This window comes from Castor canadensis, chromosome X (genome assembly GCF_047511655.1).
Source record: "Castor canadensis chromosome X, mCasCan1.hap1v2, whole genome shotgun sequence".
NCBI classification, from domain to species: domain Eukaryota; kingdom Metazoa; phylum Chordata; class Mammalia; order Rodentia; family Castoridae; genus Castor; species Castor canadensis.
Genome location: NC_133405.1, coordinates 146,130,568 through 146,195,222, shown reverse-complemented (window position 1 = coordinate 146,195,222; position 64,655 = coordinate 146,130,568). Strand labels below are relative to the sequence as shown.

At 56.4% G+C, this 64,655-nt stretch overlaps 1 protein-coding gene, 1 long non-coding RNA gene and 1 pseudogene across 6 annotated transcripts; 2 read left to right on the top strand and 1 right to left on the bottom strand.

Annotated features, from left to right (window-relative positions):
- Positions 1-6,633: 6,633 nt before the first annotated feature.
- On the bottom strand, positions 6,634-37,238 carry Ppp2r3b (protein phosphatase 2 regulatory subunit B''beta). Of its 5 annotated transcripts, none has more exons than XM_074064194.1 (13): positions 36,693-37,238; positions 18,980-19,159; positions 14,757-14,860; positions 14,518-14,620; positions 14,221-14,295; positions 13,750-13,836; positions 13,108-13,264; positions 10,283-10,331; positions 10,101-10,190; positions 9,809-9,984; positions 9,090-9,208; positions 8,478-8,584; positions 6,634-6,911 (listed from the first exon to the last, which is right to left on the bottom strand). In XM_074064194.1, exons 1-13 carry the CDS (start codon positions 37,038-37,040, stop codon positions 6,770-6,772), a joined length of 1,737 nt encoding a protein of 578 aa, XP_073920295.1. In that variant the 5' UTR covers positions 37,041-37,238; the 3' UTR covers positions 6,634-6,769. The 5 variants fall into 5 exon arrangements, with proteins under 5 accessions (XP_073920295.1, XP_073920294.1, XP_020039266.2 ...); XM_074064193.1 differs by having other exon boundaries at positions 18,980-19,165; positions 36,693-37,237; XM_020183677.2 differs by lacking the exon at positions 36,693-37,238 and adding an exon at positions 28,126-28,600.
- LOC141419812 (uncharacterized) lies at positions 28,413-36,671 on the top strand (annotated as a pseudogene).
- Positions 37,239-37,851: 613 nt separating the features above from the next.
- Positions 37,852-40,808, top strand: LOC141419908 (uncharacterized). The gene is made up of 2 exons (XR_012444637.1): positions 37,852-38,145; positions 40,122-40,808. It is a non-coding gene; the product is annotated as an uncharacterized lncRNA (long non-coding RNA).
- Positions 40,809-64,655: the final 23,847 nt, after the last annotated feature.

Below are 64,655 nucleotides of genomic sequence, written 5' to 3'. Positions count from 1 at the left end.
AGTGTCCCTTTTAAGAAAAGAACTGGAGTGTCGCTTTCTAGGTTCCTGCAGAGAGACCACTAAGGCTGGTTTTTTTTGGGGGGTTCTGAGGTTCCTGTCTGGCAAAACAGTAGGGTTTAGGGGGTAGGAGATGGACAGGGCCCTGCCATCCCAGGGATACTGGCAACTGCTGGTATGGGGTGAGAACCCCAAAACCTGTAGGTGGACCCCAGATTTAGCTCAGCAGACAGCCCCACAGCTGGCAGCTCAGGTGGGGTCAGCACCGTACCCAAGGGAAGTGGCTGTGCACCTGTTTGTCACCCTAACACTCCTGTGGCCCAGGATGGACCGGGGAACATGGGGAGGGGGTGCACCTTGGGGACAGGGCAGTGTCCATCCTGGATACAAAATGTCCCGGCTTCATTGCTGTGGCCTTGCTAGGCGAGGGCTGGAGCCACAGCCACACTGTGGGGACGACAGGTTCCCTGTGTGACATTAGGTTCTTTTTGTCAACATGACCCCAGCTTCTGGCTCTGCTGTTCCTTTGCCCCTGGACACCTGGGGAAGCCTTGGTCCCCTCTGCTGTGAGCACCGACTGAACCCCCATCCCCTAAGTGTAGGGATGGAGACGTTCCCCCCATTGTGCCCACCTGCCACCCCAGGCCGGTGTCACCTGCCTCAGATCATCTGTGCCCTGGTCTTGAGTGGAGGAGCTGCAGTCAATGGGTGGGGACTTGGGGATCCCAAGACATTTGGGGGTCAGGGACACAGGGACCCCATGACAGTGGGGTCAGAGGCCCCAGGTACCTGAGAGGTTGGGGACCCTGGATGGAAGGTGTCAAGGGACACAGGAGTCGGGTCCAGGGCCCTAAGAAGCAGGGATGGCTGCTGGGGTGGTTCACCTGTCCCTCCAGGTGTGCAGGGCAGGTGTGGGGTGCTGGGCAGCCACAGCCAGCCCACGGGGTGGGGGCCAGGTCACCCTTGCGAGGGGACAGGGCTGCGGGAGGTGACTCTCGAGCTGACCTGTGCGGGACACAGGACGGTCAGGAGCTGGAGGAGGCATCCTACCATGTGGGGCTTGGGGACAGCGAGGACCATGCTGCCGTCCCCTCCCTCTGCAGTGGTGCAGACAGGAGCGTCAGGACGCCATGCTGCCTTGGGGCTGGCCGTCCAGGTCCTGCTGTCACTTAGTCATTCTGTGTGGCCGAGTGACCGCAGCGACAAGCCGCCTTCCTCGGCTGGATGGTGTCTCTGAGCCCATCGGAGCGAGGATGAGGACAAGGACGAGGACAGAGCACACACCCAGACACGGAGCTGGCATCTGTCCCTGTCACCTGGGCGGCTCTAACACTAGGGGGCGCTCCATGTCCAGATTTGCACCACCACCACCGTCCATGGTAAAAATGGCATGGCCGGCCACGGTTGGGGCTTCCAGGCGAGGGCAAGGTCACATTAAAGCAGCCGTCCCTGTCGTCCCCTGCTTGCTCTGAACTCGTCACTGTCACTCATCCAAACTTAGCTCCGCCAGTACAGGTCACACATCCCTGCGGGGTCTGACTTGCATCCAAGGACCCTGCCGTGCCCAGGGCAGGTCCCGTGGGGGGGACACAGGACACAGCTCAGTGCGTCCTGATGCCTGCCGTGCCCCTGGGCACAGGGACCAGGCCAGCGGCCGGCCACGGCACTCGGGGTGTCTCAGCTGGACAGCAGGAACTCGTGCACCGTCCTTCCGGGCCTTGGATGTGACAGCAGGTGACGTGTGACACGTGTGCTGCCTACAGCAAAAGGCCAGCGGGGACTGGGGACGGCAGGGTGTCCGCCTGGGGGCTGGGGTTAGGGTCAGGGCCAGTGTCCACCTGTGGAAGTTAGGGTCAGTGTTCTATTCCACAGTTGTGGGGGTGTGGGTTAGGGTCGGTGTCACTTTGTGGGACTTGGGTTAGGGTTCAGCTGAAGGGTTAGGGTTAGGGCTAGTGTCCAGTGGTGTGGGAAGTGGGTCAGGTTTAGTGTCCAGCTGTGGGGATGTGCACTTGGTCAGTTTTCCCGAGGAAGGTGACGCTTGTCCATGTGACACCGCAGGCGGCCCTCGAGTCTTTCCCGGGTCACCTTCCCATCAGTCCTTCATGGAGGACAGAGTTATGGTGGCCACCACGGTACAATCATCACAAGAAATAAAGTGGGGGCCAAGTCCCTCCATCACTGATGGACGTGGGTCTCGTCCACCATCACGACACCCAACATGGCGACCAGACCCAGGTCACTGCTGGACACGGGCCTTGTCTGAGGCTGGCCTTGGACACCCCACCCTGCGATGACCGGGTTTGCCTTCTTGGGGACATGGCACCAGAGAGGCCGCAGCCCCCCCAGCTCAGTGCCGTGCCCTTGGTGTCCACTGTCCCCTGTAAAATCGCACTGGGACAGTGTGGACAACTGAGTGCCCACGGCCACAGCTACCCATCCGCACCCCGGAAAGGCCACCATGGGCAGCATCAGGCCCAAGGGGGGACGTCTGAGGGGCTGTTCCCAGGATCCTCTATAGTGCAGCCCCGGTGGGGACGGTCCTCAGCTATACCTACTGTCCCTCGTTTTCAGGGTCCTCTCCCGTCAGCCAGGGGCACCTTGTCCTCCACTCCCTGAGTCTGGTCCTCTCTCTGGGGTGGACATCAAGGTGGGGAGACAAGCTGGTCCCTGTTCCCGGGGAGCACAGATAGGTTGAGTCCAAGGCCAGGTTGGCGCAGAGATGGGGACGACCACACCTGGGGGGAGGACGCAGGTGGCCTGGGGCTGGAGCTGGACATCACTCATGCTGTGGGCCTCAGACCAGCGCCAGCCCAAGGCCACCTGGACCACAGCAGGGACTGCAGCCACCTCAGGAGCACAGAGTTGGTGCCACCGGGTTGCGGGGGATCCTGTGAGTGACCCTGATGTCCTGAGAACGCTGGAGGCTGGGAGGGGACCGTGGGGCGTCCACACCCTTCAGGGTTTGCCTGCATCAGGGTCTGGGCTCCGGCCCAGGGTCTGGGCTCCGGCCCACGCCCTGGGCTGCTTCTGACCCATCTGACTCAGGGGCAGGGATACCAATGAGGTTTGTGACCCAGGAGAGGCCACCCGGTCCCTCCAGCACCTTAGGTCCCCCACCCTCCCCCTGCTCCTGAGTCCAGAGGCCTCTCTAGCCCCCTCCCTCCCCCTCCTATCCTCCTGCCCCCATTCCCTCCTCCCCTCCCCTCCCCATCCCCTCCCTCTTGTACTTCCCATTCCTTCCCCCTCCTCTTCCTTCTCTCCCCTCCCCCTCCCCTCCCAATCTCTTACTACTTCCTCTTCCCCTCCCCTCTCTCCCCTCCTTCCCTCTCCTCCCTCCCCCTCCCATCTCTCCCCTCCCTCCCTTCTCTCCTCCCCCATCCTCTCCTGCTTCCTCCCTCCCCCACCCTCCCCCTTCTTCTTTCCCCTCCCCCTCCCAATCTCATACTGCATCCTCTTCCCATCCCATTTTTTTCCTCCCCCTCCCTTCTCTTCCCTCCTCCCCCTTTTCCCAGCCCCCTCCTCCTCACCTCCCCCTCCCACCCTCTCTCCTCCCTGTCCTTCTTCCTCCGCCCCAAAGCTGAGGACCTTGGCTTCTGTCCACCTGAGCCCTGTGCTGGGCCCACCTCTGTCCTCCATGCCCCTGGGGACATGGGCTCCTCCACTGCACAAGTATGTCCACTGCCCCATCACCCACAGACAAGCCTCCGTCCATCCATCCATCTCTGAGGAGGTACTGGCTTGGGGACAGGGACACAAACCCACAAGTCTCTCTGCCCAGGGCCACCACAGACATCTTAGAGGACAGGGGAGGCCTCCCAGGTGGGGATGGCGCAGGTGTCACAGGCGGGGACAGGGCTTCTCTATGTCCTGGACGCATCCCACAGGTGGCCGAATGCTCCTGTGGAAGGTGGCTGGGGACCTGCGCCTGGGAGGGGAGGTGGCCCTGGGGACCTGCGCCTGGGAGGGGAGGTGGCCCTGGGGACCTGCCCCTGGAAGGCAGCAGTGGCTGGTGTTTACAGTTAGGGTGCCTTGTCCTCAAGGTTTTGTCCCCATCCTTGCTTCTGTGACAAGTTCGCAATGCCGAGGGCTGGCAGAGCCTTGCTGAGCAGCAGGCCATGGCGTGGTGACGGGGAGCACAGGTGCCCCGGTCACTGGAGCTGTGAGGACATCAGTGGCACCTGTGAGCAGGTCACGGGTTTTGCCTGTCACTTAGCATGGCAGCACCCTTTGTTCTGACCGCTGTCACACTGTCAGTCTTGTCCACAGGGTGAGATTTCCAGGTGGACATGGTGTGGCCCCACCAGGTGGCCCTCCCACACAGGTGACGCCACTGTCCAGGTCCCAGAGAGCATGAGTGACCAGGGCAAGCGGGCAATGTCAGGGGTGACCTGCTCTTTTCCTGCTTTTTATTAAATACTTCAGGCTAGAAACGCTCAGAGCAAAGCAAACGGTCTGTCCGTCTGTCGTCTATCCAGGAACACGGACTCACAGGGTCGTGGGGTCACAGGACAAGTCCAAGTGTGGGCAAGCCCTGTGTGTGGGATTGGGTTCCACACTCCCCAACAGGGCGTCCCCACCTGCCCCAGACCCCTTGGGGACCCTGGTGTCACGGCCTCGCTATGGGGTCCTGTGAGGGGTCCTGCCCAGTACAGGTGACGAGTGTGTGGAATCCAGCATGGAGGCCGTGGGGGACACCGCAGGCTGACAGTGTCACCTGGCCTCTTGCCAGGCCCTGCAGGGATGTGAACACAGCCTCCATGCTGGGGGACGCGGCCGTGAGGGAGCCGTGGTGCCACGGTGAGCGGCCACCCGGTCAGTCTGCTCCTGCCCAAGTGGCTCTGACGTCTTCCTGTCCTCCCCCTCTTCCCTCCGGGGTCCCCTCCACTCCCATGCACCCCACCTGCTCAGGGACTAGGGTCTGTCCCTGTCACCCTCTGGGGACACCCTGACCTCTGGTGGCCCTGGGCTCCTCCTGTCCTCACTCTGCAGCCATAGTCAGGTGGCGCTCAGCACAGCCCAGAACCTCGTGGACGTCCAGTACTCCCCTGCCACCCTGAACCTCCAGGACCCCCAGGTCCTGCCCTGTCCACCTAAGGCTGGACCCCAGGATCATCGGGCAACCTGCACACAGGATCGAGCTCATCCCCCTGCATCTGTTCACCTGGACCCCACACAGCCCTCCATGTCTGACCTTTGCCAGGTCCCTCTGAGGTCTCCTCATTTCACCCTCCCTCCTCTGAGGACACTGCAGTCCCCAGTGGAGGCCACCTCAGGACGGCCTGGACGTCAGGCAGGAGCTGAGGTGGCAGGACCTCTACGAGGGTCAGCATCCAGTCCTGCTAGGGGACACCAGACAGCACACTGAGACAAGGTAGGGTTCCCTTGAGGGGCTCCTGAGGGGACACCATGGGTCTAAGTCCAGTATGTTTTGGACGGTTGTTCGTGGAGGATGTCCTGGGGCCAGTGGACTCATCAGGTCCCAAACGCCCCCACAGCCACCAGGAGACCCCTGGCTGCCGAGTAGCTGGCAGTGTGCCCCATGGGTGACACTGCAGCAGACTGGTGGCCCCGTGGTGTGGGAGCTTCTGGTGCTGACACGCGCGGACTCTGGGGTGCGAGAACCACCTGGGCCTAGGCAGAGGTGCCCACAGCTTGGAGTTTGGTCCCCTGCAGGGACGTCTGTGAGGGAGACTGCCTGTCCTCCCCTCCTGACTCATCGGGGGACACCAGCGTGTGCATGGCCCCCAAGTGAGTCTGCGTGGTCCCTGGGATGTGGGGACAGAACCCACCGGGATGTGGGAGGGAGGTGTCACATGGGCAGTGTAGGGTGGACACAGGGCATCGGGCACTGAGATGGCCCCAGGACTTAGCATTCAGCGAGGACACTGAAGTCAGGGATGTGTCCTGAGGTGGGCGTGTCCCGGGATGATGGACATGCGCGAGGACAGGGGCGGGTCCTGAGGTGGGCGTGTCCTGGGATGATGGACATGCGCGAGGACCGGGGCGAGTCCTGAGGTGGGCGTGTCCCGGGATGATGGACATGCGCGAGGACAGGGGCGGGTCCTGAGGTGGGCGTGTCCCGGGATGATGGGCATGACGAGCCAGCATGAGCAAGGAGGCTAGGGGCGTGGTCTCTGCAGATGGACAGGCTGGGGACTCTGCAGCTGACCCAGCCCCCAGGTGCTGCAGAGGACAGGATGACCACCAGCACGGACGGGACTGCAGCTGCCTCTCTCTCCCCCAGAATGACCTCGCTCCTCCCCGTGGCCTTTCCTTGTCCTAGTCACCTGACAAGGGTGGGTGTGGATGCCACCTGAGTGGAATTAGGGACAGGCAGGTGTCCCATGTCCTGTAGCGGCTGCCTGTCAGGCACTGTGTCCGTGCCACCCCCAGGATGAGGCCGCTGTGTCCCGCTGTGTCCCCAGGGCTTTGCACCTTCCCAAGGTGACAACGTGCACACACGGTGGCTGTGGAGTCAGGCTTGGCCCATCCAGACAAGAGTAGCCACGCTGGGAACGGGATCTGTGGGTGTCCCCGTGTCCCCGAGGCTGAGCCCCCGGGTCTGCCCGCAGGGTGTCACAGGAGTGGCTCTGGGGACAGGGACGCCGTGCGCGAACGCCCCGACAAACTTCCGTGTTGAATAAATAAAAATTTATCATCGCATACAAACACACTTCACCTCGCACAAAAGACAGCTGGACGATCAACAGTTCACACGCAGACCGCGGCAGGCCCGCTGCGGACGGACGGTCCCCTCCTCTCTGGCCGGGCGTCACAGCGGCTGCGGGTCGTCGTCCCCGCACGCGTACTCGTACAGGTCCACATCACCCAGCGCGGACGGCGCCTCGAAGAATGGCCGTGAGGACCGCAGCGCGCTCAGCTTCTGGTCCACAGGGCTGAGCTCGGCCTCGAACCTGCAAAGAAGAGCAGGTGAGGGGCAAGACACGACCTGGGGACATGTAGGAGGGGCTGGTGCGGGGCACAGCAGGGCCTGGAGAGCTGGTCCTACAGGAAGGGGCTGGTGAGGGGCTGATGGGGCCTTGTCCTGTAGGAGGGGCAATGGACAGGACACGACAACCTGGGGTCCTGAAGGAGGGGTCGGCGAGGGGCAGGACGCATCCTGGAAACCTGGTCCTGTAGGAAAGACACGACCTGGTACTGCAGGAAGGGCGGGGCCGAGGAATCTGGTGGGTGAGGGGCGGGGTCTGGTTCCCTAGGCGGTTATGGTGAGGGGCGTGGCTTGGCCATGAAGGCGTGGCCTGGGAGCTGCAGGGGCGTGGTCTGGTTCCCTAGGAGGTTATGGCGAAGGGCGTGGCCTGGTCATGGGGGCGTGGTCTGGTCCCCCAGGAGGTTATGGCGAGGGGCGTGGCCTGGGATCTGCAGGGGCGTGGCCTGGTCATGGGGGCATGGCCTGGTTACCTAGGAGGTTATGGCGAGGGGTGTGGTCTGGTCCTGCAGGAGGGACGCACCACCCTGCAGGTGGCTGGTTCTGGGTGGGACATGGGGCCTGGGGACAAGGTCCTGCGGGGACAGTGACACACACCCGGCCATGACGCACATTCTCTGAGAACGCGGGGTATGGTGCAGACCTAAGTGCAGTGTACCTGGCGCTCTGTCCCCACACAGCTGACCGAGGGAAGCCTAGGGTGGGGACAACCATTCCCAGGGGGTAAACTGAGTCAGGTGACCTTGTCCCACAGCATGAATAGTGGGGACGAGAACGCTGGCCGTGGTGACCCACAGCAGGTCCACTATGGCAGGACGGAGGGGACTGAGCCACAGGGACCCTGTGACAGGGACGTGTGCAGACTGGACGCCAGACACACAGACGCTCCTGTGCCACAGCACACATGGGGGAGGGCACGGGGAGTGTGGGGACCCAGAGGCCTGGTGACACAGGACGGGGAGGCCAGCGGGACAAGGGGGGACAGGGGCAGCGTGCAAAGCCAGCCTCACTCTGGGTGCTCGGCAGGAGCCATAAACCTGACCCCCAAAAGATGAGCCCTCGCCACCCCCCACGGCGACCCCAGCCCACAGGGTCAGGACCTGGCGTCTTGTGGGACATTGCAGGTGACGGCAGAGCCCGGCTCACGCTGGGGTCAGAGGGCACGGGGCTCGGGGACACACTGACCCCACAGTGGACCTGGCCTCAGACACTGGCGTCCAGCACAGGTGTCTGCACACCTGGGGCTGGAAGACCAACATCCCCGTGCGTGGGGCACCCCGACCTTCCTCATGGCCTCATCTGTGCCATGTGTGGCCGAGGACGGCCCGTGTCACACAGAGCCCTGACTCCATCTCCCTGTCCTGTGCCCAAGTATCACACGACACAGAGGCCACACGGGCAGCGCTGGACCTGGGGACCCCACAAGGTCAGCCGTGCTGGGTCTCCAAGCTCAGGCACTGGCAGCCATGACACACGGGAAGCAGCAACACCACCAGGGTCCCGAGTGGTCCCCACCACGTGTCCCACGACTCACCCGTCATCCCACGGGTCCCCCGCGGCCTCCTCAGCCACCAGGATGTCGTATTCCTCTGCAGCGTACTTCTCCCAGTCGGACAGCTCGGGGCCATCGCCCTCGCTCTCCTGAGACAGACAGACACACGTGTGTTATGGGGCTGGGGGACGGCCATGGGGAAGGAGGAGGAGATAGGGGAGGAGAAGGAGATGGAGAAGGAGGAGGAGGAGATGGAGGAAGGAGGAGATGGAGGAGGAGATGGAGGAAGGAGGAGATGGAGGAGGAGATGGAGGAGGAGATGGAGGAGGAGATGGAGGAGGAGATGGAGGAGGAGGAGATGGAGGAGGAGATGGAGAAGGAGGAGGAGGAGGAGGAGATAGGGAAGGAGGAGATGGAGGAGGAGGAGGAGGAGATGGAGGAAGAGATGGAGGAGGAGGAGATAGGGGAGGAGGAGGAGGAGATGGAGGAGGAGATGGAGGAGGAGGAGGAGATGGAGGAGGAGGAGGAGGAGATGGAGGAGGAGGAGGAGGAGATGGAGGCCATGGTCACCCTGAGCAGGAAGGCACACCGTGTGTTATGGACACAGGCCACACTGGTGAGGAGTAGGGTCGGGAGCTCAGACACGGCGCTCACCCTGAGCAGGGAGGCCTGCTCTTTCTGCTCATGGTCCAGGTACTTCTCTATGTTGAAGAAGGTGTCGAAGAAGACATTGGCCATTTTGCACTGCTTCAGGTCCCGCAGCGTGATCTTGCCTGGGGAGGGTAGGAGGCGTCACCACGGGCCGGGGTCGGGGAGCAGGCAGCAGTGGGTGACACGGGGTCCTGCCCTGTCGTCCTCCCAACAGGATGGACATTAGAGGAGATGTGAGGTGTGGACTCAGCCTGGACGCCTCTGAGGGACTCAGTGAAGGAGCAGACCAGGCTCTGGAGACACCCTGGGTGGCACAGCCTGGGAGACCACTGTCCCCAGGGTCACCACAGAGCCCTGGCCAGGGTCAGGGACACTGTGATCAGCAGGACAGTGGCCACCAAGTGAGAACCGCAAGCCGGGATTCTGACAGAGCGCGCAGCTGGCGGGGTTCAGCACAGCGCCCCCTGCCCCTTGACCTCAGAGTGACCGGGGCTGGCACGGGGGACACGACCTGCAGTGTCCCTTCCTGGGCTTGCAAACCTCCCGACTGACATTGCACAATCCTGAGACATGCTGACCTCGGCACCCCCACGGGTGGCGATCCAGGCACCATGACCCCAGACGCACACTGGTGCTGGCCTGGTCACTAGGGCAGAGGCTATGGTCCCGCCCGGCCGTCCCTCACACTATGGGTCGCACGTCACACACGGTCACGTCCTCACCTTCAGTGTGCGGCTTGACCAGGTCCAGCATCTGGCAGAGGCAGTCCTCGAAGGGCAGGGCTTCGATGGCCATGCCGTCCAGCCGGCGGCACTGCTCCTCGTAGAAGTACTCCAGCTCGAACATGGACAGAGCCCCGTCCCCGTCCAGGTCCATGCAACGGAACCAGTACTCGATGCTGTGTCACGTGGGCCGGTCAGCCTCGGCCGGGCAGCGTCGGGGACAGACGTCCCCCAGGGAAGGACCCACAGCCACCCCTGCCCCCAGACGCCTGGAAGGCAGCCATGCCTCTACCTGGTCGGCGTTTTCTTGTCCTCTTCAGAGATTAGAAACCAGACAAAGTCGGCATAGCTGATTTTCCCTTCCTTCTGCACCTTGCGTCCTCTGTGGCCAGCGCATGGACGAGGGACACGGGTCAGGGACAGAGGTCACAGATGCACATCCCAGCCGTCCCCTGCCGGCCACGCGTCCCCTACCTGGTCACAGCCCCCGAGAAGATCCTGTCGATCATCTTGGAGGAGATGGCTGCAAGAGAAGGTGGCTGTGAGGGGCACGGGTCAGGGACACACCTGGGGCTGGACGTCCAGCACAGCACCCTGTGGTCCAGGCCAGGAGGCAGAGCCTGTCCGGTGCAAGGCAGAGCTGCGAACACAGAAGAAACGAAGAGCCACGTCCTGGCCGCGCCATCTGCACTCTCGCTCGGTGACCCTGATTAAAAAACAGGAGCGGCGCAGGGGACATCACTGTCACCAGCTAGAGGTGACAGGCTGCATCTGCTGGGGTGGCCTCCAGTCCCACAGGTGGGGTGACACAGCAATTTATCACCCCTCAGTCCTGAGGCTGCAGTCAGGGTCAAGGTCAAAGGCTGGAGTCAAGGTCAAGGTCAAAGGCTGGGTCCTCCCAACCGACCCTCTGTCCTTGGCTTGCAGCCCCTGCCTCCTCCAAGTCCTCACAGGGTTGTCCCTCTGTCAGTGAGCTCATGTCCTTCTCTTGTAAGGACCCAGTCCTGCAGGATTAGGGCCACACTGTGACCCCATTGTTCCTCAGTCACCTCCTTAAAGACCCTGTTCCCAAACACAGCCCACCCTGAGGTCCTGGGGTCACAGCTTGAGCAGGGGAACATGGAGGACACCACTCAACCCGTATCGGTCACACTGCCCACAAGATGGGGAAATGAAAGCAAAGTCTTTCCACTTCAATCCATCGTGCCCTGATGAAAGTGACCCCTTACAGCGACGGTGTCACACTTGGAATCACGCCCTCCCCCACAGCTGTGTCGCCATCCCGATCCTCAGATCCCGTGAAGGAATGGGGCCTCATTTGGAAATAGGGTCTTTGCAGGTGGAATTGGGATCTTGAGATAAGGTCATCCTGGACCAGCTGTGTCACCCACGCCATTGGGTCAGGCCGCCATATTGGAATATGGTCAAGATCCATAGAACTGAGGGCAATGGTGACTTTTCCAAAAGCTGTGTCACCTGGGACCTGACAATGGGGCCTTATTTGGAAATAGGGCCTTTGAAGGTGGAATTATGGGTCTTGACATGACGTCACCCACTCCATTGGGTCAGGCCGTCATATTGGAATATGATCAACTTCCATAGAACTGAGGGCAATGGTGACTTTTCCAAAAGGTGTGTCACCTGGGACCTGGGAATGGGGCCTCATTTGGAAATAGGATCTTGCAGGTGGAAGGACCGTCCCCTGGGGCTGTGTCCCCTGCCACACCCGGCCGTCACTCTGCAGGGCTGGGGAGGACGGGTTCCTGGGGCTTCACCCCTGGCCATGTGTTCTGGAGGCCGTCAGGGACCAGTCTGGCCATCCTCACGGTCCGTAGCACAGTCACATTTGCGACCAGGAAGCCATCAAAGCAATCAACCCTTGCCGCTCAGCTCGGAGCCCACCTCAGGTCCACAGGCCACTGCTGCACACGCGGCTTTGTGGCACCAGGTCCAGGCACGTCTGCCACGAGTGCAGGTGAACCAGCACGGGGACAGGGACGGTGACACCCAGCCTGGGTGGTTCTCGACCGCATGCAGGACGGCTTGCTCAGTCCACCACCTGACTGTACCCCAAAGCCTGGTCCTACCTGCCCGTGTACCTGGGGCCAGGCGTTTAGGCGTCTCATCAAGGCTGCTGGGGGTGAGTGCTCAGCTCCACCCACGCATGGTCGCGGGGTGCCACAGCGGGGTCACGGGCCAGACCCCACATCCCAGTCACAGCCACAGTCAGACCCAAAGCAGCAGGTGCAGAACTCGGGAATTACTGCTGAATGCGGTCACTCGCAAACATTACTTGAAAAGCTGCAGATTTGCTGGACGCCATGGCTCACGCCTCTGATCCCAGGTACTCAGGAGGCAGAGATAAGGAGGACCGCGCTTCGAGGTCAGCCTTGGGAAAACAGTTCCCAAGACCCTATCTAGGAAAAAACCATTCACAACAAAGGGCTGGTGCAGTGGCTCAAGGGGAAGACCGGAGTTCAAATCCCAGTACCACAAAAAAGAAAACAAAACAAAATAAGAAGATGGAGCCGATTTAAGGGAACCTTTGAGGAAACTGAGCCCACACCCACGTGTGCTCATGTGTCACACAGGGAGGTGACAAAACCCTGCCTGACGGCCGCGCACGGCACGGCACATGTGGCTGACGACCCCGCAGCTCAGAGTCCACCCAGGATGTGAGTGGACAGGACAGACTCTTCCCACAAGCGTCCAGCGTCTATGCCCCTGGCAGGCACGTGTGCACCTGGGCCAGCAAGTGGCCATGTGCTGAGCAGGCGTCCACCAGGCTGAGCAGGTGTGCACCTGATGGACACAGGTCCCCTTGGGTGAACAGCTGTCCATACGGGTGACAGATCTGCCTAGCGATCACTCGTCCCCAGGTGGCCAGGTGTGGGACGCTGAAGGCTTGTCCTCCCAGGGGAGCAGACGTCCACCCATGGGGACTGTCACGTCAGCTCGCTGAACCACAGGGTTCAACCAGAGCCCACCTGGGCTCCTCCGTCCCGCACAGGTGGACTGACTAGGGAGCGAGGTCCTCACAGATGACCACGGGGAGCCGGGATAGGACAGGGAGACAGAGGGTGAGGACGGACACTGTGGCAAGGGGCAGCTCTGTGAGACCAGGGTCAGGGACGCCAAGGACCGGGACACTTCACGCCCCTCAGAGCACAAGTGTCCTGTGGGTCCATGTCCAGTCTGTGTGACAGGGCAGGGAGCAGGGAATCTGTGGCGTGGACGCTGGGGTCTGCATGGCGTCCCCGTCCCCTTTCCCCTCCTCAGCGTCCCCAAGCTGCACTCACCGTGGTCATTGTGCCGGGCAAGGTCCTGTGCGTCGATGAGCAGGTCATGGTCAGTGTCCAGCTCCCAGAACTTGCAGTAGATGACGTAGAAATGCTCGTAGGAGAAGAACTCGGTCAGCTGGTTGATGTCCGCCTCCTCCTCCAGGAGTGCTACGTTCTGCAGAGCCAATGCAGGAGGCTGAGCACAGGCCCTGTGCCTCCTGCACACAGCTGCCCGGCCGGCTGGACGCCAAGCTCACGGCTCTGATCACTGTGGCCGCATCGGGGTCTGAGGTGACCTGGCAGGCGGGGGCTCTGGGATGGGGCACTTGGGGACAGGGCTCTGGGATGGGGCACTTGGGGACAGGGCTCTGGGATGGGGCACTTGGGGACAGGGCTCTGGGATGGGGGCACTTGGGGGCAGGGCTCTGGGATGGGGCACTTGGGGGCAGGGCTCTGGGGAGGGCAAGTGCAGGTGAACTGGGGTACACGGCACACAGATCGGGCATAGGGGAACCCTGGCTGGACCCACAGAGGACACAGTGAACACCCCTGTGCCCATGCCAGCAGCCGGGGGCCACCGGACAGGCCTGGTCCCACGCACCCCGGTCGGCGCTCACTGGCCGTGCCCTGGGCCTCCCGGGACGGAGGTGCTGGGCTCACCTGCAGGAAGCTGCTTCTCCTGAGCTCCGTGCAGGTGATCCTCCCCGACCAGGACCTGTTGACCGTGTAGAAAATCCTCTGGATGACCTGTGGGTGACGCTCTGCTCAGAGGCCGCGGTGGGACCCAGGGGACAGAGGGAGGGACCCGCTGCAGGGCCTGGCCACCAGCAGAGGGCACTGGCAATCACACCGCCAGAGAGAGCCGGCAGGACACTGTTCTGCGGAGGGCAGTGGTCATCGCTCGTCCCCCCCGCGTGGCCAGGCCCACCTTCAGTCGCCTCAGCTTGGGGACCCAGGTCGGATCCTGTGTTCACCCTAGGACGTGACCTCACCGCTGCTGACCCCGGGTGACCCTCCCCGGCCCACTGAGGCACAGCTTTGCCGTTTCTGCTGCAATGATGGCTCTGGGTTTTGGAGGAAAAAGGCGTGAGGCTGACTTCAGCAGCGGCACCGCCCCAGGGCCGCACTGACCGTGGTGATGTAGCGGGAATGGAACTCGGACGCCTCCTTCAGGAAGGACAGGCCGGGGTGCGTGTTCACCACGTCCTACACACGGGGATAGACGAGGCGTGCATCACACGCTGCACCCCAGAGCCAGGAGGGCGCAGACAGACAGGACCTCGCGTGGGAGGACACACGGACCCACAGGGGACACTCGTGGGGGGAGACCCCGAGAGGGTGGACACGCGCCCCAGGGGACACAGGCCGTGTGCACAGCGGGACCCCCGCCAGCTGGGCAGGGCCCCTGGGGACGCGGCTGTCGCTGACCTGCAGGAAGGGGACGAAGTCCTCCTGCACCAGGTAGTTGCAGCCGGGGCTCATGAGCAGGTGCACGAACCGGGAGGCTTCGTCGTGACAGTTGTGCAGGATCCTGTGGTGACAAGGACGTCTCGGCTGGCCTCACAGCCCCGTGCACACGGCCCGCAGGACGGAGCGAGTGCCGCTCCGTGACGTCGGCCACGGCTGAAGGACCGGGACCTCCCACCCTCCCAGGTCCCCGGACTCACTTTCTCCACATGGCCACAAACTTGTGCACAGACACGGAGCCCGTGCGGTCCCCACCGGCACCGTAGAACAGGGGCCCCTTCCAGTACAGCGGGCAGCCGCAGGCCTGGGGAAAGGGACGGAGGGCAGCGGTCAGCGGGTCCCGGCTACTCGCTCTGCAAACGTGAGCCCCGACGAAGGGAGCCATGACCATGGGAGGCCATGACAGGCGTCACCGTGTCACCTCCACCTGCTGTGAGACTCGCTGTGCAGTGTGGCTAGAAACCCAGGACATTGTGCAGGAGTACTGAGCACAGCACCTCTCCAACCACACAGTCAGTCAGTCTGTGTCCCTAACGAGAAACCCGAGCACGGGCCTCACAGTGTCACCTCCACCTGCCTGTGAGACCCACCGTGCAAGGGCCAGCTGGGAACCCAGGAGGTTGTGCAGGAGTACTGAGCACAGCACCTCTCCAATCACACAGTCAGTCAGTGTCCCTAACAGGGGAACCTGGCCTCTGCCCAGGGTGTGCAGACCGAGCGGTGCACCTGCAGTGACCCAGCAGGGAGGAGCCGTTCTGAGATGGTGCGATGATTTCAAAGATGTTGAACTTAGCTAAGAACACTTCAAAGACAACAAAGGGAACACAGTTACCCAGGTCGGCTCTGTCACCACAGAAGCCCTGAACGTGGGGATGATGACCACAGGACACTCATGGCCACTTTATGACCACAGGCTGCCCCCTGTGCAGAGAGACAAGGTCCCCAGGAGCACCTGCCATGACAGTGAGCACAAAACACCAAGTCCTGAACTTGTAGAAGGAATCAACTTCGTCATTTACCAAATTCCCACGATGAACTTGCACCCCAAGATGGCAGTGCTGGCAGGTGGAGCTCTGGGAGGTGACGAGGTGCAGTCATGACTGGATCCCTGTCCTTTGACTTACAGCACAAAGGTCTCAGTACCCTGCTGGTAGGACTCTGCACCCCTTCCAGTGGTACTCTGCACACAGCACCCTTCCAGTGGTACTCTGCACACAGCACCCTTCCAGTGGTACTCTGCACACAGCACCCTTCCAGCAGGACTCGCCAGCGTTACTGCAAGGAGACGTCACCGAGAGGCTCGGTGTAGAGTGGGCAAGGCACAGGCAGGACCGTGAGCTGCAGTCAGTGCCCACAGGCCTCCAGGAAGAGGGGCACAGGGTCCTCACACACACAGGCATCCCAGGGGGGCCACGCCGACACGAGCATGGGGAGATGGTGGCAAAAATGCCCCACAGAGGGCTAAGACTAAAACAAGTAAAAACAGCCGGTCATGGTCAGGATGTCCTGCACCCGTGTTCAGGAGGCTGGGGACAGCTGCGGAAAGCCAACTGTGTCCCTCCCCGGATCTGGTGGGGCTGCACACCTGTGGCCCCCAGGCAGAAGGACTCAGCACACAGTACCCTGAGCTGTGGCATGGCTGGTGATGGTGTCTGGCAGAGCCTGGGGACAGGGACGTCCTGACTGCTTTACTTGCAATGTCCCCCGAGCGAGAAGGACAAGCACTGCCTGTGGCACAGGAACCTGAGTCACCCCACAGGTGAGGATGAGGGGGACCACACACGGTGTAAGAGAGACGGGGGGTGGGGTGGCTGAACACACCGTGGAGTCATACGCAGCCAGTAACAAGGATCCGGGAAGTGACACACAGTGGATTCCACGGCAAGCGTCACACTAAGTGTGTCACATGGGGACCCCACAGAGGACAGACGGGCTGACCAGGGGCGGGTGGGCCTGAGTCACTGAAAATGGGGTGAGGGCACTGTGTGTGTGTGTAGGGGGAAGCCAGGGCCTGTCACCACCCCGGTATCCACGCCCACTCCTGTTGGAAGTGACACCTCATTAGTTCCCAAGTCAGCTGGGGAGGCCAGAGCTACAAGTACATCCATTGGCCCAGACCAGCCTGGGAGCCAAATGCACAACCTGAGTCAGGACAGAGAGGCTCCTGGGGTCACCCCGTCCCTTGTGCCCCCGTCTCCTCCCTGTCTGTGGGGTCTGATCTGCAGAATGTCTGAGAAAGGCAGTCCCGCCTGTGCACGCCTTCACGCTGGCCTGGGTCTCAATGAGCCGCCTCTTTGTCCACACTGAGTAATATTCCACTGACGTCAGACAGAGGATTTACAGAGAAGGACGGTTTTCGGATACAAAGGAATGGCTGTCAGGACACAGGACACGTCTGTCCGGGAGGACGTCGTGCGCACGCACCCACACAGTTCGAGGTGACAGCACAGACGCTGAGAAACCTCACAGGACTGAGACACACGCAGCCATGAGGCCCAGCCCATGTCAGGAAGTGACAACATGCGGACGGTCGGCACAATGCCAGGCCTGAGACGCACCGACTCACGGAGCCAGGACGGACAGAACGAGGCCAAGATGGACGTCCTCAGTGTACTACGTGGAGTGAAATCCCGGGCACGTGTCCTGGCCGCAGCCAACCACACGTGGTAACAAAAAACTTCTCACGCAGGAGGATTTGAATCCGGCTCCTCAGGCTTGCTGGGCAGCGCTGTCCTGATGGAGCCACGGCCCAGGGCCTCTCCGCTCCGGTGACTTTTCATATAGGATCTTGTGTTTTTGCCCTCTGGACTGCAATTCTCTACCTGTGCCCCCCGCAGCTGGGATTACAGACGTGAACCAGCACACCCAGCTTGCTGCCGAGATGGGGTCTCACTAACCGTTCCCCCGTGCTGGCCTCAAACTGTGATCCTCCATCGCTACCTCCCATGCAGCTGGGATTACAGGCGTGCGCCAGCACACCTACCCTAAAAATGGACAAAACTGTAACCTCGCTGCACAAAGAGGAAGTCACAGGACCCATGAGGATGGAGTCAGCGTTGAAGCGAGGGCAGGGACACTGCGTTTGCGGGATGGCTCTGCTGAGCAGGAACTCGGAGCCCGCACAGTGGGTGACACAGGAGGAGGTCGAACGGCAGCGACGCCATCTTAAGATCGGGGCTGGGCATGGTGCTGCACACCTGTAATCCTGGCGCTCGAGAGACTGAGGCAGGAGGCGAGGCCGGCCCAGGCCACGTGGCGAGACCTCTGCGTGTGCACCGCGCACCACGGTGACGACGAGGTCAGAGCACGCTCGTGACGTCACAGATGCCATGCAGGATGCCTGGGTGGGCAGAGCACCCAGCAGCAAACCTGTGAAGGCTGCTGTGAGGACCTGATGTCCACATTGTCCCCCACGGGGACACTGCCTTCCTGGGTGCATACAGGAGGGGGAGAGGGTGAGAGAGAGAGAGAGAGGAGAGAGAGAGAGAGAGAGAGAGAGAGAGAGAGAGAGAGAGAGAGAGAGAGAGAGAGAGAGAGAGAGAGAGAGAGAGAGAGAGAGAGAGAGAGAGAGAGGACAAACTCACAGAGATGCCACACTGGGCTGAAGGGAAAAGGGAGACAGAGAGACGGACTGACAGTGTTTAGATTTAGGATTTGGGGTCACGACCCCTTGCTCGGTCCCTCCGTCCTCACACACAGGGGCTCTGCTAACGTCCCAGACGCCTCGCCTGGAGTCAAGGTCGCCGTGACATCAAGGTCACCAAAGCAAGAGCAGGCACCAGGATGGAAAGGAAGCAAAAGGGTTTCTACGTGATGCTGACCCCGTCCACACCGGGGCACAGAGTCCACATGACCCCGTGTGACCCCCGCTGAGGCATCTGTGAAAGGTGACCCTCAAGTCCATGAAGGACTCCCAGCAGCACATGTGCAAAACGTGCCTCGTGAGACGGGGATGTCTGCACCACCAGGGACCTGGCAAGGGTTTTGGCACAGAAACCAGCAAAACAGACGAGAAAACTAAAAAAGCCACGAAAGAAACTTCACTGATGCTTTTTTCTTTTTCACCCTTTGGCAGTACTGGGATTTGAACTCAGGGACTTGTGCTTGCTGTCAGGTGTTCTGCTTCTTGGGCCAGGCCACCGGCCCTCGGGGCTTTGGTTGTCTTCAGGTTGGGCCTCACGTCTTTTGCCGGGACCCGCTGTAGGACTGCAGCCCTCCTAGATACGCCTCCCACGAGGCTGGGATTACATGGTGTCCCACGAGGCTGGGATTACATGGTGTCCCACGGTGCCCAGCTTTTGTATTGAGATGGGGTCTCAAAAACTTTTTCCCAAAGCTGGCCTCACACCTTGAAGTTCCTGATGTGCACGTGCAGGAATTACACGTGTGCACACCTTACACGGACACAGAGAGCGACACCCACCTTGGCCACTTTGCCCATGTCGTCTGCGGTGGCGCGCTCATGCGGGAACTGGGTGAAGGTGCGCTCGACCCTGGAGATGACGGCGTCCACGTTCACCGTGTCCCTGGGCCGGCCGCGGGGGAAGTAGAAGGTCGGAATGCTCTGGCTGGACGCGGGGGGCAGCGGCTCCTCCTTCCTCCTCTGCACCTGCAGGCAAGAGGGCCCGCGCTCAGAATCAGGGACCCCCAAGGCCACACCTTGTTCCCAACCTGCACCCCAAGGCCAATGGTCAGTCAGAACCAGGGACCCTAAGGTCACAGCTCAGTCATGACCCAGGACGACTGAGGTCACCCTCACTGACACCTGGGACCCCAGGATCTTCTTCTCAGTTTTTCAGTGGCCTGGGGTGGACACAGGTCCTCCGCCTGCCCAGCCATCTGTGCTGTACCTGCGGTCATGCCCGCCACCACTGCTGTCTTCTCCACAATGACGTATGGTGACCAGAGGGGACGCTGAGTCCCTGTCCTTAACCTCGGCAGGCGGGCCGGCCCAACATGATGTCCCCCCAGCCTGGATGGTCCCTCGCACGCCAGACACCCCAGAACCACAGCTGATGGACACTGCCCTTGTCTGACCACAAGCCCGTGACAGTTGCAGCCTCGAGACAAAGTGGCTTCGTGACTGGCCTTGGGGACATGGGGTGGCACTGTGTCCACAGGACAGGGCTGCATTGTCCCGACTGGAGGTGGCCGTCCAGGCAATGCGTTTAAGAAAGGTCCCTCGACAGCGGCCGAGCCAGGCACTGCTTGGGGACGCCTTGGCAGGTGACCCTGAGGCTGCTTTGTGGCCAAGCTCAATGGCTTTCCTGTCACTGTCACTGTGGGGCAGTGTCCCCTGCAGAGAGAGCCGGGGACCGAACAGAATCGCGTGTGAGGAGCCCACAGGGGCCACCGCAGTGCAGAAGCAGCTGCCACAGCAGGCCGCCACTCACACAGCCACCGAGAGCCCCGCCAGGCCGTGACCACGTCAGGGAGCACAGGACACAGGTGCCACCTACAGAAGCTACCTCAGACCCTGGGTGCTGTGGTGGTGACCCGGTGACAGCAAGTCAGCCTTGGAGGCTGGGACACGGGGGAACTTGGGCATCTTGTGGCCTGTGGCCTCACAGGCGCCCGATCTGAGTGACCCAGACCCAGCGACCACACAGTGACGAGGACGGGAAGACGGCAGATGTCACCAGAGGTCACACACCAGCACGTCTGCTCCTAAGTCAGGACCTGTCACAAGGCAGGTCCCTCCGTCCACGGCCTGGACACAGGGCTGTGTCCCCTGTCTGAGGCCTCAGCCACGGGGCTGTGTCCTGTCACTTGTGTCCCCCGTAGCACCCAAGAGCCTAGGCAGCTGGTCAAAGTCAGGGACTCGTGTCCTGGACATGAGGCCGATGGTTTGCCAAGGGAAACCCATCTGGCAGTGGACACGAGTGACGTCCATCAGGTCTTGTGGCGTCCTGAAGATCCAGGTAAGGACGGGGAGGTAACGGCTGCAGGCCCTTGTGCCGCGAGGTGACGTGACCTGGGGTGGACGTCAGGAGGGGCTGTGCTCTGGACCGAGCCCAGACCTGAGCAGAGGACGGTCTGGTGACATTGGGCCCACACTGCCTTCCCATGTGGCCTGTGTCACTGCCCATGGCACAGCCCGACCCCTGCCAGCCCCAAAGCGTCCCCTCCCACCCTGTGGGGACAGGGTCACAGAGTTCCTGAGCCCATGTGCCAGCTCGGCGGACTGTGAAAATGTCACGTAAAACGGCCGACGGGGAGCCGCCACGTTGGGGAGAGGACTGTGCATCCAGGACCCGCTCTGGGGTGCGGGCACCTGCTCACAGGAAGGTCACTGTCCCCCAGATTCTGGGACAAGCACTGAGGACAGGTTTTACTTCCTGTCAGTCTTTTTTGAATTTCCTCATTTTTTTGGCAAAAAAGAAAGAGATGGAGGCTGAAAACACTGACGTCAGCCCCAAGGACGACATTCCGGCTCGAGTCCACGCACACGTGTCACATGCACGTCCCTGTGTCCCTCATCCTGGGGACAAGTCGGGGTGTGGGGACTGGGTGTCACAGGCCACGCAGGGCATCTTGTGGCTGGATGCACAGACACACAGACAGATACAGAGACACAAAGACGTGCATGGAGATACAGACACACAAGGACAGACACAAGGACAGAGAGACACAGTCACACAAGGACAGACGCACAGCCACACATGGATGCAGACACCGATACAGTGACTCACACAGAGACACAGACAGACACAACTACAGACAGACTCACAGACACACACAAGATGCAGACACACGAACACACCGTGCTGTGTGTCAGGCCAGACTGACACAGAGCGAGAGACTGTCAGGTGCCACCTCCAGGTCGCAGGGCACACAGCTCGTGACGCCCTCCGTCCTCCGTCACCCCACCTGGCGAGTTCCCAGCTGCGTGACTCGGGGTTCATACTGCACCCCGGGGACCTCTGGACACTTTGGGTGTCACAAAGATGACAAAAGGACCCAAAAGTCCTCACGCAGAGCGACTGTCCCACCTCAGCCAGAGGGGGCAGAGGACGAACGGCACGGGTCACTCTCGGCGTCACCCAAGCGGGCCAATGTCACAGCAATGTCCCCTGCACTGATGATCACAGCACATGCGTCAGGAGCAGCGTGACACACACAGAGACACCGAGTCCCCTGCCTGAGCCCACAGGCCTCCAGGGGAGCCGGGCTGTCATGGGAAGGGAGGGTCTCACCGAGGTCAGCGTGAGGCAAGGTCACTGGGTGGCCTGACCCTGTGTGACGGGCTCCTTAGGAACATGGGGAGTCTGCATACACTTCAGCGACGAGGCCACAAGCCTAGGGACACCTGCAGCCCCAGGAGGTGGAAGAGGCAGGAAGGACCCTGTCCTAACTAAGATGGACGTGGGATGCTGGTCACAGGGACTCTGATGACAGCCAGCCTGACGTGCTCCCTCTTTTTTCCTATGTCCTTCTGCAGGGCAGGAAGGACCGTCCCCAAACCAAGCACCACATCGCAGAGGTGCTGGAGCCCCCGTGGGTTCCCCTGCAGTTGTCAGAAGGGGGTTTCCAGACACGGGCAGCCCCCAGACAGGGAGGGAGGGTGCTGAACAGCTGCCTCGTCCCCACACCTGTCACACGGCAGCGCCACCACCCTGCCATCGTGGGTGCTCCCGGCTCCCTTTCTGGAGCCACTTGCTCCACAGACTCCTCAGAGCTTCTTGTTTGACTTGGTCACTCTGTCCCCCAAAACAACCCAGGGCCACCCCCTCTGCGTCTCAGGGCTGAGGCCATACTGGGGAAAAGTCCACAGATCCATTACACCAGGCCTCAGGGGACACGGAGGTCACACAGGCTGCTCCCTGCCCTCTGTGGCCCAGGACTTTGTCTGTCGTGGCTGCAGGGTCACAGGAGAGTCAGAAGGTCACGAGGCTGCCCTGTATGGACAAGAGATGCCCCTACTCTGTCACCCCAAGGTCAAGGACACTTGCACTCTGGTGTCACCCAGATTGGACTCCATAGATATACACCGTCTGTGCAAGAAGCAGACGGGCGTCCCCACAGCTGGCACAGGGCAGGCTGAACCCAGGTCCTGACAGTTTTACCCGAAGGGAAACTGTGTCCCTGACGCAGACGCTATGCTGGTGAACTACGGCCCCAGGACTCGTGTATCCCCGTGTCCCCTGGACGTATCCTTCGTGCCTCCCCTGGTGACAGGGCTCAGGGGTCAAAGCATTTGACCAGCTGGTCACCCTGCGCGGGAAGACGCAGCCCAGGTGGTGCGCTGCTGTGTCAGGGCTGCGGAGTTCACACAGGGAACGTAACGCTCTCTCATACGGCGCTTCTGTGACCAGGAGTGACACTGGACATGGACCACCACGCTACACAGAACAGGTCAGTGAGCGTCCACGTCACTAGGTCCATATGCAAATGAGCGAGACACAAGAGCGGACAGAGCCCTGCAGGGTGCAAGGCCAGCTGTGACCAGAGGCAAAGCCACCGCACAGCGAGCATTCTAAGACATCAAATAGGGGCTTCAAGACAGAAGCCATGGGCAAGGACATTAAAAAGCCACCAGGCCTGGGGGTGGCTCCGTGGCAGACAGTGGGGAGCACATGCAAGGCCCTGGGTTCATCCCCAGCTCTGCACAAGAAACCAAACCGGAGCAAAACAAAAGTCCAGAAGTGAAAGGCAGGTGAGTAGAAAACGCCCTTGAAGGAAGGGTTAGCGCAGACGGACGTGAAGTCTGGCTCGTGGACATTTCGGGAACTGGAGGAAAGAGGTGACAGAGGGGTCAGGCTGCACCCCAAGACCGGGAGTCCCCGAAGACTCTCGAGTGAACCCAGGAAGAGACACGGAGAACCGAACCCGAGGACCACAAGGAGGTCGGCAGACGTCCCAAGTCAGCAAGACGCACAGAGGGTTAGGGTCAGGGTTAGGGTTAGGGTTAGACCTGCGGCCACCCCTGCAGAGGTCAGGGTCAGGGTTAGGGTTAGGGCTAGACCGCGGCCACCCATGCAGAGGTGGGGGTCACAGCCACCAGGCTGGAGCTCTGCGTCCTGCGGAGCTGTTGTTCAAAACCAAGGTTTAACACGGGCATTTTTAGACCATAAACACGAGCGTGTGTCTGCCATCCCTGTGCGTGGGGTGAGCAATGGCTGTGGGTGAAAGCCACTGCTCCCAGCTGGGAAGTGACCAGCAAGGCCAGCGGCACACGTGTGGGCAGATGGGGACATGCGGTCTGTGTGGGATGAGGTGCCCGAGGACTGGCAGCTCAGGAAGGCATTAGGCTTGGACTTTGGGGAACGAGGTGCTCCATGTTTCTCTGTAAGGTGGGAGAAAGGCAGAGTCCAAAGTGAAAGGGGAAAAAAAAGGTGAAAGGGGACAGAAGCAGGCATGTAGTGCCCGCACTCCGGGGGCCGAGGAAGTTTGGTGAGCATCAGGGCAGCCTGGGCTGCATAGTGAGACACAGTCTCAAAAGACAAAAACAGACGAAGAGGGAAGAGATGAGACTCAGAACAGAGCAGTGACAATCCGTGCATTTGTAAGACACACAGATGTGAAAAGGTTTTTAAAGATGGAGGACAGAGCCAGCCGGGGCCAGGGAAGGCAGGTGGCTGCGCTGACACCACAGAGGAGCGGGGATGAGCTGTGGGGTATAGGAAAGCGACAGGGAACGCCGTGAACATGGTGGGCTCTGCTACACCTGGGCTGGTGTCACCTGTGGGGACCCACAACAGGGCCACCACACAGGCCACCAGAGGGACAGCAGCGGCACACAGGAACGGCTGGGCCCGGCCACCCCCGAAGGCACCGACACATGAAGCAGACCAACAACAAAACTGAAAACAACCCGGTGCGGCGGACACAGGGGATTTACAGGTTTAATCTCCCAGACACAAATAGCCGAGGCCCCGGCACAGCTGCAGGACGCATTCCTTCCCAACACCCGGGCACAGATGGGGACGGGCCACCGCCCAGGCGGTGACACGGCTCTGAGGAGAGTGCGCAGGGAACACAGAGGCCACTGCCCCATGACGACGAGACCCGTGGCTAAGGAGGGTGAGCTGGGGTTCGCCCAGGTAGAACGAGGGGGCCTGTGGCTCCCGCCTCACTCACCCCGCCTTAACCCCACCCAGGACGTGTCTGAGGCGCGTGTCGGCGCCGATAGCGATGACACCGGCCTGTCACCGAGCTATTTCTGTGCGGCACTTGGAGCAGGCATGGCCGTGACTCACGGCAGCTGGGCCGTCACCGAGGCATCGCTGGCCACTCTCATGTCCACACACCGCAAGCCTGGGCCCCAAACACATGTGCCAAGGGTGCAGGCAGGACCCCGCTGCTGTGTCCTCACTGGCCACTCAGGTCCTGAGGGCTCAGGGTGAGCCGTGCAGGGGAGTGGGGACCAGCGGGGATGAGGCGCCCCAACACAAGGACACGCGGGGTACAGCCACAGTCCACAAGTGGCACACAATGGTTCACAGAACGAGGTCCCAAAGCCGTGCTCACCCAGACCCCAGATTCCAGCACAAAGCGCAGCGTTCCCGGGGTGGGCAACTCGGCCACGAGGGACACCTGGGGCTTCCAGACGATGGCCACCGCCAGCACGGAACGCCTCCTCCAGCACTCAGCTGTCCCCGGGAGCCGACCACCCCCATCATGGCGGGAGGAAGGGCTCTGATTAAAACTGCACGGTCCAGCAGAAGTGAAAGGTCATGAGGATGCAGGAGCTGAGAGGACAGAGAGCCAGGCCCTGCACACCGACACCCGCTCTCCGCCCCATGTGGGGGCTCAGCGTGACCCCACAAAGGCCGAGGGTGTCCAAGATCACAAGAGCTGACTGTGCTGGAGGACAGCGGTCACCCGGGAGGTCCAGCACAGCAGGGCAGCCCCGGCCCGTATCTGTGGGACAGACGTTGTGTCAGAGGACAGCGGTCACACATTTGCGGGATCGGTGACGTGTCCTGCATCCTGGCGCAGGCAGGCCGTCGGTCTCCACAAAGTCCCAGAACACAGGAATGGAGGATGAGGAGGAGGTCAGTCCGGACACCACCGTGTGAGAGCAGGAGCAGCATGGATGGCACCTGTGTGTGTGTCATCTGAGGGACACAGGGTGACATGGACTCCAGGGTCCTGGAGCACAGGCCACAGGGGACACTCGGTCAGTTCTCTCCACAGGGCTGGGGTGGCCAGAGCCCATGCAGATGTCCTCTTCCCACACGGGATAGTCGCACACAGAGGTGTGGACAGCTCAGGGGACCGTCATGTGTGGCTGCACACATGGGGACTGTCACCATGTAGAGGCCAGTGCAGACCCAGGGACAGTCACCTGAGGACTGTGCACGGGGGGCTTTTGAAACTGATGACACTGGGCCAGTGAATCAGCGTGGTGGACACTGAGGGACCCAGAGCAGGGTGAGAACATGGGGAACACAGGGAGCCCGGGTCGGGTCTGGGACAGCAGGACAGATCTGTGCCACAGGAGGCAAAAGGTGAGCCCCACATGTGGGCTGGGGCCAGGAAGCACCAAGGTGCTGGAGCACCGCAGGGCAGGGGACGAAGTGAAGCACCTGGTGCCGTCTGGTGGCCAGAAGAAGGGTGACCGTCTGACACAGAGCCAATCGGAGTTTGAGAACAGCTCACGGGAGCCTGATGACCACACTGAGTCCAGCAGCACTGACCAGGGGCAGCCCGGCCTGTCTCAGTGACGACACCATGGGGCAGTCACTAGGACAGGGCCAGGCCTGGGGACCAAGCGAGGTGCAGAGGGCGAGGCTGCCACACGCACCCTGTGTCATGAAGACAGCAGCCTCCCTCCCCAGACAGGAGCAGGCACCAAGGGCCAGCTCTTCCTGTCACGGCGGCAGGGCCGAATCCCGTTGCTTCTGGCTGAAGCTGGGCCGTGCGAGGTGGCCATGACACACAGCAGGGTGTGGAAGGTCCAGTTCAGGGACAAGAGGCTTGCTGTAGACAGAAAGCAAAGCAGGACGGCGGCAGGCCGGGAGGACACCGAGCCGAGCAGCATGTGTCACAGGTCACTGTGTGGCCCATGTTACCAAAGAGGAGGTGGCCGTCACAGAGTCACAGGTCCCGTGACGAGGCTCCAGCAGGCCGTGCCCCAGGACGGGGGCCGCACCATCCCCACCATCTCAATCTGCTTCTTCCTCTGCCACAGACCTGCCCGGGCCCTATTCACCCAACAGACAGACAGAACCCAACTCCAATGTCTGGCGCGACAGAAGCCACAAAGCCCTCCCTTCTCTTCCCGACCCCCCCAGGTCCCCCAGCAAACATGAGCCAATTCCCGCACACCTGAGTAGCTGGCTTTGGCAGGGCCCCCGACCCCTCCCACACCACAGAACTTCCTGCAAAATGGAGCCCCCTTCTGTGAAAGGAATTCAGCTTCCCACAGACATCTCTCCAAGATGAACCTCGGCCATCCCAAAGCCACCTAGGACTTGGACACCCCTTCAGGACGTCCACTGCGTTGAGTGACAACACAAGAACAAAAGCAGCCAGGATGCTGACAGTCAGGATTTCCAGGTCCACCACCCCACACATCCCCACGCCTCAGACACTCAGGAAAACAGGCCACCGTCACACACCTGCTTCCCAACTTGTGAAACAAACTCGTGTGCAGGGCGAGTAATCCACGCTAAAGGATGGGGGTGACGTGACTTTGGGGACACGCCTTTAAGACCAGGGAGAAGCCTACAACCAGGCAAAACTGCAAAGTCCGCAAGGCAGAAATCAGACACAAACGCCCTGGAGCTGTGTGACAGCTGACATGTGAGGGCTTAGGACAAATTCCCGTTAGGACGCCAGCACAAAGCCGGCCTTTTCCCCACACAGGGTGGTTTCATTCAATTTCACTTTTTAAGTCACTTGACTCCTCCAACAACAGAACGCACAGTGTGCACCGTGCTCGCCTGCGGCCCTGAACCAAGACGGGGCTCTGGGCCGCCCGTCAGGTGCTCAGCCAGCCACCCTCCCATGCCCCACAGCGACACCAGGGCCACCAAGACAGGCCACCAGGTGACTAGCGCCAGGTGTCCCAAGGCTCTTTTAAAAGTGACTAAAAGTGTGCACGAGGCAGATGCACAAACGTCGCTCCTCTGAGCACGTCCGAGAACCGAGATTAACCTTAAAGTCAGCTCGTAACCAGAAACCAGCAAGTGTCCTGTTTACTGCAGGTGGTCACCTCTGATGGTGACAGCAGAGCCCCGTCTTCTCTCATGAACGAGTCTGGGGCGTTCGCTCAGCTGACAAATCCTGGGTTTATTACTGACATTCCAGCTGCTGGTCACATTGACGTCCACTGCAAACTGGACCAGAAATGCGAACTTCCCTTGGTGGCAGCAAGTGGGCTCAAGTGCCCCCCCCCGTGCACCCCACTCACCCCAAAGAACCTGTCCTACGCCACATGGCACCACCAAGCCGCCTGAGCGCCCCCGAAGTCCCCCACCACAGGATAGTGGGCAGCTGCCCTCACGGAGACAGACAGAACGCAGACAGGCAGGCCACCAGGGAGACAGACAGCCAGGGGTTGGCCCGCACATAGCCAGCCAGCCAGCCACGGACGCACAGACACACAGACGGGACGCCGACCTGCTGGAAGGCCTTGAGTCTCTTCTTGAAGCGGGAGGGCAGCACAAAGTCACAGCCCCGGGCGAGGGAGGCCAGCTCCTGCCTCAGGTCAGGGTCCTGGCGCAGGGACAGCTCGCGGAGCCGCATCCCATCGGTGCGCAGGGGCCTGCGGGGGCCGGGCCGGGTGCAGGGCTCTCGGGGCAGCGGGGCAGGACCGGGGCCGGGCTCAGCGAGCTCCATGCGTGGCCGGCCAGGCGCTCTGGGGCCCGGGCCTGGGCCGCGCACATTCCACAGGCTGAGGAGGGCGCATGGCGGAGGGTGGGGGAGGCAGCAGCCCCTCCCTGGCCGGCCACCGGCTGTGCAGCAGGCAGAGGACGGGCTGGGCCGCCGCTCCTGTCCTGTAGTGGCCTGTCCTGCCCTGTCCTCCCCTCTGCTCCACGGCCCGGCTCTCCTCAATGTCCCTCCTCCTCTCCCAGGTCCCAGTGCAGGACGGAGCCTGCTCACAGGGCCCTGTCACCCCCCGTGTCACGTGGTCACCCCAGCCATAAACAAGTCATCCTAGCAGGGACTGGCGGCCACCAGGACCAGACAAAGGCTCCCTGTCACACACGGGAAGTCCGTCCAGGACAGAGCGAACCCAGTGCTCACTGTGCAGACTTGGGGCCCAGCGCAGGGCTCCGTCCTGCAAGGCGTGGAGTGGGGGGCATCTGCACCTGCCCAGGGGTCTGCAGACTCCACAGTCCCCCTCAACTTGAGACTGAGAAAACAGTGGACTTCTCAAAACCAGGAGTCAGCTTGATGCCTGTGGCTCACACCTGTAATCCCAGCTACTCAGGAGGCAGAGATCAGGAGGATCGTGGTTCAAGGCCAGCCTGGGGCAAACGGGTCACAAGACCTTAGCAAAGCGTGAGACCCTCTGTTCAAACAGCAGTACTCCAAAAATAAACAAGAAAGAAAAGAAAAGAAAGCAAACCCACAGTCAGTACTCAGGATGAGCTTTGGTTCCCTTTCACACAGCAGGACCTGTACCTGTCTGCAGCCCGGTGTGGGAGAAGAAAGGAAGGAGTGGGGAACGGGGGACCCAACACCTCACAGCAGGGTAAACAACACGCAGGTGCCCCTTCTGCATCCCAACACAGAGCACAGGGAAGGTGTGAAGGTCCACAGCACACCGCTGCACCCCAGAAAGCCTGGCCTTCACCGGGCTCAGTGACGCAGCCCTGTAGTTCCAGCTACTTGGGAGGCAGACATAGGAGGATCCTGGTTAGAGGCCACCCAGGGGAAAAGTGTCAATGACTACATTGGGAATGGTGGTTCACGGCTGTAATCCCAGCACTCAGCCCTTCTTGGAGGTGGACTCTGGTCTGGACAATGGGACCAGACCAGGTGCCGTGTGTGAGAAAGCCCCCATCCTCACACAGGGACATCCTCGTCCTTCTTCCTGGCCTGTTCTCCCTTTTCCTCTCAGTCCACAGACCTCATATTCAGCAGTCTGGGTTTGCAGAGACACCAAGAGCCAAGCAGGGCTTGTCCACCCTACACGGTGTCTCCACCACTAACGTCAGTCATGCGTCATGGGGGCTCACCTGTCACACTGCAGGGCCTAGGCTGGTGTCACCAGTCGTGCACCCAGTTACCCCAGGGCTTGCTTTGGTGACTGCAGCCACCACGATGACATCACAGGACACTGACTACACCCACCACGATGACATCACAAACCACTGACTGCACTCACCACGATGACATCACAAACCACTGACTGCACTCACCACGATGACATCACAAACCACTGACTGCACTCACCACAATGACATCCCAGGATGACTTCTCTGCCCTCACAGTCCTGTGCCCACCTGGCCCCTGCCCTGTCCCCTGCCCTGTCCCCACAGCCTGCCTTGCCCGGCGCCCATCGGCTCTGTACAGTGGCCGAGCACCAATGCTCCCAGGTCGCAGCACCTCCCTCTTCCTCGTCTCCCTCTTCCCAACCTGTTTATCACCCTGAACACGTGCATGTCGGCCTCATCCAGTGCCAGTCTTCAGAGGGGGCCAGGGGACGTGCACCCACAGCATAAGGGGCCGTCTTTGGGAAGGCAGGCGAGCAGCCCCACACGCATGCTTTGGACAAGACACGGCACTCGGGGCAGCAGGTCAACATGGAGCTCCTGGGATGGCCAGGCCCACAGTGAGTCTCTGATATCATTGCCTGCGTGGGTACCAAATCGACAGAGGGGACGGAGAAGCTGGGGACATGCTGGTCCTTGTGACCCAAGATGCCCTGCTGGATGGCCTCTGCTGGGCCTCCTTACCCACACACACGGGCTGATGTCCCTGTCATTAGGGGCACCCAGGCTGCCGTCCAGTCCCTGGAGGACACCTGGGCTGCCATCCCTGTCCCTGGAGGACGTGGTCAAGCCCTTCTCGGGCCAGCACCTGGCCTTCTGTGCTTTACTGACACCACAAATGCTAGTGGATGGGCTTAACAGTGAGAGGCTAGATAGAGGCCTAGAGCTAGAAGTAAAATAGCCTGATCTGTTACTGTCACCGTCACCAAACTGTGTACGCTCAGTTTCTCTGGCTTGGTTTTTTCAACTGCAGTCCTGGGTGTAAGCACACACAGGGTGGGAACAGGGTAAGGACAGAAACAATGACATAAAAGACAAGGAGCTGGATGCCCTGCACTGACCCTACAGGCCAGGGGTTTCTTCTGGCTGTGACGTCCCCAGGCTTTTAGTGACACAAGACAGGAGGCCTCCCCTCTTCATAATTCTACACACAGAGCCACACGTCACCCAGAAATGCTCAGAAGTGATTAATTTCCCTCAATTTGCTGAAAATCAGCCTGAGACACACAAAGGGTCATGACTGGGAGGGACTGCGGAGGACAGAGGCAAAAGGCCACAGGAGCTGGTTACCGGGCTGGGCAGCATGCCTGTCCCTCTGGCCACTGAAAGGGGGACGGAGGAGGCCGAGGGGGCGCCAGGCTTGCAGGAGTGGACAGAAACACAGGACAGAGAGGCGTTTCATATCTGTGCATCTGAGCACTGACCACGGCTGACATGACTCCCTCTGCGACATGGCTTCTGTAAAAGTCTGCATTGTTAAGTCTCCAGCTCTAACACCCATTGCTTTTTGCTTTTTGAGACAGGGTCCCGCTGTGCCGTGTCACCAGGCCGGCCTGGAACTCACGTGCCCCCTTCTCCCCCCGCCCGGCCTCCGAGGGCCAGGACTGCAGGCGTGCAGCATGGTGCCCGGCTCCACAAAGATTTCTGAATGTGGCCTGTGTGACAACAGGCTTGTGACATCTCTACATCTGCTCTGAGCCCCACATCAGGAAGACAGCTTTTGTCACCAGAGAAACTGAGGCAGACAGGCTGCACTTAGCACCCCAAAAGTTTTTTAAAAACTTTTTAAAGTTATTTTTAAAAAGACAGACATGGTCTCAAATTAATACCCTCTTTCAGGCCATGGAGAAGGGGCACATCCCACCCAGGGCATCTGTCCTGTGCGGCCACATCTCTTGATGACACCAAGCTGCAGACATCACCTGTCACCTGACAGAGAACAGCACCTCGCCTGACACGCCCCATAGGGGTGAGCCACAGAGAGAGCGCAAAGGTGTGACACCCAAAAGCACTGAAGATAATCACACGAAGGAAAAGGGTTTGGTGGCACTCACGCACGTCAAACATTTACAAGGTACTTGGGAAAACCCTGTAAATCCACCATCCTGAAGGTGATGGCCCTGAGCTGGGGACAAGGTGGAGGGACGGGGGCCTCTGGACACCTGCATGGGGCAATGCACTGGACGTCCCAGCCCTACAGATTAGCAGGGAAGATGCAAAACGGGTCCCATCCACGGCACGACCTGTGCATACAAAATCCTAAGCGTTCTCTGAATCACCAGGATAACCAGAATGTGACTCCCCAGTATTCATAGGATCCATGTGAAAAGTCATACTTTCCCCCTCCCTCTCTCTCCCTTTCCCCCCCAGTTGGCAATACTAGGGTTTGAACTCAGGGACTCCCATTTGCTAGGCGGGTCTCTACCACTTAAGCCACACCCCCAGCCCTAGTTTACTGCAGCTGTTTTTCAGATAGGGTCTCATGTTTTGGCCTGGAATCTGGCCTCAGTCTGCAATCCTCCACCCATGCCTCCTGAGTAGCTGGGATTACAGGCGTGCGTCACCACACTTGCTGGCCTACAAGCGTGAGCCTGAGTTCAAATCCCAGCACTGCTGGAAAAAAAACAAAAAGCATAAAAACTAAACACGTACACCTCGTAGAAGACATCTTTTGACCTTGGGCATGGCAGTTTTTTTAGATTATGTATTACACTTCCGGAGATATAAAGAAAAAACCCATAACTTTAGTTTATCAAAATTGAAAAGTTCTATGCTCCGAAACACGGCAGTAAGAACACAAGAGAGGCCTCAGAACTGGGATTTTGTAAAACCTACCCCTGATGAAGGAGTTGTACTTACAAAACACAGCGTAATTTTAAAAATGTGCAGAAGACATGAACAGACTCCTGCAAAGGGCAGAATGTGCACCAGTTGTGGACATGGGTACCGAGGCCACAGAGGGCCACGGGTCACAGTCGCATCCTGCAGGATAACAGCAAGCAGAACGGAACTTCGGCCACCACGGAAAAGTCTGAGCTTCCTCTGCACCTGCGGCAGCTCTGCTTTTAGGTTTTTCCAGAGAGAATCGGGATCTCCAGGGAGGCTCAGATGCCAGGTCCCTGGTGCCGTCACGCACAGCCAGTGGAAAGGACCAGAAACCACCATATTAACGTAGGGACTCCAACTGCCCACAGGCCAGGGCAGGAGCCACCACACAGGGCTGTGGACACCTGTCCTGTCCTCCCGGTGTAAATGGGAAAGTGCTGCACGTCCGTAACAGTGAGGGGCTGGTGTGCTGTGTCCAGGGCCAGCGTGAGCGCCTGTCACCACCACACCCTGGGGTTGTGTGCCCTCCTGGGGACACTATGCTAGTGCTGGGGACATGGGATGCCCCCCCCCAAACCAGGGGATGGCATGGTCCAGGGGAGCGCCTGTCCCATAGAGAGATGGGAGACACCACAAGACCTGCACCTGCACTCATGACGGTGGTTCAGGAACCCTGGCCAGAGGGGAAGGGCAGGGTGGACGGAAAGGGTGCATTGGGGGAGGGGCGCATTGGGGGGAGGGGTGCGGTGAGATATGGTTTATTCTGTGAACCAAAGAACAAAACAAGGCAATATCAGTCACAAAAGGCTATTCCTCCATGACTCTTTTTACTAGTGTTTCAAATAAGACACTTAAAACATGAGAGATTAAATTAGATACTACTACTGTTCAAATAGTTAAGAGGTATTAAAACACAAGTGACCATCAGGATCCACACGCATCCTCAGACAGCTCTAGTCCTGAGAGAGACTTAAACCTGTCACTCACACCTCTCACCTGTCCCTGTCTGGAACACCATCTGTTTGTCCTGTGTCCCCTCCTTCTAAGGACTGTGCACTCCCCAAGGCCTGCAATGCAGGACCTCAGGACCAGGCAGGGACAACCTTTCCCTGCACCCCAAAACGTAATTCCATTGCTGAGCATCTGCGGCCTGCTCTGCAAATGACATCATCTTGCCACACGCGTGCCATTTGTCTCCCTGGCACAGAGCTGGCCTTGCAGGAAGATGTCCAGTTCTACAGGATTCACACAAAGTCACAAGGTCGCAGATGCAACCTTTCTATCTCCTGCCCAGTGGGCAGTGTTGGCAACTCCAGTGAGCACCTGAGGAGCGGGGGCCAGTCACTACCAGGTGAAGCATCTGAGCACTAGCCATTGTCACACCCGATTTCCTCAGTGAACAGGGACACAGGTGCCATTCTGCAGTTGACACAGGTCCATGAGTTCCTGCAGGAAGACACTAGCCCCTCTGGAACACACGTGAAGGACATAAGGTGTCCAAGGCTGCTGCTGGCTGTCACTCCTTGTCCTTGATACTCACTTTGCAGACAATATTCCAGATCATTAGAACACAACAGACAATCACGAGACCCGTCCTCGAACTGACACCTGTCACTGACCAGTTAGTGGACAGCCAGTGACTGCACGTCTACCTAAGTATCACTTCCTGACACCCAGTGCTGCTGACCAGAAGCCAAGCCATCACTTTAAACACAGAATAATGGTAATATCCCAGGCTCATGCATACCCCAGAGATACCATGGGCACCGACACTCCTTTTTCTGCATCATCTGAAGTCACATTTGTTACTGTAAATGGGTGCAATCAAATGTCACAATGCACCATTGTTGGGTTGTGTGTGTGTTTGCAAGGCTGAGGATCAAGCCCAGGGCCTCTCATCTGCCAGACAAATCAGGCTCTAATCATCGTTTATTTCATTATTTTATTTACTGATGCTGACAAGCTAACCCACAGTCTTGCACATGCTGAGGAAGCCTGCTACACTAAGCTGCATCTCCAGCCTCATTAGTGTCTTAAATGCATGGCTAATCACCTCCAATTACTGAAAAGAAAAAACAAACAAAAAACAAAACAGAAGTATAACCATCCTAGCTATATTTTTGTAACTTTTTTTTATTAATTGTTGTGCTGGGCGGGAGTACGTTGCAGTTTTGCAAAAGTTCTTACAATGTTTCAAATATGTCATACTTAAATTAAAAAAAAAATAGAACTTTCTACTGTGTAGGGAGTTCTGGGAGTGGGAACCTCGAAGTAGAAGCACATTGGCAACGGCTATCCTCCCTCCCACCAGCCTGGTGCACCTGAGGCACCTGTCACACCCGCCACCCAAGCTACCTGTGCAGGTGTCATATCTCTCACCAGAGCTACCTTTACAGGAGTTGCACCTGAAACCGAGCCACCTGTGCAAGTGTTGTACCTGTGACTCCCCCCAAGTTACCTATGCAGGTATAGCATCTGCCACCCAAGGTATCTGTGCAGGTGTCACACCCATGACCCAAGCCACCTGTTCAGATGTCACCCCTAGGAGCCAAGCTACCTGTGCAGCTGGGGCACTTGCCACCACTTCTGTAGGCATCACACCCACGACCCCAGGCACCTGTGCAGATGTCCTACCTGGGACCTGACTACTTGTACTACTTTCCCACCTGCTAGTTGAGTCACCTGTGCACTTGTTACACCTGCCACCTGAGCGACTTCTGCAGGCATTGCACCAGCGACCCCAGACACCTGTGCAGCTGTCATACCTAGGACATGTACCACCTGTGCAACTGTCCCACGTGCCACCCAAACCAACTATGCAGCCGTCCCACCTGCCACCCGAGCTACTTGTGCAGGCATTGTTCAGATGTCACCCGTAGGAGCCAAGCTATCTATCTCACCTGCCACCCGAGCTGCACCAGTGACCACAGACACCTGAGCAGCTGTGACACCTCAGACCTGAGCCACGTGGGCTAAAATTCCGCCTGCTGCCCGAGCTACCTGTTCAGATGTTGCATCTAGGACCTGACCCACTGGTGCAACTGTCTCACCTGCCACCCGAGCCACTTGTGCATCTGTGCTCCCCGCCCGGAGTCATCTGAGACACTGTCCCACGTGTCACACCTGTGACCTGAGCCTCTGTGCGACTGTCTCATCTGCCATGGAGCTACTTGTACAAGCATTGCACTAGCAACCCCAGACACCTGTGCGGCTGTGTCATCCGTCATCTGAGCCATCTGTGCAAGCATTGCACTAACGAACCCAGCCACCTGTGCAGCTGTCACACCTGACACCTGAGCCACTTGTGCTTCTGTTCTCCACACCCCGAGTCATCTGTGCGACTGCCCCACGTGTCACACCTGGAACCCAAGTCACCTGTGCAGGTGTTCCACATGCGATCCAAGTCACCTGTGCAGGTGTCCCACGTGTGATCCAAGTCACCTGTGCAGGTGTCCCACGTGCAATCCAAGTCACCTGAGCAACTGTCCCACCTGCCACCTGAGCCACTGTCCCACCTGCAACCACAGCCACCTGAGCCACTGTCCCACCTGCCACCTGAGCCACCTGAGCCACTGTCCCACCTGCAACCACAGCCACCTGAGCCACCTGAGCCACTGTCCCACCTGCCACCTGAGCAACTGTCCCACCTGCCACCTGAGCAACTGTCCCACCTGCAACCACAGCCACCTGAGCCACTGTCCCACCTGCCACCTGAGCCACTGTCCCACCTGCCACCTGAGCCACTGTCCCACCTGCAACCACAGCCACCTGAGCCACTGTCCCACCTGCCACCTGAGCCACTGTCCCACCTGCCACCTGAGCAACTGTCCCACCTGCCACCTGAGCAACTGTCCCACCTGCAACCACAGCCACCTGAGCCACTGTCCCACCTGCCACCTGAGTCACCTGAGCCACTGTCCCACCTGCCGCTGAGCAACTGTCCCACCTGCCACCTAAGCCACTGTCCCACCTGCCACCTGAGCCACTGTCCCGCCTGCCACCTGAGCAACTGTCCCACCTGCAACCACAGCCACCTGAGCAACTGTCCCACCTGCCACCTGAGCAACTGTCCCACCTGCCACTCGTGCAGGTGTCCGTCGGGGACGAAGCCACCCGTGACCCGCCGCCCGCGTCACTCACCGCTCGTGTCCCCGCGGACTTGCGTGCGAGGTGGCCGCGGCCGAGGCCGTGGGCTGCGGGTCTGGCGGCGGCGGCGGTGGCGATGGCGGCCGGGGGCGGCGCGGGGCCCAGCGGAGCGTCGGGGCCGCCGCAGACGCACGAAGGCGATGGCGACGGCGACGGCGATGACGGAGGCACAACGGGCCAGGCCCCGGGGGGACCCGCGTCCCCGCTGGCCCGGGGCGGACACTGGATGCGGTGCAGGCCGTCGTGCAGCATGCGCTGCGTGCTGGCCTCGCTCAGCCAGCACAGGAAAAGCTCGTCCACCTTCATCTTCAGCACCGGCTGCAGCACTTTGCCGGGCGGCATGGCGGGCCGCGGCCCGGGCTCACGCCCCCGGGTGACCGCGCTCGGCGATGCGGGCCCCGGCCGCCCGGAGGTGGTGCCGACCCGAGGCGAGGACGCCGGGGCCCCGGTTTCGCGGTTGTCCCAGGATTAGCGAAGGGGGCGGAGGCCCGGGCCGCGGCCACGCCCGCGCCGCTCAGGGAAGCTTTAAAATGGGCGCGCCGACGACGCTCCCAAACAAGGGCGTCCGGTGCCGCGTCACCACGCTCCGTGACGTCATCACGGCAGTGACGCCATCACAGAGGCGACGCTGCCGTTTGCCGCTCGCTTGTCTCACTGCCGTCCGAGTCTTTTCAGGGGGTTTTGTTAGAGCGGAGGTGCTTGGACCAGAACGATGACAGGAAGCGGCGGCCGTTCCACCTCTGGGTCACCCAATTTTTAGATGTTTTAGGGTTGCGGCGCACGCTGATGAGACGAAATCAAGGCCGCACAGCTTTGGGCATGCGCAGTATATGCACGCTGAAGCGGGCGGGGGGCGAAGGGGGGTGCTAGGACGCTGGAACGAGCATGCGCAGTATGGGACACTGCGGCCGGGTTTTGGCGGCTTAAGAGTTGCGCGTGCGCAATATATTCAGCAGGTGGCCTGGAGGGATGGACTGGGGTGAGGAGCGAGCATGCGTAGTACAGCACATTGAAGGCCGGGTACTGGAAGCTGACCGGTCGAGCATGCGTACTGCATTCCAGCAGGAAGCTTCCAAAAGACCAGACGTGAGGGGCGGGGGAGAGTATCGAGCATGCGCAGTATGGCACACTGAAGGCCTGGTACTGGCAGCTGAGCGGTCGAGGATGCGCAGTACATTCCCACCGGGAGCGTGCAAGTGGGGGTGGGGAAGAAGGAGCGAGCATGCGCACTGGGTAGCATAGGCTTGGGGCTGGCGCATGCGCAATGAGATCCCGCCTATACTGCGACGAACCTGCTCCGGCCCGGGTTTGCAGCAAAATGGGCAGCGCAGATCCGTTTATGTTAATTTTATTTATAAAGCAGCAACAAGTGCGACTGCCTTTAATGCTGACTTTTTAGCACGGGAATAAGCCGCTTTGATAATTGCATGAAATTTTGTGGACAGAGGTGAAATTGCTTAAATACCATTTTGCAGAAAGCTAGGTTTATTTTAGTTTCTGGTGTGCATTGTGGTCCATCTTGCACCGATGCTCCTCTATACGTCTTGCTTTTTCTAAGAACTTTTGCATTTAACTTAATTTTTAGAGATGCCGGGGTTGCAACCCCGGGTCTGCGCCCAGCCCCATGTTTTTTTCTGTGCAGTATTTTAGGTCCTTTTTCTTTTCCTTTGTGTGTGGTGTGTGTGTGTGTGGCAATTCTGTGGTTTGAACTCAGGGCTTCAGCATTTTTAGCCACCTCCAGCCCTGGATTTGCCTTTTTTTGAGAGGAAAACTTCAAGATCTCTTTTTCTGGAGCTAAGTTGTAATTCTGTGCAGTGTACACAGAGCTGGACTCCCTCCCTAAATAACTGTCTTAAATGCTGGTTTTATCTTGCACATGTGTGTATAACGGTTGCGAACTCAGCTGGTGTTTGCTGATTGCACAAAAAAGTCCAGTGTCCAGTGGTGCTAAGAGCGCCATCACGCAGGAATTCTGTCGAGTTATTTTTATTAATTGGGAAGCAAATGTTTGGGTGGGGGACATCCAGACAGATCTCTGCTTTAGAGGCGTCTTTCCAGGGGACAAGTGGGGCTTTTCAGTCTGGGTCTGAAGTCACTGTGGTTTTGGGGGAAAAGGTTCTTTGAGCTCTTGCACAGCATGGCTTTATATTACACAGCCCAAGGCTGAACCAAACAGGACAGAAATAAACTCGGGATGGACACCCAAGTGTCTTTAGCCTGAGCCATGGGGGAAGGAAGGGGCTGTCATCCCCCAAAGCAGCACGATCCTACTGGCTTTGTAAACAGGAAGCTGTGATTCCTATATCCTGTGTGGATGCATCCAGGCAGGATTCGAAGACATAGGAGAGTGGTCACAAAAGTCCATTACAAGTTAAGGAAAGCAGTTACAAAAGCCATGGTGGGCCAGGAATAAGCAGGAGGTGGACAGAGCGCTCTCCCTGTTTCAAGGCGTTTGTGGTTTTATTGACGGTGCCGAGGTTTGAACTCAGGGTCTTCACCTTGAGCCACTGCCCTAGCCCTGTTTCGTGACGGGTATTTTTAAAATAGTGTCTAGTGAACTACTTGCCTGGGCTGGCCTCGAACCGTGGTCCTCCTGATCGCTGCCTCCTGAGTAGCTGGGATTACAGCCGTGAGCCATGGCACCCAAAGGCATTTTTTTTTTAACTGACAGTAACCTGTGCCAGGGGAAAAACCTGGGTGGTTTTTGATCACCAATGATGGGGCGATTGGGGACGGGTTTGGATGGTCCCTGGGCTAGAGTGAGTGATCAATATTCCTGTTTTTATCTGATGTGTAGTGAAGATGCAATCACCACAAGGCTTCTTGTCTTACAGTTCACAATGGCAAATAGCACTGTGCTGAAATAAGGACTTTACCCAAAAATGTGCCCAAAGTAAATTACTGGGGTCTGAGGACTTGCTTATATTTGTGGTTGGTGGCACAATGAATGGCTGGCTGGGAGGCCACCAGAACTGTCCCGGGGACATTGGGAGAACACAGGGAGGAATACAAATGAACGAGGTGTGAACGAGGCGTGAATGAGGCATGGGTCACCCAGGGAAGCTGGGACACATAGAGTGGTTCAGGAGGGAGAGCAGCCCAGGTGGCTCTTGTAAGGTGACCTTGGCCTCCTCGTGAAACTAGGGTTTTGGACCCAAGTCCCAAACTCCTGAGATTGCACAGGCCAGGTCCAGCCATCTGTCCCCTAAATGCCACACAATGAACCATTAACGGCGACAGCAGAGGAAGGGGATTTATTACCTGGCCATGGGAAGACACAGAGTGAGCACTCAGTCATCCTCAGCCATCTTTGGGGTACAGACGTGACTTACAGGGTTGAGTAGACAGAGAATTAGGGTTAGGGACAGAGGTGGGCATAGTTTAACAGTTGAGTCACAGTGCTTTCTGTCCCTTGTCTTAAAGATGTCATCACTTCTGTCCTTTCTGGAACCCAAGGTGATTGCAAAGTGACTTCAGAGAGAACGGCTCAGAGCAAAGACAGATACAAAATGGCGGCAGGGATGTCAAGCTTTTCTCCTGTTTTTACCAAATCCGTGAACCCAAGGAAGAGGACAACGCTTTTCAGCCAAAGCCATGTGATCTCCTGTTGGGCTGGGACGTCCTGAGCACCTGTGTCCCGACGTGGCCGCCATGCAGAGTGACCCTGGCTCTGTCCTTGTCACCTCCTCCCACACGGCCGGTCAAGTCCACCTGCGTCCATTTTGCCTCTGGTTTCAATGCCGTCTGTTGCAAAAGCACGGCTGAGTTTCGCCCAGGGATTTTCATCGCAATTATTTAATGGGATCCTGCGCTCGGGGTGGGTGGGTGCCGTGTGGGTTCCACCTCTCTCGGTTCCTTTTCCCTTGTTCTCATTTTTCCCTTTGTGGCCGACTGACGTCCTGCATCTGGTTTCATTTGTGGCTTGCAAAAACCCGTCTTTTGCTAAAAGTGTGTGAGTGCCAGCATTTGCTGTCGGTTGTTGAAAATTGCACATTGTATTATTGTCCCCAAAACCGGTCCCTCTGCCACTGCTGTGACCTTTCACCCCATCCTTCCTGAGACACGAAAAGTGACTTTCGCTTCATTAAAACACAGCGGATCTGCAGTGGTTCTGAGAGAAACAAGCTCTTTGAAGGGTTTTTATGATTTTTCCCCCTCTAAGCTAAGACAGTTTTATGGGGATTTCTAACATTTCCCTGATGGCCGCAGGTCAAAAGGGTGCAGGGGGATTCATGAAAAATTTCCTACCGCAGGCACTGTTTGTTTTAGGAGAAACGTCTGCTGACTGAAAACATGATGGTATTTTGTTAGCACGTTTTTGTAAACGTTGAAAGAAGAGGGTTGAACAAAAGAGGGAAAATGAAACCGATCTGTAGTGACTGTGACCAAAGTGGAGAGAACTGAAAATGCCAGATACAGAGAGAGAGAGAGAGAGAGAGAGAGAGAGATGGGGTCAGACAGGAACCAGTGTGCAAGGAGAATGGGGGGGATGGGGACGAGAGAGAAGAGGGGAAAGGGAGAGGGACAGATAAGAGAGAGGAAAGAAAAGACAGACACACAGAGAGAGACATACAGAGAGAGAGAGGACAGAGAGAGAAGGAGCGGCTGAGAGACACAGAGAGAGACAAATGGGTTCAGATAGGAACCAATCATTGTGCAAGCAGAAAGACAGACAGACAGACAGTAGTCGCATGGCTGGACACAAATCACATTCTCCCCAAATTCAAGGTGAACTTAAGGGAGAAGACAAAACACAGCCTTAAACTCTTTAACCTGCTACAGTTTGAATCTGCAATGAACCCCAAAAACCCACGTGTTCCAGGCTGGGTCACCAGGGTCACTACTGAGAGCGGTTGGGCCTTTAGGGGGCAGGGCCTAGTGGGAGGAAGTGAGGCCATTGGGGGTGTGACCTGGCAGGTCATTGAGATCCCAGTCTCTTCCTCTTTTTCTCTTTCTCTTCCTCCATCATGAGACGAGTGGTTTTCTTCTGCCATTGCTTGCACCATGTTGGATGGTACAGGCCCAAAAGAACAGAGCCAATCAGTCATGAATGCAAACCTGAGCCAAAATAAACCTTTCCTCTTTATTAGTTGGTTATCAATGGTACTTGTCACAGTGATGCAAAGCTGACTCCTTTGTGACAACCCCTGGAGGAACAAAAGTAGACAACAGAGCTCCCAGAAATAGGAACAGCCTATCGCTGTACCCCAATGACCTGAGTTAGAGAGAAAAATGAGCCCGTAAGAGCCAATTCTACCCACCCAGCAGCTGCGGAAGTGAGAATGTGATTCTAACTGTGTTTCGGGGATGGTTGTTACCCAGCAATAGCTGACTGACACATAAAGTGCAGAACTCTTGAAGGTTTTCAAGCAGAGCGTCAAGAAGATCAAATAGATTCGAGGTGTTTAGCTCTGGGGGCCATAGGAAAAGTCAGTCAGTTGAAGGTGAGACAGTGTAGGAGGCACTGTGGAGGTGTTGGGATTTGAGTTCCACAGGGCTGAAGTCAAGACGTCAGCAGTACTGGAGTGTGTCAGTTAGGCTTCTGTGACTGTGACAAAACACCTGAGAGAATCAAGTTATAAAGAAGAACGGTTTATTTGGGGTCAGAGTGTCAGTCAACAGTCACTCGGCTTCATGGCTTTGGGCCATGGTGAGGCAGACCATCATGGCAGGAGCAGGTGCTGGAGCAAAGCAGCTCACATCATGGCTGCCAGGAAGCAGAGAAGAAGAGGGAGAGAGAGAGACAGAGAAGGGGTTGTGAGCAATTTATACCCCTAAAGCCACGCCCCAATGACCTCACTTCCTCGTATTAGGCCCCACCTCCTAAAGGCTCCTCCACCTCCCAATAGCCACTAAGCTATGGATCCATCCATGGATGAATCCACTCAGCCATGAGTCCATCAGTGGATCAGTCCATTCATCTATGAGTCAATCAACGGATGAATCCACTGATGAGGTCAGGCCCCTCCTGCTCCCCTCACCTCCCAAAGTCCCCACCTGTGACCTTGCTGCCTTGGGGACCACACCGTCCACACAGGAGCCTTTGGGGACAGTTCAGATTTCAGCCATAGCACAGGAAATGGGGAAGCAGGATCCCCATCTTTGCTTGCTCAGTTTCTGGGGTTCCTGCGTTCCCTGGCTTGTGGGTGCAGCAGTTCTCTTCAATGCTGGGCACCCAGTACTTAGGACCATCACCCTTCTTCCAGATCTGTTCTGAGATTGACCTCTGCCTCCCTCTTACTAGGAACCATGTGAGGTCGTGGGAACCCTCATACAATCCGTGGGCAAGTCCTGGAGGCTGGAGTCCAGGTCAAGGTCAAAGGCTGGAGTCAAGGTCAAGGACAAAGGTTGGCTCCTCCCAACCACTCTGTCCTTGGCTTGTAGTCATCGTCTCCTCCCTGTGTCCCCACAGGGTCGTCTCTCTGTCTGCATCTGTGTCCTCATGTCCTTTTCTTATAAGGACCCAGTCCTGCGGGATTAGGGCCACCCTGTGACCCCGTTGTACCTCAGTCACCTCCTTAAAGACCCCGTCCCCATCCTGAGGTCCTGGGCGTGGGGGACTCAGTCTGGAAAACCCATCTGTGGCCTGAAGGACATTGGTGACCCTAATTGAAGCAACAGGCTGCAGTGTCACACTGCCTCCTCAGGTCCCCAAATCCCAGGATGGGGGAAAGTGTACATTTATTTCCCCTCCCCTCCCTCCCAGGACTCAGTAACGGGATTTCATGGTGTTCCTGGAGCCAGTTGTCCTGTGACTCCTTAATGTCCCTATAAGTGACACCGATGGATTTCCCCTCCGTGCACGGGAGAGACAGAGCCCTTGACGAATTCCCGTTCATCCCGTGCACCCTCAGAGCCACTTGTTTGCAGAATTAAAAGGCAACTTGAAAAATGTCCCCTTTTTTCCCCGTTCCTCTCTAATTAAATTCTGTCCTGACCCCCGGCTGGCCCCCAGCCGTGTTTCAGGCTTTGATGATGAGAAAAGGAATTTCGTATTTGTATAATACAATTTTTTTTTGCACTTTCCATCAGCCTCCTCAGACTCAATTTCCGGTCCCCAGAGACAGTGCGCATTACAGAAGAGAATCGAGTTCTTTTTATTCATCGGGGAATTTTGCAATTTAATCTGAATATTCAGTGCGTTCCCGGGGCCGGGGTGATGGATGTCCTACGGAAATGCGTGTGGGTTGGTAATCAGACGGTGGAGAGGTGACACGGGGGGGGGGGGACCACGCTTCTCACTTGTCACGCAATGCATAACATCTCTATTGTAGAAAAGGCAGAGGAAAAGGAAATGTGGCTACATTGAGGATGAATGCAGGTGACAGAATATCCCTTTATGGATTGCAGGAAGGTGCTGGACTTTATCAGCTCACAACGCTCCCCAAATAAATTCTTTTTTGTTTTGGTGGTGGTGGGACTGGGATTTGAACTCAGGACCTTGCACTTGCTAGGCAGGTGTTCTACAGCTTGAGCCATCCCTGTAGGTCTTTTCCCTTTATATATTTTCCAAATACAGCCTTGTGCTTTTGCTCTGGGTTGGCCTGGGATTGTGATCCACTTATCCAGCTGGGATTATAGCAGTGTACCACCATGCCCAGCTTATTGGTTGAGATGGGTTCTTGCAAACTCTTGGTCTGGTCTCAAATTGCCAACTTCTATATGGTTGCCTTCCAGGTAGCTGGGATTACATACATGAGCCACCAGCTTCTGACTTGTTTGTTGAGAGGGGGTCTCTCAAACTTTTCGCCCAGGCTAACCTCAAATCATGATCCTCCCCATCCCTATCTCCTGAGTAGCTGGCATTACAGGTGTGACCCACCAATGCTCAGTTACCAACTGTCTTAAGCATTGTTCAGAGTTGCAAATGAACCCAGGGCCTTGTGTGTAGCGGTCAAATGCTGTACCATGGGCCACACCACAGCTCGGGGGTGACTCTGTGACTCACTACTGGCCCCAGGATGAGGGCTGGTGACCATCAAGTCCAGCAAACCATGAGTGGGTTGGAATCCAGTGCCACCCCCAGGGACATGGCATGGAGGCCGGAATTTGTGTGATGGTTGGAGATGGTGGGACGGCTGTGTCCAGAGGGGCTGTGGAAGTTGGGGTCCCCTCTGAATCTCATCTCATCCATGTTTTCCACCTGGTGACCAAGTTGCATCCTTTATGACGAGCTGGGCTTTGTGACACATGCAAAGGACAAGGGTCACCAATGAAGCCACCACAGGAAGTCTCTGGGGAATAAATGCATGTGACCCCAGGCTTTGCAACAGGCGTGTGACATTGGGGACAATGTGAGACCCTCCGATCTATGTAACGTAAGTATCTCAATCATTCTGGCAGCCAATCCACTGTCTGGAAATCACTCCTGTCTTCACATGGTCCTCAAACCCTTGCACAAAACTAAGTATGTGTATGGGGTTAAAGTGTGATCCCAAAAGACATGGTCACATTCTGACCTCCAGAGCTGCTCAATGAGACCTCATTTGCAGGGGGAATGGAGGATCCTGAGATCCTGGACCAGCTGTGTCACCCAGTCCGCTGGGCCAGGCCGCCATATTGGAATAAGGTCAAGTCCCATAGAACTGAGGGGAATGGTGACTTTTCCGAAAGCTGTGTCACCTGGGACCTGAACATGGGACCCCATTTGGAAATAGGGTCTTTGCAGATGAGTTTTAGGGTCTTGAGATGAGGCCATCCTGGACCCACGCCATTGGGCCAGGCCGCCATATTGGAATAAGGTCACCCTGGACGAGGGTGGCCCTAAATGCAATGACAGTGTCCTTACAAGAGACGAAGAGGAGACACAGGCACAGAGGAGACGCCTCGTGAAGATGGCAGCAGAGACTGGAGTTATGGGGCCACAAGTCATTTGTGAGGTTTCAAGTCCCCAATTTGTGACCATGTGTGACAAGGAGCAGCCAATGGCAGTCACTGCAGGACATGGTGACACAAACCCGGTGTGTGGTCACAGGCTCTGTGTGACCTTGTGATATCCTTGGACCCCACAGCGTGGCCTTTCTGTGACTCTATGACTGAGGCTCCCCCACTCCAAGTGCCATCAAGGGGACACTGGCCGAGGTGTCCCTGGCTGCTGCTGTGAGTCCCCATGGCAAGCCATGTCCTTTGAAATGACAGCTGAAGGACCAGTCCTGTTTGGCAGGACATCACTTGGGTTATTTTGGGGCCTGTTGTTCCTTTCCCCGAGCTTGGGGACTGACACATTTCAGGAAGTCACAGCCCTGTGGCATGATGGCTGTGTGGCTTCCTGCCTCAGAAAGACAAGGATGTCACTAATCTTAATTTATGTCCTGGATGTGGCTTTTGCCGGGTGGAGGGGACATGGGAGCCACAGCAGATTCAGCACAGGTGGCTATGGAGGAGTCATCCCTGCCCCACAGCCAGGGTGGCATCACACAGGGACTTGGTGACAAGGGACACGTGACAGAAAAGCCTCCAAGAGCTGGTGACATTTGTGACCCTTCAGCTTCACTGGCCACGGGGCAGAAGGACATCCCTGTCACCCCTTGGGGACACTTGTCTTAAGGTGGCAGCCTCATATCTGTCCCACACCACATGCTGTGGACTTTTCTGTCCAGGTGACATTTTTTAGTGGTGGGGACCATGGTGAAGCCCAAAGTGGGTGACACGAGCAGGTCATTAACTTGGGTTCCTCTCTGAGGTCGTTGGAACCGAAACCTGGTCTCCTTGTCCAAACCAATGTCAGGGTTTTGGGGTTTTTTTCCTCTCTGAGGACACAGGGAGGAGCCTGGAGAAGTCATGTCGAGGTGGAGGACAGATGTCCTCACAGATGAGAGGACAAGGAGACAGGAATGGTGGCGATGGATAGATATATAGGTATGTGATAGACAGATAGATGATCGATTGATACACGAGAGGTTGATGCATAGATGGATGATCGATCGATAGATGAGCGACGATAGATGAGCGACGATAGATGGGTGAATCCGGAGGTGATAGATGAGAGTGGCAATGCGGTAACGACAATGGACAATGGACGGTAGACACAGATCGACCTGTAGACTGGCCGGTGGTGGATCAATACATCGATTGACAGATGGATTCGTGAACGAATAATGACCGATGATCGATGCAAAGATAGACATGTAGCTGGAACCATGGAAAGATAGGTAGATGACTGACACAAAGCTCAGTGATTAGATAGGTGATAGATACGTAAGTAGACGGACAGACCGATCGGTGAGTAGAAGGATGGACGAATGCGTGGCCTGATTGAAGGTGCATAGATTCTAGACGGATGCACAGATCAATACAAAAATCAGTGCCTAGATAGACGACAGCTGGATGGATGAATGCATGGATGCATGGAAGCACGGACTGATGGATGGACGTGGGTGATAGATGACAGCCACAGAGAGAGATGAACGGATGGATGACATCCAGGAAGGTCACAAGAACACCCCAGGCCACCAGGAACCGACAGGCTGGGAGAGGTCGTGGGAGGAAGGGCACTGGGCTGAATATTATGCAGCCATGAAAAAGCACGGAGGCACCTGCGTGCTCTGCAAGGTGAGAAAGCAGCATGTGCACACAGTCTGCGCCAGGTGTTTACTTTGAGATAAGCACGCAAATGCCACTTGGTCATATGTGCGGAGAGGTCACCGTCATGCTGCACTTACACTGGAATGTTATTCTCGTATTTGACAGTCCTGGAATTGGAACTCGGGGCCGGCCGTACGATCGCTACACAGGCATCAACCCCAAGCCCCGCCCCGGCCCTGCTGTCAATCATCTCCATCAAGCCGGCTGTGCAGTCTGTCGATCACGTCCCTGTGTCTGTCCCAGGTGCGAATCCTGCCCGGGATCCCCAGGCCTTTGTGGGGTTCCTGTCCCAACCTTCCCAAGTTGCACTTACAGGTTTCAGGCCTGGACAGGTGACATCACCTGACACCCTCAGGTGTCCCAAGCAAGGGTCCTCCAGGCCCTGTTACCCCAACACGGGGTGCATGAGGCACCCAGGAAGCCGTGCACCCCGTCTTTTCCAGAAGCTGGACTGGAAAGTGCAAGGCTGAGGTCACAAGCAGGGTTGTCGTCACCTGCATGTTCCCCGTCTTGCACACTTGGAAAGCCTGAGAGCCGGGGGGCCCCCTTCCACGGCCTGGCGAGGACTCAGGCTTTTCCTTCCCTGGGGAGGCTGCTGTGAAATGCAAAAAATGTCACCATCCTTGGGTGCAAGTCAAAAAATGTCACCATTCTTGGGTGCAATGCAAAAAGTGACACCATCCTTGTGAGAAATGCAAAAATGTCAGAGTCTTCCGGCAGCTGCTGTGAAATGCAAAAATGTCACAACGCAGGTATCTTCGGGTCTGCTGGGGGCTCCAGGTAACAGTGTACTCAAATGGTGCTTAGTAAGTGCTGCAAGTGAGCAAAGCCTGGAGAAGCTGAAGCTCAGGCCACGCGACCCTGGGTGGACACCAGGAGCCAAGAGGCCACCAAGCTGCAGCTTCTCAGCCCTTGTGTAAAGTGACAGCAGGTGACAGATACCCAGACCAGGAGCCCTGGGGACTTTCAGCTCTTAGAAAAAGCTGAGAGCAGTGTCCACTTTTGTCAGGAGGCTGCAGGACCCAGGGTCGCCTGTGTCTGTCCCCCTGTCTGTCTGCTGCCACCTGCACCAGGACAAAGGTGCACCAGGTGTTCCCGCCCGATGGCGCGCAGCCTGGGCCTCTGGCTGTAGGATTTGTGACCAGAACATGGGACATCTGCAAACATCCCGTGCTAAGTGTGCAGCTGGCCTCTGTGCTGCGATGCCTGTCACTTGATGTCACCCGATAGCGCGCCAGCCCTGCAGCTCTATTTTTGCAAGGCTTTGCTCACATTTGCTGCTATTTTTTATTTTGAAGCCACTCAAGTTTAAAGAGAGCTCAGATTTCAGGGTCTGAGAGGCTGGACGGGAATTAGCTGATGCTTTTTTTTTGGTGGCCAAATATTAAATTATTTAATTTAAACAGTTTTATTAGCACAGAGGAGATTCCCTGTGAAATTTGCAGCATGCATATAACACAGGTTCATCAAATTTACCCCATCAGGATTTACTTTTTCTGCAGACAGAATTCTCTGTCTCACCTGCAAGTTCTTGGCTTGGCTGTCAAGGTTGAGTCCTTAGTTGGTGGCTGTGAGTTGGAGCCACAAAAGGCTCGGATTTGAATCCTGAGCCTTGCTCCATGGTTGAGGTCCCAACTCCGAGATGCACAATATGTGATCTTGTGGCCGGGTGCAGTGGTGCACGCCTGTAATCCCAGCATGTGGCAGGTGCAGGCAGAAGGATTGTGAGTTCGAGGCTGGCCTGAGTTACCTAGCAAGACTCAGTCCAAAAAAGAAAAACAAATCAAAGAAAAAAATTTTTTAAAAATGAGTTATTTTCTTAAATAAAGTTTGAGCAAAACAGAGGAACACCTTTCCAGGTACCATTTCTGTTTCCCCATGCATGCATTCACCCACCCATATATCCATCCACCCACCCATCCACCCATCCACCCATCCACCCATCCACCCATCCACCCACCCACCCATCCACCCATCCACCCATCCACCCACCCACCCATCCACCCATCCATCCATCCACTCACCCATCCATCCATCCACCCATCCATCCATCCACCCACCCACCCATCCACCCACCCACCCACCCACCCATCCACCCACCCATCCATCCACCCACCCATCCATCCACCCACCCATCCATCCATCCACCCATCCATCCATCCACCCACCCACCCATCCACCCATCCACCCACCCACCCATCCACCCATCCACCCACCCATCCACCCACCCACCCATCCATCCACCCACCCATCCATCCATCCACCCACCCATCCATCCACCCACCCATCCATCCATCCATCCACCCATCCATCCATCCACCCATCCATCCATCCACCCATCCATCCATCCATCCACCCACCCACCCATCCATCCATCCATCCATCCACCCATCCATCCGCCCACCCATCCACCCATCCACCCACCCACCCATCCATCCATCCATCCACCCACCCATCCACCCATCCATCCACCCATCCACCCATCCATCCACCCATCCACCCATCCACCCATCCACCCACCCATCCATCCATCCATCCACCCACCCACCCATCCACCCATCCATCCACCCATCCACCCATCCATCCACCCATCCATCCATCCACCCATCCATCCACCCATCCATCCATCCACCCATCCACCCACCCATCCACCCATCCATCCACCCATCCATCCATCCACCCATCCACCCACCCATCCATCCATCCATCCACCCACCCACCCATCCACCCATCCACCCATCCATCCACCCACCCACCCACCCATCCACCCATCCACCCACCCACCCATCCACCCATCCATCCATCCACCCACCCATCCATCCATCCACCCACCCATCCACCCATCCACCCATCCACCCATCCACCCATCCATCCATCCATCCCCCCATCCATCCATCCACCCACCCATCCACCCATCCATCCATCCACCCATCCACCCATCCACCCACCCATCCACCCATCCACCCATCCACCCATCCACCCATCCACCCATCCATCCATCCATCCCCCCATCCATCCATCCACCCACCCACCCATCCACCCACCCACCCATCCACCCATCCACCCATCCACCCATCCACCCATCCATCCATCCATCCCCCCACCCACCCATCCACCCATCCACCCATCCACCCATCCATCCATCCACCCACCCATCCACCCATCCATCCATCCACCCATCCGCCCATCATACACCTGGGTTCTGTTACTGAGTTCACGTTCTCAGCCTGTCTGTATTGGAGCTTGCATTAGAACTTCATTCCTTTTTTATGACTGACTAGTATTTCACTTTGTTGGTGGACCACAGTGCATTTATTCCCTCATCTCCTCATCGACAGTGGGTTGTCTCTCCCCTTTGGCTCTGGGGAGCAGGACCAATGGGCTGAACGTGACAGGTATGGGATTGAGAGTCAGGAACGCCACGCACCTCAGAGCCATGGTATCGGAGTGTGACTGAGTTACACTGTCAAGATAGAGTACCTAAATTTGCTGGTTGGGGGCTAGTGTGGCCCTGGGGGGGAGCTGGAGACCATTTAGGAGACAAAGTGTGTTTGGTGTTGTCCCCCCTGAGCACGGACTGAAGTTGGGGCCAAGGAACAGGATCTGGGTGGACGGAAGTGAGAGTCAGGCCCACGGCAAGGTGATAAAACCAGCCCCCAGCCCAGGGGACCCAGGGACAGAGTGGAGCAGGGGTTAGACAGACACGGGAGTAAAAATGGAAACCTTGGGTGTTCAGGGACAGCTGGGGTCCACTTCTATCCGGGCCAGCCTGGAATTCCAAGGCCTTAAGTGTCTAAAAGTGGCCTGTGAGACTGGATCCTATAAATAGAGCAGCAGGGCCTTGGAGCTTCACCTGGCCCTATAGTAGGGAGCCGGGATCAGCTCAAGGTCAAGCTTAGCAAGGTGTCACCAGTGAGGCCTCAGAGGGCTGGGGACATCTGGGGCTTCCAGGCTGTGGTTTAGTCAACTGCCCGGGAGTGCTGATCAGGGAGGAGGAAAAGGTGGGGGAGACACCAGTGTGGAGCCTCCACCAGGCCACTGCGACCCGAGACCTGTCACCAAGCTCTCCTGCGTGACCTCAGCCTCTGGAATGTGTCACCGTCCAGTTTAGAAGGGAGATGGATGTGGACGCCAGCACCAGGACACAGCTGGCCTGTCCTTCCTTGGTGACTTGTCCCCAAAGCTGCCCAGAGCTGGGGACATCATTCCAAGCAGAGGGGACCCCGGCCCCTGAGCGTATGTTTTTTTTTCAACCCATGGGTGGCATTCAGCCCAGCAGCTGTCTTGGTGGCAGCTGTTGTGGGAGTGGTGTTTGTCCCTTTGCTGTTGCTGGGGACAGAAAAACAGCACAGGGTCACCAAGGGTCAGGACCAGCTGTTGCCCACGGTGACATGGGGCATGGGTGCTGGTTGCAGGGAAGTAGCTCCTGTGTAACTTCACCAAACAGGACAGTGTCCCCAAAAAGTCCCCTTGACTCTGGGACAGTGGGACGCTGATGGAAAGTGCGAAATCAGACCCGTGTGTCCACCATGATCCAAACTAGTAACAGGGACCGGGGGAGGTGAACCCGTGTCCATTCTAAGGACGGCTGCCTTTATGTCACTTTGCCCCGGACACTGACTGATGTCACCCCGAGGGTCCACCTGTCCCTTACTTTGGCCACACTGGGACTGACCTTACCTTGCATTTCCTGCTCAGGTCCAATCCAGAGCAGTCTGCCATGTGAGGAGCCCCAAAAATTTTTGCAAGAAAATTGTGTGTCTCCCGAACCCTTAAGCACTGTGACCCTTAAGTCATTCACGCCGTGTGGACATTGCTTTGGGTATTACGTCATCGTCAGATGGTTTAAATTTGAATTTTACAGGTTCCATGCAAATCCTGCATTATCTTATATACTGGGTGTGCACAATCCTGGATTGGGGTGTCTGTGGGGGGGGCCAGGATCGAGTCCCCAGTGGGGACCCCGAGGATGACTCCATTCTTATCATGAAGTGTGGTGCGGATAAACAGTATCTCTGACATCCTTTGCAAACAGGCCAGCATTGTAAACCTCCAAAGTCACATTTCAGTGGTTTCTTTGTTGGAGAGTGTTTGTTGATTGACTCATATAGAACTGCCATAAGTTTTTGTGTCTGTGTGTGGAAATCGAATGCCTTGGATGCCTAGAGATGCGGCGTGGCCAGTGAGAGGTCCAGCCTGGGCCTGGAAGACTTTGTGCAAAAAAAAAAAAATAAAAGTGGGGACATTGTCCCTTCTGGTGGCACCCAGGACCTAGGCTTGTGACTCCTAAGTCTGTGCAGATGCCTGGGTAACACATAGGGGGCCTGCAAAGGGTGGAATGATTGACCGGGTGTCTGTCCCTGAGTGACAGGTCCCTGAAAATCTAAGATCCCCAGAAAAGGGAAGGCTAGCAGGGTGGACAGAATTGTGCCAATGGACTGTGCCCAAGAGCGGAGTGACCAAGGCCACTGCAAAGGATATAATGACTCACCAGCATTGGTGGCATTTTCCCTCTGTGCCTGGCTTGTATGTCACATAACATGTTGTTCAAATGCATCCATGGCGCAAATCCTTTTTCATGGGTAAATAATATTCTGATACATATATGTAGTACGTTTTCTTTTTCTTCTATTTTTTTCTCAAATTCTTGCCTTTTTCCTTGTCCCCTCAAGAACAGTGCATGGCTCCCTAGTGCTTTCCAAATGACCGTGCCACACCTGGCCTGGCACTGTGGCCACCTGGGCAGGTACAGTGGCTGGGCAGACAGTGATGGCACCCAGGGACCCCCAAGGCTGCCCCGGGGCTCAACAACCTGCAAAAAAATCTCCGGAATTCACTTTATGGATTATTACAGGGAACCAGACGTGGATTAAAAGTGTCCCAGGAAAAGGGGCAGAGGTCACATGTGAAACACTGGATTTTGCCACTACATTTGCCATTAACAACTTCGCTGTGAATGAGGGCTGGTATTGCAAACATGCCGCATTTTATGAGGTCATAAAAGGGCATTAAGACGGGGACTGTGGCCTCTGAGCTGACCCTGCTTGTGCCTGGCCATTGAAAGGATACCCTTTTCATGGCTGTATAGTATTCCATCGTGTGCATGAGGTACTTTTCATTTGTGGGCCCCTAGGACATAAAGAAGGGGAGACCTCGAGTCACCGGGTGGGTGGGGGATTGTGGGGTGTTTGTGCAGATCAGATGAGGGTGAATTCTGGGGTTCTCGTTCCATGCTGGTTGATAAAATCACTTCTTCCACGTGAGAAAGGACTTGGTTTAGATGTGATGAGATTCAATGTTGCTTTAAGGGGGGGGCGGTTGGAATAAAGAGCAATGAAATCCATGAAAGTTGTTAAAAAGGAAGACAAGGGGTGTTCAGGGCATTCACTCCCCTTATTTGTGGGGCTCAATTAAAATCGTTCTGTGCAAAAGCGAATGAGTCTCCCAGCAGTGCCAAGGTCACCAGGATGGGAGTTGGAATTGCGCCCCGAGAGAAGGTGGCCTCTTTTTACCCGCGATTCCCCCAACTTGTGCAGCTGTCCGTCCACACATCAGGCCAGAGTCCTCGACTTTCTTATGGGGGGACATTAAATCCCAAATCACTTATTTATAGCACGGGATGGACTCTTAAAAATCACTGAATTAAAGGAAAACAAATGTTCCTTATTGACTCGATTTAGGGGACAAAGTCCAAGTGGTAAGAGGGTTTCTCATTTCACAGCCGCAGCCCGAGCCCGATGGACATTAGGACGAAATCCTAACACTCAGAGTGTCCCGTAATTAATTTCTGTCCATCGGGGTTTCCCACACACCCCAAGACAAATACACAGCTTGGGGAACTCATTCACGACACGAGCCACTTAATTAAGGAGACGTGTGGAGCCCATGCCCAGTTTGGGGTTACTTTCAGGCCTGGGGTGGCGTGTGTCCCCATTAAAGTCCTTGTTCCCCGACTCAGTCCCTACACCCAGCTCCGCACTTTCCCCCGAGATCTGATGACTCTAGAGATGTCAGGGTGCTCATATCGCTCCAGGTGCCAAAGCCCCGTCCCTTTTCATGGCTGTGTAATATTCCACTGTGGGTCCAGGACCACGTTTGGGGTTTTCATTCGCCCTTGACGCGATTCCATAAATAACAATAATTAATACTGAAAATAATACTATTTAATAATAACAGTGATTATTTCTCCACATCCTCACATCCCCCCCAATTTTTTTAACATTATATTTCTGGTGCAAGTCTTGCTATTGTTTTTTTTAATGTCCCATTTTTCGGGGTGATAAATGGCTTGTGTGAAATGTTCCATCACTGGACTTGATTTTCAAGGTCTCTGACATGGAAGAACAGGTCCCCTTTGTTTTTGGTCCTCTGTCACCTGGCTTAGTGGCAGCTTTACCCTGTAAACACCAGGCGGTCCCCGATGAAGGTCAGTGTTCTCACCCATGCGTCCCCATCCCCTGCCTCCTGTCCCCAAGCTCGCCACAGACCTCCAGGCCAATGGCCAGGGTCACCTCCCTGTCCAGTGCCCGGGGACATTGGAGAAACAGAGTCCAGGTGACAGATGGGGCACTGATGGGAAATGCAAAGTCTTCCTGATGGCCATTACAAGCTGGTGGCATCTTTGTGACTCAACAGTGTCCCTAGTGGGGCTCTGGGGGACCCAGAGCCTCAGTCCATGAGGATGGGACTCCCAAGCACTGTGTGTGATACGGACTGGGTGCTGTCCTCAGAGTCCCCAAGACATGACATTATTCTGTGATTCTGAATCATTGTCCCCGTGACGACTTGGTGGACACCATCGTGGTCCCAGTGGCCCATAGCTGAGTCCAAATTGTCCCAAACCCTAGTTGTCCCTGGGAGCTAGCAGGTGACCAAGGGTGGACAAGTCAAGTGGACTCCACGATGATTGTGCAAAACATCAGGTCTGGGTTTCTGCACCTGGGCGGCCGGCGCTCGCATCCCCAAGTCCCCGAAGCCACGCACGTGGGTGGCTGATGGTGAAATGGAAAATGAAGGGGGGGACTGAGCTGCAGACCCTGGGGTGGTGACAGATTTGTGAGATGGAAGTGGGTATGGGACCCTCGGGAATTGCCCTAAAATTCCACTTTTCTTTGTCACTTTGACAGCTGAGCTCGGTTTGGCTCAGTGTCACCTGTGCCCCAGGCTGGGTGACAGTGCGTGTGGCACTAGACAAAGAAAATAATAACTAACTGTTGATTGTGGTGAGCTGCAGTCAAGAACGTGGGGCTCTGGTGGGAGAGGAGAGGGGCAGGTGGACTCCGGGTGGGGCGAGAGAGAGAGAGAGAGAGAGAGAGAGAGAGAGAGAGAGAGAAAATCCTCCTTCCGTCCGCCATTTTGTTTCTACTCAGGTGCTCTATGGGTTCCACGGTGCCCCCTGTGCCGAGAAAGGGTCTTTCGCAGTGTAGTACTTCAAGCACTTTCCACAAGCACCCTAAAACATGCACCCCAAAATTAAGTTGGACATGAGCTCCCTTCACCCAAAGCGGGGGTCGAACGAACCATTCCAACCCCTTTCCTTCCCATTCTTCTCCGTTTCTCTCCTGGGATCTCGATCTGCTTTTGGGGGGACCAGGCCAAGACAGGGAGTCAGTGAGTGACATCATTGGCCCAGCCCCACTTATTTCACCTGCTGGTGAAAGGACAAAGAAAATATATCAGTATTCGTGGTGGAGCCGTAGGCAGCCATCAAAAAGAACAAAGCCTGCCATTTGGGGTAAATGCTCAGAGCTGGAGGTCCTATGTGAGGTGTTTCTGAAGGTGACACTCGACTGCTCCGTGAACAGAGTTGGGGACAGTGAGGGACACTGTGGCAAGCGGCCATGGGGTCTCATCCCTTAGTCATCAATATGAGAGAACTGGCCAGGTGAGCGAGATTTCTTGCTGATTGGTCCTGGGTGGAACCCAGACTGTTGCCTGCCATGTTTGGACACAAGCTGGTGACTTGAGGTGACATCTGTTGGGGACAGAGAAGTATTCAGTCATCCCTGTGTCTCCCTGGTTTACTAGGATTCCACTTGGTGGACCACATTGTAGGCATCCTCTCATTTCCCTCTTTTTCATGGCTGTGTCCTACTCTACTGGATGACGGCATTGCGCTCCATATATCCGCTCACCCCTCCTTTTCGTGGTTGAGTAATATTCCACCGGATGAACCAAGGCCATTGTCACCATATTTGCACAAAAGCTGGAGGGTGGAGGTGACATCTTTTGGGGACAAAGAAGACCTCCTAGGCCATAAGGAACACAATTTTGTTCAAGTTCAGCTTGAGATCTCATCATCATATCTGCAAAGAAAAAAGAGGCAGAGAATGGATGCGTCTGGAGTCTGGAGGTTGCACAGAATACTAAGTCGGATTTTTTTTTTTGAGTGATTAATAAAAAGACTAATTGAAAAAGCCCTAGTTTCTGAAATCGGTCTGTGGAAAGTCATTGTCATGGCCACGTGGCTTGTGACAAGATTAACAGCCACCAAGCAATGGAGTCCTCTGAAGTTTCCACCCAGGAGACGGATGGGAAAAGAGGATCTGTTACCAAACGCAGTGGAGTAGTATACAGCCACGAAAAAGACAAAACTCTGACATGTACAACAACGTGCAAGTGGTACAAATCTGCGGGGGAACATCACACGGGACCCCCGGCGAGGTGGGCAAGGTTTCAGGTTTTCCAGACTGGTTAAAAGATAAAATCAACTTAGATGAAGCCTGGTGTCTGTCAATCATGAGTCCTCTGTCTGTCTGTCTATGTGAACTGCTGGCTTTGCTCATTTCATAGCAACAGAGCCACATTGTGATTGTCACACCGAATATCGTGTTCTTACGTTCTGTCTACAGCATAGCACGTGTTAGAGCTACATTCCTGTCCGTGGCTGTGCACTACTCCGCTGCATGGAGCTGTCAACTCTGTGCACACGTTTATGTCCTCTTTTTCATAGATGAGTAATATTCCCCTGGGTGAATGGACCATGCGTGGGCTGTGTATCCATTCAGCCCTCTATTATCACGCCCGAGTAGTGTCCCTCTGGATGGGCCATATGGCTTCTATCCATTTGCTCCTTCCCTTTTCAGGGCCGAGTAATATTCCACCAGGCAGCTGCACCATACTCTGTGTCCCCTCAGCCCTGCCCTTTCATGTCTGAGTACCATTCCACAGGATGGCCGTCGCATATTCTGTGCACCCATTCACCCACCCATGGATACCTGGGTGGATTCCACCCACCTTTCAGGAATTATAGACGGGGCCACGGGGACACGGAACTCTGTGTTTTCCTTTCTCCTGGGGACAGTGTGTGGTCAGCACTTCCTCGTCACCTTGCCTGTGTGACAAGCGAGGGTGTTTGTTGTCCACCTGTGGCTCACACTGCTCTGTCCCTGCACCTTGGATGGGACCCCAGGTGACATTTGGGGCATCCCTCTTGTGGCCGCTCTCTCCGCTCATGTCAAAGCCCGCCAGGCTGTTGTCCTTGGGATTAGTTCAGCAGTCCTGAGGACACATCTCGTTAAGATAAAGACAAAAATTCTAGGTTTTGCCGTTCCCGTCGGTGGGCGTGTGAATATTACTCGGCCATGAAAAAGGAAAACAGGGAAAACCACTCCTGAGTGGGTGAGGGACCATAGCGGACACAAAGCCATGTCCAGACACACCATGGGGGCTGATTCGTGTTCCCTGTGCCAAATGTCCCTGTCACCATCTGACTCCTTGCCTTGCCATCCAGACTGTGTCACGTGCTTGTTGTGTGACATTGGGCACAGATGTCTTGCCCCCGCTGAGACCTGGTGGCTCCAAGTGTGAGATGCAGGAAAGAGAAAGGGACGTGAGGTAGAAACCTCATAGCTTTGTCTCTGTGCTTCAGACCTGTGAGTGTGTAGGGGGACAGGGGACAGAGGACAGCAGGGAGGTGTGGTGGCCTTAAAGCCACTGTTGGCTTGACACAGCTTCTGCATTATGGGATGCACTTGCGGGGCGCGTCTTTCCTTAATGTCTTAAAAATAAGGATCAGGTGACAGCGAAAAGCCTCACAGTTCCATTAACGCAAACTCCGTCACTCACAGTCCTGCAAAGGTGACTTCATTTTGTGGCCGACTTCTGTAGCGTGGCACACGGGCGGGTGGCCCCGTGTCACCTCAGTTAAGAGTCTGGGGGACCTTGGGGACCTGTCTGTCGTCCAGTCTGAGCGGGTGGCCCTGTGTCAGCTCAGTTAACCCGGCGACAATGGGGACAGGCCAGCCGCCCAGCCTGAAGAGCTGGCCCTGCTGTTCCCCTCGGCAGCCACACGGTGGCGCTGTGAGTGCTGGTACCGAATGGGATTTTGCATTTTCCATCAGCTTCTCGGCTGCTACTCCGGGATTTGGATTTGAAGTTCTCTGAATTTTTCCCGCCAAAACGGGGGGATTGGGGTTGGACCCCGTGCCAGGGATCAGACCCAGGGGACAGATGGATGGACAGACGACTGGAGGTCAAGATCACTTTTCTTTCTTTGCATGGGATCACGTGGTGTGTGTCTGGGACTCCATTAGTAGAGATATTCCCACGACCCGCATGGGAGCCATGCACCGGCTGTGGCACCCCCGGTTTTCACAGATTTGGGGTCCTCTTTAAGGATCCACTGCTTTGGGGTGACACACAGGATATCCCCTTGTAGCTCAGGCTGCTGTTGATCTTACCACCCTCCTGCCTGAGCCCACTGAGCCCTGGTGTTTGAGCAACTTTTATAAACGGGATGCACGAAACAGCCCAGGTGTTCCTAATGGACAAATAGGGTGTGGAATATTATGCAGCCATAAAAAGGAATGAAATTCTGGGACATGCCCAAATTCGTGCAGATGGACAGTGGAATCCAGTAGGTTTGAGGGACAGGAAAATGGGGAAATTGGTATTTAATGGGAACAGAGTATCCTTTTGGGGAGGGGATGGTGCTGATGGTTTTGCCCCCACCAGTCGTGATTTTCTTTGGGGTTGGGACAGTCTGTGTACCAGACTGTGCTGTGGTCCTGTAGGACCAGGAGTGGCGGCTCTGGTCTCCACCATGGATGGCAGAAGGGTCCCCTTACGTTTCTAGGGGACACCACAATAACCCCCAACACTGCTGACCATTCTTGGGGGGAACTTGATTGACGTGACGGCCATCACCCTAAGGAATAAAAAGGTGGCAATCACTTTCAGAGATGCAGTCATCTGTCACAAAGCAATGATGCACCTGTTTATGCAAGCAAATGTCCCGCAATTTCATCTGTGTCATGACAAATGACAGGACAGTGCAAGTGACATGCTTTTTCATGGCTGAATAATACTCCACTGTCTGTTTGTAGATGCTTCAATGTCTGGGTGACTGAGAATAAAGCCACAGTGCAAATGGGAGCAAAGTGACAGTGACATGGGACAAAAAAGTCTTAGTGTGCAATGGCTTGGGGTCCAGACACAGAGGCATGGTGTCCCTGTCCCCAACTAGCTGTGACACACTCAGGTGTGGTCCCTGTATGAGCAGCGCAGATCAAAATGGCTCCCAAAGTGTGGGTCCCAAGTCACCTGGGACATTGCCACCTGAAGAGGCCATACTGGGCCAGCTGCGTCACCCACTCCATTGGGTCAAGCTGCCATATTGGAATATGGTCGACTTGCATAGAACTGAGGGGAATGGTGTCTTTCCCAAAAGGTGTGTCACCTGGGACCTGAGCATGGGACCTCATTGGAAATAGGGTCTTGGCAGGTGGAATTAAGGGTGTTGAGATGAGGTCACCCTGGACCTACTCCATTGGGTCAGGCCGCCATATTGGAATATGGTCATGAGTTCACCATATATGAGCAGCACCATGGGCCCCATTGGGAGAAAGGAGGAGGAGGGAATCCCACAAACCTAGCTCGTCCCAGGCTTCTTTATGGGGTTGCAGCCCTGCGTGCAAATGAGGAGCACCTGCCAGGCGGCCTTTGATGTCGGTCCCGACACCGGGAGACGTTACGAAGAAAATAACTTGAAAAATGTTCAGAAATCCTAATTGAAGTGAACATAAAAGAGGACATGGAGTGTTAATTGGTCTGTTCCTGGCATAATTTGGGCCTTGGAGACCCGGGTCCCCAAACCCCCTTGTGAAATGTCAAAGGCTCACATCTTTAATTCAACAATCTTCCTATTAATTACCTCTGAAAAAAGGTAGGCTCTCCTCGGGTGTGTGTCCTGATGAAATTATAGGTTTTTTTTTTTTGTCTTAAGATAAATAAATTAGGGTTGTTTTAGGGGGAAAAAAAATCTCTCCATCCAACTGGGACCAGGGGAAGCTGAGCAGAATTGATGGTCAGGAAAACAGCGTCCCGTGCTGGCCCCATATGGAAGGGATTTGGGGGATCCCAGTCTTTGCAAAAGGGCATCAGGCCCTTCCCCCAAAAAAGGGTGGCCATAGAAAATGCATGTTTTATAGGGGATGGAAAAATTGGGGGGTTGTAGGTTCTGGGCTTAGGCAGGTCAGACCCACTGAGTCCTGGAAGGAGGCAGAGGTAAAAGGCTAAGATGGAATGGGGGTTTGGGGACCTGGTGATGGGGACTCCCATGGGATTAAGCTGCAAGACAGGGCAAAAAGTATGGTGACAGTGGGGACAGTGGACCAGGGTACCAAGGAATGGGGCAGGTGCATGGGGAGAGGAGTGAAGAGGAGGGAGCTGTTGGGCCAAGCTGCCATATTGGAATATGGCTGACTTCCATAGACCTGAGGGGAAAAGTGACTTTTCTGAAAGTTGTGTCAACCTGGGAGGTGACGATGGGATCCTATTTGGAAATAGAGTCTTTGCAGATGGAATTGGGATCTTGAGATGAGGTCATCCTGAACCAGCTGCGTCACCCACTCCACTGGGCCAGGCCGCCATATTGGAATATGGTCACGTTCCATAAAACTGAGGGGAGTGGTGACTTCTCCAAAAGGTGTGTCACCTGGGACCTGAGCATGGGACCTCATTGGAAATGGAGTCTTGGCAGGTGGAATTAAAGGTGTTGAGATGAGGTCACCCTGGACCTACTCCATTGGGCCAGGCCGCCATATTGGAATATGGTCACGTTCCACAGCCACATGGAATACTACTTAGCTTTGAAAAAGGCAGCCACACGGCCGGAACTGGATGATATCGCGCTTGTTGACTAATCCAGGCACACAAGGACAAATGCCACATGACGTCCCTCACATGTGGCATCTAAAAAAGCCACCCTTTATCAGGAATGGTGACGGGATGGTCATTTCTTAGTGAAGTGGTACCGTCTTGGGGTTTCCTCCATGGTGGAAGGGGCAGGCAGCTCTCTGGAGTCTTTTATAAATCGGGACACGGATCCCATTCACAGGGCTCCAACCGGCGACCCCATGACCCCATGACCTTGTCACCTCCCGCAGCCCAGTCTCCCAACGCCACCATCTTGGGGTGAGCATTCATCATTAGGGGTTCATCAGCATTCAGCTGTCTTGTAGGACCCAGCAAATCACTCTTCACATCACTATGGGAAATGGATATGCAATACCATAGTCCCACCTTCCTGCCCCCGCCATCCTCCATGTGCCTGTGTGTTCGTTCACCAAAAACTTCACATATGAAGACAAGCAAGCAAACAAAAAAAACAAGGCAAGAGAAACCCTTTGTCTTTTGACCGTGCGCAGGGAAAACTTGAAATTCCAAAGGACTGGTCTTTTCTGGAAAAGTTCAGACAGTTTTTCACAAAAGCCAGGAAAACATATTAATTTTTCAGAACTCAGTAAGTCAAAAATGGCTCCTCCAATTTTTCTCAAGTTTTGCCTTCTGCGATGAAGCCAGAAAAAAACCTCTCACCAAGTCTGATATTTGGTTTGAGGTCAAGGAGGTCATTTGGCTCCTGGACAGCTGCGCCCAGTGAGGCAACGACCACCAGGGAGCTGCACCGAGTGGGGTGATGACAACCACGGAGGAGCTGGGGTGGACCTTATAGGGACAAAGCCAGGACAAATAGGACTGGCAGATTTAGGGACAAATTGAAACCCTTTCTACAGATTTTCTGGATTTTAGTATAAAAATCTAATTTATCAGGACAAAAGGAAAAGTGGGTACGCACGCGCTGACAAAGGAAAGTATGACATTTTGAAATTCCATTTTAGGAGCACGGTGGTAAGTTTGGGGGATGTGTAGCTCCCTGGAAACTATTAACTTGTGACCTGGAAAGACTTAATTGGAGGCAAATTGTATTTTCCTTTTATTTTTGACTGACACAAAGGCTCGGTCCATATTTGTGTGCAGAATGATGTTTTCATTAGTGTATTTTTGGAGTACTCAGTGTATCCATTCCCTTTTAAGTTTTTATATTGCTTTAGGGTGAGTTTGTGGCAAATGCGGTGTGCCTTTCATATAAATGGAGTCACACCTCATGTGGCCTTTTGCGTCTGGCTTCTGTCACTCAAGGTTCGTCCACATTGTAGCCTGTGACAGAACTGCATCCCTTTTCACGGCTGCAAAATATTCCCCTGTGAGTAGGGACCACAGGTCTATTCTGTCAATCAAGAGGCCATGCCCTGTTTTTGTTCTTTTTGTTGCCATGAGTGTCACTGCCAGGACCATGCGTGGATGAGATGCGTGGACCGCGTTTCCATCTCTTGGATTTTCAAATCTTAGACATTGGTGCAAATTGCCTAAGGTGGGGGGGATCTAGAAACCCAGGCACTCCAAATTGTGTGGGCTGGTTTTGAGAACAGGGACGTTTGGCCCTGGCTCCAAAGAACCAGACAGGCTCGTGGGAAAACCTTTTCATGGGGGGTCGGCAGACAGTCTGCTCTTTATTGAGGGAGGGGGTCAGGCCGTGGTAGGAACCGAGCCCCACAAGGCAGGTGTGATTGGCAAATCCATTGTACGCCTTTCCCTGTCTTCCAGGGTCACTGGTGTCCGCCATCTTCGTGTTGCATTTCACAGCACCTCCCAAGGGAGCCGCCATCTTGGTTTCGGGCCCAGCATGCCGTCCTCTTGTCTGAACTCACTCTGAGTGACTCTGTTTCCAAATGAGGCCCCACTGAGGGTCAGGGCTTCAACAGAGGAGTTTTGTGGGTGCCACGCACAGCATTCACACGTCCAGCCACCCAGGGTCGTTGTGGATTTCCAGGCGTGGGTGCTGGGAAGACTGGCTCCAATCCTGTTACTTACTCAGACAATCCAATCCCAGCTGCTCAGATGACAAAGAACCATGGTGACCAAATGGCCAAGCTAGAATTAAAATGCGACCAATATGATGTCACACGGATGTGCGATTTGACCAAAATTGGCTGCTAACAAGGAACAGAAGAACAAAAATGGCTGAGAGTGTGGGGTTGGTGCGGCTCTAATCGCCCCCAATCCTGGCAGATCAACAGGGACCCCCCAGTGACCTTTGTGTTATCCTGGGAACCCCAGGACCAGGCCCTGCCCTCCACACTCTGGGCAAAGCTTGGGTGTCGCCAGGAAATGCAAAGGTGGCCTTGGGCATTATGGGGCCTCCCCTGTGTAGCTGTGATAAAACGCCAGAGAGAATCAGCTTATCAAGAGGAAAGGTTAATTTGGGATCATGGTGTCAGAGTGTCAGTCAATGGTGATACAGAAAAAGATGGCGGCAGAAGTGGGTGGTGGAGCAAAGCTGCTCACATCATGGCCGCCAGGAAGGGGAGGGAGGGGTAGGAGGACAGAGAGAGAGAGAGAGAGAGAGAGAGAGAGAGAGAGAGAGGAGAGAGGAGAGAGAGAGAGAGGAGAGGGAGAGAGAGAGAGGAGAGAGAGAGAGAGGAGAGGGAGAGAGAGTTGAGGACAATATATGCCCTTCAGAGAGAGAGAGAGAGAGAGAGAGAGAGAGAGAGAGAGGAGAGAGAGAGAGAGAGAGAGAGAGAGAGAGAGAGGAGAGAGAGAGAGAGAGAGAGAGAGAGGAGAGAGAGAGAGAGAGAGAGAGAGAGAGAGAGAGAGAGAGAGAGGAGAGAGAGGGAGAGAGAGAGAGAGGAGAGAGAGAGAGAGAGAGAGAGAGAGAGAGAGAGAGAGAGAGAGAGAGAGAGAGGAGAGAGAGAGAGAGAGAGAGAGTTGAGGACAATATATACCCTTCCAGGCCACACCCAATGGCATCACTTCCTTCCACTAAGCCCCACCTCCCAAATGCTCCACCTCCTCTCAAGAACCCATTAAGCTATGAATCCATCAATCAGTCTTCCTAGGCCACGCCCCCAATGACCTCACTTCCTCCCACTAGAGCCCACCTCTTAAAGGTCCAAATCACCTGGCAACAGCTCATTAAGCTATGCATCCATCAATCTCACCTTCAAGGCCACGCCCCCAATGACCTCACTTTGTCCACTAAGCTCCGCCTCTTAAAGGTCCCATCACCTCCTAACAGTGCTCTAGGTTGGGGAG

Bases quoted from the DNA above. Each gene is read 5' to 3' on its own strand.
- Ppp2r3b (XM_074064193.1), bottom strand. From the start codon at position 37,040: ATGCCGCCCGGCAAAGTGCTGCAGCCGGTGCTGAAGATGAAGGTGGAC. The intron at 13,265-13,749 runs GTGAGCCCAGCA...TTGGCTCTGCAG, and splicing joins GGAGAAGCAGCTTCCTGCAG to AACGTAGCACTCCTGGAGGA. The intron at 9,985-10,100 runs GTAGAGGCATGG...CACGTGACACAG, and splicing joins GACAAGAAAACGCCGACCAG to CATCGAGTACTGGTTCCGTT.